This window comes from Mytilus edulis, chromosome 1 (genome assembly GCF_963676685.1).
Source record: "Mytilus edulis chromosome 1, xbMytEdul2.2, whole genome shotgun sequence".
Lineage (NCBI taxonomy): Eukaryota > Metazoa > Mollusca > Bivalvia > Mytilida > Mytilidae > Mytilus > Mytilus edulis.
The window spans coordinates 52,602,515-52,668,942 of NC_092344.1; the positions used below are offsets into that span (position 1 = coordinate 52,602,515).

Genomic DNA, 66,428 nt, shown 5'->3' on the forward strand with positions numbered 1-66,428 from the left:
TTCAATTAAAAGATTAATCTTTTATCTATCTATAGATACCTCTTTTATTAATTTGTATGCAGTATTAAGAAAGTAGCAGCATTTTAAAAGTTGGAGATCGGTAGTAAAAAAATCTTTGTATTGTGCTAGTGTTTACCGTTTTTATTTATATTAGTATATATTATGTTGGCTATTTATATATGACAGTATAAAAAAAACATGCATATTTTCTACTGTTTTGCACTCTTTCATGGTATATTAAACTGTTTCAAAGGCCACTTAAGTATTTGCTACTTATGTTAAAGGTACTAAAATATGATATGAGTTATTTTATTATGAAAAGATTTTGAACCAGATGCTCCGCAGGTGCGCAGATTTATACGACTGCAGTCGAACAATCGGCAACCCTGAACAGTTGGGGCAAGTATGGACACAAAATTCAAGCTTGAGCTTGATACAGCTCTGAATTTGGATTGTGATTAAATAGTTGACATCATAAGTTTCTGGCACAGAATGAATGTGGTCTAATTAATTTACCTATTATGGTCCAATATCCAAAATCTAAATAATAAAAGATCTTGTATTTACCGTTATCAATTATAGTTCAAAATAGTTACAAACTTTGGATTATTTAAGCGAGAGGACATCATCAATAAACTCGAACATGATATTGTTAGCTTCTTTTCATTTTTGCCCGAGTAGCTCCATAGGATTGCCGATTGTTTGATTAAAAACTAAAGTCATAATGAGTATGTTATTATTGAAGATTATTGAAGAAGTTCTTGTTGGAATCATTTAAATTCCGGTTTTTTTAAAAGAATGATTTATCCTATATTTGTTTCTACGATGGTCACTCTTTCTTATAAAACAACGTTGAAATATAAGTCTTTCAATCTGTCTATAATTTGATATGAAGAAAGTAAGAAAACCTTACACACACATTATTATGGACACATTTATATCTCTGTCAGATTTATCGTGGTTGGTTGTCGGATTATTAGACAACTAATTCTCTGGCATACTTATATAATATTTCTATCAATTACGATCATGTTAGATAGCTTAAAAAGTTCACATAGCTTGCATGCACTTATCGAGTTAATAATAGGGTTAATTGATATCGGTTAAGGTGTTTCAACGGGGAAGATTGTTTAAAAAACATGACGAAGAGAAACGATGGACGTCAACGCAAGCAAGAGGAAAATCCCCCACTCAACCCCTCAAAAAAGAAGGAAAAAATGAAGAGAGATAGAAAGTTCAACTCATTCTTTTTAAGAACCATTCGGGGTTAGAACGCTATTCCGCCTCATGTAGTTGTATTAGCACCGTCAATCGAGGCTTTTAAAGCCTAGCCCCGATTACAAAGTATAACTAAATTTAAATATTTTGGGGAGAGGGGTGGTTATGTGCACCAAATCCATGACAGTATAAACAGTTTGGTTATTGTGGTAATTATCTGACATAAGCAAAAGAAATAAAAAACGACGTAACATGTGGTCACCTTACGTAAACCTATACTGATATACTCATTGTCCTTATCAACTACTACTGCATTTTATTATCTTTGTACTAACATATTAGTCTGACTGTTGAAGTCGTAAGGTGCTTTCAAATTCTCCATTGAAATGAAATTGTATATTCTTTTTCTGATTTTTGGTACAGTTATTTCAGTAGAAGATATCCAAGACCAGCTGACACGCGGATTGTGTCTGTGTATTGAGGAGAACTATGTCTATGCCAGAAGTGACCGTAAGTGTTATTTATTTTTACACATTTGAGAAATTTCTGTAAGATATAACTTTAAATGTAAACAAAGCATAGCGACCATGCACTATATGGTATATTATTACCGTCCGTACCTTGCTACAAGTAATAATCTATTTGGGTTGTTGTTGAAGACATTCCTTGTTTGAATATCATTAGGATTGTAAAATCTATTGTGGTTACAATTCTTTATAATTACATTGCATGTACAGTATGTTTCAATATGATACGTTATTTTGATGAGCTTACAGCAGTCCTTCTGAAATTAAAATTTATTATTACATTGGTTGCAATGAATTACATTGATTTTCCAGTAAAATAAAAACCGATAATTTCACATGTGAAATAAATGTGGGTATTTCACTCTCTTAGTTGCCTCCCCTGCCTCATAGGTAGTCAGAAAATTCGACGTCATAATCGGACTTTAACCAATGAAGAACTGAGACCAAACGAACCACATGTTGACTAAATTTTTTATACAATGGTTGCAGAAAGGGATAAATTGACGAAGAATTAGAGAAAGTTCCTTACATGTTTTTACATTAATTTCTTAAAAAAAACAACATTTGCCAATGTAATAAAAAGAAATAACTAATTAAAGAATTCAAATATCGAAAAATATTCAACTCGTGTCCGAACAACACTGATAATTAACTCATGCGCTACGCGCATTCAGGAAATTCCGAATTAATGTGTTGTTCGGTCACTCGTTGAATATTTTTCTCTATTTGAATTCTTCGATTAGTTATTCTATAATTACACAATGAAATGTGGTTTTCATGATCCTTGCTAAAAAATGTAATTATAAGTATTGAATGCGTTTTGTAACTTCATAGGGTTGTAAAAGCGTTGACCGAAATATTTTTTTTCAGAATGAAGCGCTTACAAAATGTACTTCAATCAACGCTTTTACACACCAATGAATTTACAAAAAGAAGCATTCAATTCTTAAGAGAAATATGAAATACTACATAAAACTTCATCAATTCATTCTGAATCCGGATTGAAAAAATAGATTTCTTTATCTTTTTACATTATAGCCAGTTTTCGATCAAATATTTTACAAAACCAAATTAGAATGACGTTTCAGGCTACATACTTTATAGTGAAGTGACAAATTTGAAAAAGTCGCTTATTTAAAAAGAGTTTAATGGACCGAAATACCTTACGGCTGAAAATTCGCATGAAGATAGAGTCAAGGCTATACTTTCATTTTAGCCCTGTCGTAGAGTTTTCCCACGGTGCAGTTATTTTGCAAAATCGCGTTAAAGTGTGATTTTCTGATTTTTTTTCTTTTTCATTATCAAACATGGGAACGCTTATAATAAATTCCCGAATGAAGATATCATAAAAAAAATTGGTATCAGATGAAAGAGTGATGTATCAGCTTTTATTTAACATCAAACTTTAATATCATATGAACATATAAATTGAGTGATTTGGACGATTTTCAAATGCATGTAACATTTTATTCAATCCTACCGTCTGTCAAAGTATTACATTTTTAATATTTATTATATACTTAGTAGTAAATACAGATAAATTGTATGTGTAATACAACCATTGGCAAGCTTGCTGTATCAGCCACCCGTGATGATATCGATATGATAGGATGAAAAAATTTGTCCTGCATTTTTTTTTTAGCTGTAATCTCTGTCCTGCCTTTTTCTTTTTCACTCTGTTTGGTCCTGCCTTTTTTTTTTAGTTTATCCCGACTTTTTTTTTACCTAAATTGTCGTCCTGCCTTGTTTTTTTTAACTCAAAACTCCTGTCCTGCCTATTTTTTTTCAAATTTCATTTTAGGATGAAAAAATTTGTCCTGCATTTTTTTTTAGCTGTAATCTCTGTCCTGCCTTTTTCTTTTTCACTCTGTTTGGTCCTGCCTTTTTTTTTTTTTTAGTTTATCCCGACTTTTTTTTACCTAAATTGTCGTCCTGACTTTTTTTTTTGCAAGTGTCTCATCCTGCCTTTTTTTTTTTTTAACCCAAAACTCCTGTCCTGCCTATTTTTTTTCAAATTTCATCCTAGCCCCCCATAAAAATCAAATGGTAGCTCCCTTATCTGTATGACGTCATGTCACATAAAAAAAAAATCTACTTGAGGTATATGTATACAATAAAGTGTATATGATATGGCTTTTTCAATATCACACACCGTATCAACCCTCAACCAATATAATCCCAAGAGCTCTGGTGTCTCGGGTTGATACGGATGCGATATTGAAAAAGCCATATGATATTCTCTATATATCACCAATAGTAAATTTTCACACAAAAAAGTGGAAAACAATACTTAAGAAGTTTTGATATATGAAAGTTTGATAGAATATACAAATCAACTTTTACAAGCATTTTTTATAAAACTCATCACATAGCAGTATTAGTTCTCTCAATTTTCACCCAAATAAGTCATGTATTAACGTTGCCCTTTCCTATTTTCCCTGTCATATGAAATACAATGAATTTGATATGAATTTTCTTAAGTTTTATAAAAAAGAATATATATTTTTATCAATAGTTATGTCTATTTGCTTGAATAAGTACAGATGCTAAGGTTTAATAACTTTTGAGGTGCTTTATTCTTGTTTTTTTTTAAAAAGACCAATTTTAAACCACATTGAAACAAAGCCGAAAAAAATCCGGAAAGTTATTGTCAGTGCTAAATCCATTTTTAAAATAAGAAAGAGTTAAGTAGCTAAGATCCTGTTAGTAAGTCTTTACATGTTAAAGAAGAAAACATTTTCATACATTTGAATTAGTGAAAAAAAACATGCGTGTAACGATGAATCAACGTTCGTTAAAACTGGTAAAAATGCCTTTTCTTGAGACAAAAGTCATACAAGCTAAGCAATTGTTAGGCATGTCGAGTCATTTGAGCATGCCGATAGTTTTAAGTGACGCAAATTATCAGACAGGCCATACAGTGGTGAGTTTACGCTTCATAAATAACTTCAAGGACAAGCCACTTCAACATTCAGCATGCATTGTTAATTACTTGATGAAATTAATAATAATTTGCTACTGATGCTCCATGATGTTGCTTTTCAAATATTAATGCTAAAGAAAGAACACAAACCCCTGATCAGATAGGTGTTCCTTTATGAAAAATCAGTACACCCCTGATCAGATAGATGGTATTGGTATTTATAATTACAAAATAATAAACGAAAAACAAAAATGTAACAGCAACAAATGGCAACAACTGAATAACAGGCTCCTGACTTGTGACAGACACATACATAATGTGGCGCGGTTAAAGATGTCAACGGGCGCCCAACCATCCCCTTACATCGGACATTGGTGTATATGAAAAGAAGATGTAAAATGATTGCCAATGGAACAACTCTTCACAAGAGACCAAATGACACAGATATTTACAATTATAGGTTACCGCACGACCTTCAACAATGAGCAAATCCCATACCACTTAGTCAGCTATTAAAGGCGTCAAAGGGACAATAAGGTTTATTTCAAATGGTGGTTGATCCAAATTGTTCTTCAAGTCATTGAATGCAGATTTATTAGAGATTATAAGAAATGTCTTTGTGCACCTGAAACTAAACATGGGTTGATAAGATTTGTAGGTACATTGTAACTATGCACTATCGCACTATAATGATTTCGATTTGCAAGAACCTGACAAAATATTTCTAGCGGGAATCTTTTCAAAATCTATAGAATCTATAGGGTCTGTAAGTGACTTTTAAACGAGACAGATATAAGAATTATTCTGCCGCCTCTTTTGCCAATGATCAGATATTGAAAAGTTATTCTAGGGGTTGCATCATATTAAAATCATGACAGTTATGTTTTATTTCTAATAAGGCCTTTTCCTCAGATATCAAACATGATGAATTGTGATTTTAGACTTGAGGCATTTTTTCAACCAAAGCCACAAGACAGTTTTTACCTATTCACGACATATTCAACTTTTTAGTTATTGAACCCCTGATGTCTTGCACACCAACAGCAGCTCGCGCTCTTACAGGATGCGACACATATTCCCTAATCGAAATTGGCAAAAGACAACAACTATAAGGGGTCGGGAAAACATGCATGTATTTTGTCATTCTAGCTGGTTCTTATATTCACACATATGTTGCAGTGAAAATTAGTTCACCGCGGATCAAAATGATCCAAGAAGTAATGGTCAATCAGTACATGGTGGCCTGAATAAACTCATGAGTATTGTCGGCGCCATACAATGACATCCAACTTTTTTTTCTGTAGAATTCCGTTACCTTTTCAAATTAATGTGCCTATGGAAGTGTTAGTGTATTATAATTATACATAGACAGCAACCATTGAAGTGTAATATCCCTGTGAATCTTTGTTTATTATAGTTCACATATATATCGTGCTTTCAAGTCTGCTATTTATTCCATTGTTTATAGATATAAGAAGATGTGATATGAGTTCCAATGAGACAACTCTCCATCCAGGTCATAATTTGTAAAAATTAACCATTATAGGTCAAAGTACGGCCTTCAAAACGGAGCCTTGGCTCACACCGAACAGTAAGGGCTTCAAAAAATTATTAGTGTAAAACCATTGAAACAGTCTAATCAAGATAAAAAAAAAAACTAGAAACTATAAACAGACTAATTTTTATAGTTCTAACATCATTTTAAGTTTAAATAATCAGCCACGAATTTCCATCATTTTTTTCATAACATCATGGACCGGGTGTTAACTTTCCAGTTCTTATTTTTCCTCTGTTCTTTATAGCATTTAACAAAACATTCCCAAAAATATCTTTATAGATGGCCATATATTATTGTATAGTTAAATCTTAATTATGAATATTTTTTGTCGATAATTTCCGTAGATAACGATATTTGTTCCATGTTCTTACATGTTGCAAGCAACATGTTCTTACATGTTGCAAGCAAGGATATGTATCACTAATATCTGGTAACCAGACATAAATATAACTAGCTGTATTTGTGGAGCATTCCTAGCGCATGCTTCCATCGAAAAACAATTCTCATTCAACACGAGAGAATACCGAGAAATTGTCCAAAATGTCTAAAATTTTCGATTTTTTAGAATCACCCCTTTTGACCTTTGACCGCAGTTTTTAAAAATCTGCAACACTTTGACAATCTACGACATGCCTTAATCAAAGGATATTATATTTTTCTACAAAATAAGACCAAAATTAGCCGTGAGGTATTTCAGTCAATTAAATTTTCCAATTTACCTGATTTGTCACCGTACTATTAAAAGTATAATATAAAAGATGATACAGCGCATATGATTATTGAAGAAGTTCCTTTCTACTTTTAATACTGTGAAAATGGTATTGCTTGGCCTTACAAAAAACAACTTTCTACTGAACCAAACATTCAGTAACTGCATGTAGATTTGCCAATCTCGATCAATTCCGGTCTTTAACTTTTGACATCATCAGATATAATATACTATTCTCTTCATCATCATTAATAAAATAAATACTTGCAATTAACGTAAATTGTGGAAAATTATTGTTAGGAAAAGATATTTATTTAATTAATTGATTGATTGATTTTGTTTAACGCCACTTTCAGAACTCTTGACTATATCTGGGCTGCAAGTTTTTATTGATGTGAACAAATCAAAGTGATTTATATCAAAACCTTGGTATTCACTATGATTAATTCACCTACAAACTGTTTGGAAACCACAAGTAGTGGAGGGGTGTGTGTACTGAAATAATAACTGTGTTAAACAATAAGGGGATTTGGTATGCTTGCCAACGAGGAAACTCTCTACCGTACACCAAAGGACGTGGGTGTGAGCAACTACAGGGAATCGTTCGGCCTTCGACAATTTGAAAGTCTCATATTGTTTAGTAAGCTATAAATAACCTGACAAGACAAAATGTGAAAAGGATAAAAAAAAAAAAACACCAAACAAAAAAATCCACAACAAAACAAACAGTTAAACAGTCTTATAACGAAACATGTGAAAGACAGCAACACACAACAGCAACTGAATCAGATTTTTCTCGACATGTTTCTTATACGTTATATCTCTCACAAATTCCGCAAAAAAACCCTATTCTATTGCAATTAGTTTGTGATATAATCATAGAACAACCGGACTAATGGGTACTGCGGATAATTTGTGAAAATACATATCATAAGAAGAGGCTAAAGAAATATCACCGCCCTAGAAGTGAAAATCATAGCAGGGAACGATAAATTGATTCTTTTGTCGTATTTTTTTGTATAGAGTTTCTTGTGTGAACTGAAATATCACAATCTATAGAAAAGGACAATCATTGTTTTCAATAGTAGATTAATTTAAAGTAAGTTCACTAGGGTAAATTTCTGCAATAGAAATAGAAAGTTCTTGATCATTTAAAGCAACAAATGACCAAAGAAACGGCAAGTGTTTCTTAAATTTTTCAATTAGAAGTTATTTCGACGAAACTTTACAGAGTTTGGCCAAAACTTTGATTCATAACGATACACGAGCTAGGAGAATTGGCAAATTTTCTAACTGCCTATCTTGAACCTTATTTAATAAGAGTTACCGTCGTTCTAATCGCTAGAAGAGGTCCGTACCTTTTATAATATACTTTCAATGTTATGAAACACATGTTTTCCTATTTAATTGAATGGTCGTTTGGTAAATCTGAATGTAAATATATTTGATGCAACTCATTTAAAGCATTCTTCTCTAATGAGAAAGGCTAATATGCTAGATATACTAACTGAAGGTGCGATGAGTTTATTGAAGCTTTAATTTTCTTCTTGATAATATTTGGGTCATTTTCAAAAAATGTCGAATTTTGAAATTGAAAAAATTATTAAAAGTTACTTCTCCAAACAACCCTCTACATATATATATAGGCAAATCAAAACAAACATTACTTTAAGAACAACATATTAAAAATTGCAATCTTAATGATGTCATACAAGAAAATCTTGAAACATTTTATGATCGGTGGCACAATATTTTTTCTATCCTGTTACCATTTTCAAAAGAAATTTTGGGTTATTAAGAAAAGGTTTAGATAAAATGTTAAGCTTGTTTTACGTAGCCAATTAGATGGTTTTCAAGATAATAAACTTATGTGAAATAATAGATTATTTGCCAATTTTCTATGTTGTACTGAAAAATGCCTCTAAAAATTGGTTTTCAAAGATTGTAAAAAATACCGCCAGTAATGCAAGTCTTAGATAGCAATTTACATTGTTCTAGCATTTTTTCACCCTTTCAAATAAACCCAACATCAAGTAAATCCCTCATAAGTTAGTGTACTTTTCTCTTTATTTCATTGGTAACAGGAACGTTTCTGATATATCACTATATAAAAGTCTATCCTGTTACCTTTTTCCGATATCAGTATTGCACCTGCAAATGCTTAATTGGGAAGATTAAGACGTTATAACCTTAAGATAAGTTCAAACAATGAAATATTTCATTCGTTTTGCACCTATATGTTAAGATGAAAAATTTAACGACGTTTTTGTCTACAATTGTCTATCCTGTTACTGTAACCATAGCAACCATAGTAACATGATAGACATAACAGGATAGACAAATTTCTTCGTTTTTGATTGCTGTTATGAAATAACTATTCCCTTTGGTGAAGTGATTATGGTTTTCTATTGTGAATTTGGTTTCCAACACGTTATTGCACTTTTTACAAGCATACTATTGGTGTAATTAATCAAAATTGTTGGTAACAGCATAGACATGAAAAAAAGTACACTCTATTTTTTTCACTAAATGTCTAGAAATTTCTTTTCTCTACACTGTCGTTCAAGAAACGAGGCGTTTTAAATGTAAAGATTACTTTGCACTTTTGAAATCAACACTGACTGATTCAATATTCATAGGGAGAATAATTGAACGACTGATTTCAGTAGCGGTAACAGGATAGACACAAACCTCCCGTACGCTGATTGAATTTAGTTTGTAGATAATCTGTTACATACAATGATAAAGAAGCTTCGATTTTTCGTTAGAGTAATAATTAACGCAGATATCAAGGCGATCAGAAAGAAAAAAAAATCATTTGAAATGTGTTTTTCTGACACCGTACGCACACAAATACCCCCAAAATCGGACTTCAATGCAGTTTAATCTTATCAAAATAGATGTAAGTTGTGTTTATTATTAATGTTCTGAATCACAAATCCAACAAGCTTTCATCTAAACCATTACAACTGAAATTTCCATTAGAAATACAAATTTTAGCATGGGTGTGCTGAAAATTCGACATTTTTTGAAAATGACCCATTTATGTACGTTTCAGGAGCAAAGTTTATCGACAAGCTGTAGGTATTCCAATGGGTACCCCTTTAAAACAGACTTGTTTTTGTACTGCTATGACCAGGTCTTAATCGCATTTAATTAATAAATTCAACAACACTTACCGTTATCTTGATGATTTTGTTCGTTAAGCAATCACAAAATATACTGCCGAAATTTACTCAAAGGAACTTACTTTAAATAAATCAAATTTAAACGGTAATAAACATTCCTCTAGATTTGGACATTTCGGTTTTACACGGGAAACTCCACACCAATATTTACGGCAAAAGGGATCCTTATTGTAATTTTTCCCTTTTTGGATGGTGATGTTCTTTTTGGCACCACTTACGGTGTTTATACAACTCGTTTGCTATGCCCGTATTTAGATCTGTTGTGACTTTTTTTCTATTTTAAGGATGTTCGCTCCTCTGTTTAAAAATAACAAGCTTTTTAAATGGCTGTTATTAATTGATGGTATATAAATAAAGAAACTAAAAAAGCAGAAAAAAATGGAGGGACCGTGACAGTGCTTGTTTTCGAGATATAAGCAATTAAAAATTTGGCGGGCAATAATTCTCTCTCGATTTTTCATATATTTAACATTGGCAACTTTTTTGTTTCAAAAACTATGAAAAAAACCAAGGATTTTATAAGACTTTGAAATATGTCTGTTCACACTTTATGTAATAAAATTATAAAAAAGAAAAGAAGGGGTTAGTGGGCAAAATTTCTTAATGGCAATACATGGATAAAACCAGAGGATTCCGAAAATCTGGAAAAAACTAAAAAAATAGAGTAGCAAACATCCTTAAGGAACGTAATCTATGTATAAAGATCTGGTAAATTATTTAAAATTATTATCACAAATTACTAAAAACCATTCACTGAATTCTTCCATGGATATAAACATTTAGTTTTGTAGTTTGGTTGTACATGTAGAAACTTATTTTAAACGGGATAGCACATCCTCATTTTTACGGAGATGTTGTTTAACGTGCCCGGAACTTTAGAAACGATCCTGGTAAACTTATCGATGCTTTTTAAATAAACTAATTCGAAAAGGTTACCAATTCAACACTGTAATTATTTCATTGAATATTGTTTTATTGGTATTAATATTGATTTTGTTATCAGTTAATAAAAAACCAACTATATATTATTATTATATTCATATACACTTTTATGGATCTAAAATCTGTCGTTTCCTGCATCTAGGCATTGCACAAGATCATGTTTTTTTTTCTCTAACTGTTATGACGTCTTTTCCTAAATCCATTGGATGTTGGATGTGAACTGATTGATTATTTAGTCTTAGATGCATGATTTGATTATTAGTTGTTAGTGGCTTTAAAAAAGGTGTCAATAACTGCGAGTACTCTCAGATCTGTATTTAGTGTCTTTTTGTTGTTGGAATATACAAGTACCCGGCCACGTCCACTCTGTGTTTTTGTTAGATGTATTTCTGTTTGGTTGATGAGTTAAGCTTTTTTCAACTGATTTTTATAGTTCGTTCTTATGTTATACTGTTACACCACTGTCCAATGTTAGGGAGAGGGTTGGAATCCCGCTTACATGTTTACCCCCGCCCGTATGTGCCTGTCCCAAGTCAGGAGCCTGTGATCCAGTGGTTGTCGTTTGTTGATGTGTTACATATTTGTTTTTCGTTCATTTTTGTATATAAATTAGGCTGTTAATTTCTCGTTTGAATTGTTTTACATTTGTCATTTCAGGGCTTTTTATAGCTGAGCATGCGGTATGGGCTTTTCTCATTGTTGATGGCCATACGGTGACCTATAGTAGTTAATTTCTGAGTCATTTGGTTTCTTTTGGAGAGTTGTCTCATTGGCAATCATACCATATCTTTTTGTTACTGTCATGGACAAACAAATTGCATTTTGGTTACGGTAGTGGATGTCCAGCATATTATATTTGAACGAGAATATTCGTATCTTTCGATTTGCTTTGGTCCTCTTAATTTTTGTTTAATTTAATAGCTATTTTGTCAAATTTTAAATCTAGACAATGCAATAATTACCATTAAGTACAGATAATAGCGTTTCAATGAAATAGAGTCAAACAGTATTAATTTTGGTAAACAATAGGGTCATCCGACACAAATTACACATGTGTCAGTTTCAAACGTTTTAAATTAACAGTAACAAAGTAACAAATTGCAATTAATTATACTACATTTGGCAAAACAGCCCTGATGTGTTATGCCTTTTTCAACTGATTTTTATGTTTCGTTCTTATGTTGTTCTGTTACACCACTGTCCTAGGTTGTGGGGAGTATTGGGATCCAGCCAACATGTTTAACTCGGCCACATTCAGTATGTATGTGGCTGTTCCACGTCAGAAGCCTGTTGTAATTCAGTGGTTGTCGTTTGATGCTGTGTTACATATTTGTTTGTCGTTTATCTTCTTGTACATTAACAATAGGCCGTTAGTTTTCTCGTTTGAATAGTTTTACATTTGCCATTTCGGGGCCTTTTTAGCGGACTATGCGGTATGGGGTTTGCTCATTGTTGAAGGCCGTACGGAGACCTACAACTGTAAATATCTGTGTCATTTGATCTCTTCTGGAAAATTGTCTCATTGGCAATCATACCACATCTTCTTTTTTATATTGTGGGTACTTTCTACGAAAAAGAATGACGAACTTAATAAGTTCAAAAGAAAGCTAGATAAAAAAAAAAAAGAAAAAGAAAGAAATAAAGATGCTTTTGAATAATGAGTCAACCGATTTAATTTTTATTAAGGTAGACATCTTCTGTAATTCCTGTATGATTTTGTTTATATGTTTTGTGTTAAGCATAAACCACCATTTCTGTTTTTAAAGCTGGTAGTGACAATCCCGCTGTAGGTGTGTTAAAGAAAGGCACGTGTTTAAAATCACATGGTGGAATACTGCATAAGAAAGGTGTGACATGGTATGAAGTTCACATGGCTGACGGACAGGTTTGTATAAATGTTGAAAAGCTACATTCCTGTTTTTGTTTATATGAAGTGCACAGAAAGTACTTGGGACGCATTTTTATAATTACCAACAAAAACCTTACAACCGAGTTGTCAAAAAACAATTCAAAGGAAGACTTTATAAAAAAAAAAATGAACAGTCTGCACAACACAACATGTTAAATACTGTTTCCACTAACTGATGTGTGGTCAATGGTGTTGTTGTTTACATACATATACTGATTTCAAAAAGGGAAAAATTACAAAATTTGAAAACATTGGAAATCTTTTTCAATTTTATGGCTACGAAAATAGTTTTGATTAATCTAATAACATTAACGGTACCAATTTTCCTGCACCAGATGCGCATTTCGACAATACATGTCACTTCAGTGGTACTCGTGGCCAAATATTTGAAACCCAAAGCTTATATAAAAAAAATGAAGAGCTATGATCCAAAAGGTCCAAAAAGTACAGCCAAATCCGTGAAAGGAATCAGAGCTTTGCATGAGGCAGATACATTCCTTAATTTATAACAATTTCTAACATTTTGTAACAGCAAATTTTAATAGCACAAAAAAATCCGTATTTTCATGCCAGTACCGAAGTTCTGGCTACTGGGCTGGTGATACCCTCGGGGACTAACAGTCCACCAGCAGAGACATTGGTCCAGTGGTAGTAATAACATTAAGGTACCAATTTTTCTGCACCAGATGCGCATTTCGACAGTACATGTCTCTTCAGTGATAATAATGCATTTGATTTGAAAAATCAAATAATTTAAACGAAAATAGTGTTTTGTCATGTGGTTTTAGCCCTCCTTTGACAAATTGTGTGTTTTTGTTCCAATTTGCAAGTGAAAGTAATATTTTCCATTGCTGTAAGAAAATGATAGATCTTTTGCAATGATAAGTTATCAAGTACATTGTTCCAAGCAAAACAGCACAATCTTCTCGCTTCAACACAGTATTTTCTTTATTTCAAAAAGGATACAAATTATAAGACTGTCACATACCAGGGTTAAGCAACTGTTCTTATCTGGTTTTCGTACCAGAATCGTTTCTCTGAATACAACCAATGCTTAACAATTGGTAGTTAATTTATAAACTGTTTATTCGGGTACTCTATACCTAAATAACGGGCGTTATAGATATAACAAATGATCGCAGGAATTCCGGATTTATAGTTTAGTTCCTGGTCTCTAAAACAATTACTAAATACATAATAAAGATGTAAACAAATCGAAAGTTGAAGTAATTAAATGGGTAAATAAATCAAAGGTTTGAATGATGTTTTTTTTCTGTTGAACTTTACAATTGGATTATAAAATAAACAAGAAACAGGTGTCAAGAAATTCATCACATTACCCACGCCTCCAAGAAATGCTTGCCCGCATTTACCAAAATCAATTGATAACATCTACATCGAGTTGTCATTTTACAGTCCCAAACTTTATCTGGTTATTGCCTCGAGCCATGTCATAAACAAAACACAAATCTTAATATCATAAAACAACTTTTACTTCAGTAACTAACCACTAAAACAACTCGAAAATATATGATCTTCCCGACATGACTAGATTACAGCTCCACTGTATACTCTTGTCTTAACATTCTAGCAAACATTGAACATCAACATTAACTTAACACATCAACTTTATCATAAGTAACCTTAACTCGTTTTCCAGCTGTATTTCAAATATGCATGCTGACAGATTTTTTAGCAACCAAATTTAACCATGGAAACCAACAACCCAAATACCGGTAATGAATATGAAAACCACAGAAAACATCACAAAGCCAAAACCGGTATGTCATGTATTCAGTAATGTGTCCCAACAACCGGCCACTTATGGACAATTCAGAGAGCTAGTTGAGAGGGACCTTTAACGTGCACAAAGCGCGATACTCCCTGAACACGGGACTTCAGATTTAACCTCCCCATCTGACGTTTATAGTTATTAAATATTCAAAGAAACAGGGCATACTATATAAACAATAAAACACAAAAGTGTTCATACTTCCTGAAAATCTTTCTCCTTCAACAAGGAACCAAACTGTCTGTATTGTCCGATCCCTCACGAACATTCAGTGTTCATGTTTATAAGTGTCACTCTAAACAAAAGTATCTAATTTGTATCCTCACTTATTACTGTATGTTCTCGTCTAGCCTACATTGCTATGATAGCTACATCAACTGTTCAATTCACTTTTTCCGTATTTCTGTAACTTTGACATTTTTGCAGTAGTCTTTGTATCATCCCACTGTTCCTCACTCTACCAGCATTAACCCAGAAGTGGAGGCTGACCTAACAACCTGTTCTGGTATTGGGAAAGTTCCTGTTGTAGTTGTAATACTCTGTGCATCCATTGGTGAGGACGAGAACAACGGCTGTGTAGGGTTTGTCAGTAAAGATTCGTCCGAATCAGTTTCAACACTCTTGGAACCAAGAACGTGCTGTGTAGTGGTGGCTGGCATCGTGTTAGCTGGCACGCTTGGAAATGTTAATTTCTTGGACGTTATCTTCTGTGGTCCCAAAGAACTCTTCAATGTGTCTTAAAGTCCCTATCTTGAGGAATTGGCCACTGATAGGGGTGGAGGTGTCTTCCTGACCAATTTGCATTGGATTAGCGAAGTTGATGCCATCAAAAAAGTTTTTGTTTTACTTGCCTGGGCTCTCGATGGTTCTCCGAGTACATCTGACATGGTTTCCGTGTTTGGTTCTCCCATTCACTGTCTGTATCCTCTAGTGTTAACAACGATGTTGGATGTCTTTTTCTCTGGTGCCTCATTACTTTTTTTTTTACTGGTAGCATATGAACAAAAGTCACATAAGAATTCTTCCTTGGCAGACCCTTTCCTCACACATGCCAGAACGTGCCCCTCCAATACTTTTTCCGTGTTTAAGCGTACCTGACAAACTGGACTTCTCAATCGTGGTGCACTTGATCGTTTAATCGGCGTTTGGCATCTGTAATTAAAGGGAAATCATCGTAAATATATACATGTACATACAAAATTACATATTATGTACATGATTATACTTTGTATAGGCGTTTCTTTTAATTATTTTTAATTTTGAACATAGACATTTAACCAAGTTGGAGGCTTGCTTTCTCGTAAATGATCGTCTTGTTCTATGGTCTCATGTCTCTTCTAAAAATCAAATTCAATTGAGGCACTTTAACCAACATCTTGAACTTGATTGTTCATTTCGGATACCTGATTTGAAGGCTCGAGCCTTTGTAAACGCTAACCCAGTTATGGTTCACCTAATAAACACCGATCCTTGCATTGCCTCATGCGATCAAAATGAATTTCCTGTTGTCGGCTTTTTCTGCCACAATTAACTAGTAGTTCTTGTAGGTTATATCTGAGTACTTTTTTTTTAGTATTGCTTTAACACTTTAAAGGGCCCCAGCCAATGACTTATAAACTTCGGGCATTGTCCAAGATTACGTACAGGAAAGAAAAACAAACACTTTGTCATTTTATTAAATTTATTCCAACTTGTTTGTCATGATATTGCTTCTGCCGAATCGTTTCTCTGTTAACAAGATTCTGCACAAACCGGTGGATGTCTTCTAGTCTCTCCTGTTAATCCAACACCCTTTCATTAGCCGGAATGAACTTCACTACCCTTTGGAGTTCGTACTTTATATCAAGTAGCTGTAGCTACTTCTCTTTCCATTATCACACGGTTCGGATTGAACCCGGTTGTTTCATCTTCAGCTGTTTTGTAACCCATCATCACATAGGGTAAGAACTGATTCCAGTTTGTATGATGTTTATCGACGGAAGCACTTAGCATTTTTATTAGAGTATTATTGAACCTTTCAACCATACCATCGGATTGTGATTGGTATGGCATTGTACGGGTTTTGCTTAATTGCAGAAGGTAACACATTTCAGAGACTAGATTACTCACAAACTGTCTTCTTTAATCTGAGTGCATCATTGTTGGAACACCGAATCTGCAATTTTTTTTTACTTAGATATTTGCAATAAAAATAAAATTAACGGTATCAATTTTCTTGCACCAGATGCGCATTTCGACAATACATGTCTCTTCAGTGATGCTCGTGGCCAAAATATTTGAAATCCAAAGCTTATATAAAAGATGAAGAGCTATAATCCAAAAGGTCCAAAAAGTATAGCCAAATCCGTGAAAGGAATCAGAGCTTTGCATGAGGGAGATACATTCCTTAATTTATAATAATTTCTATCATTTTGTAACAGCAAATTTTAATAACACAAAACAAATCCGTGTTTTCATGCCAGTACCGCAACCGTCGATGTTTCCATGTTCTCCACGTGAAAGCATTCTGTCCATTTTGTGTGATAATCACCTAAGTACAAGTATGTACTTATTATCGTTGGCGGATTTTGGCAACTCGCCCAAAATGTCGATGGATATCCACTCCGTACGGTAGCCTGACTTTTAAATATGCACTGGTGCTCACTTTTGTTTTTGTTGACATTTCCTTCTTACTCAGGTTTCACATCCTGTTAAATAGGCCACCACATCACGATACAAATAAAAAAATATTTTTAATCTTTCTTATGTTTTTTCTCATTCAAAGATGTCCTGATGTCTTATTGTAATGGAATTGCTGTTAAGTGGCACGCCTTTACTTCATGGGTACAACGACGTGTAGATATACAATACCTCCTGTGCTTTGCTCTTTGCACAACCGTAACCGTTATCTACTTTCAATGTTTCGTATTGTTACCATTAACTCTTAACTGCAAAATTAAATTCTCCAATTTCTTTGAAAGTAGTTTCTTGCTGTTTTATACGCAAGGTATTATCAAGGAGATCATTTCAAAATGCTTAACAAAATGAACTACGGCGAGAAACTCTTTCCGAGTGACTCAATATTTGCGCTCGGTCTTTGAAAATGTATGGCTCCCGTAAGCGATAACCTTTTCTTTTCCGTCTATTTCCTGGAATAGTACTGCTCCAATTGCAGACTGACTTGCATCCGTATCGAGTATGAAAGGTCTTAAAAAATCTGGATGTGAGAGTATTGCGCCTCCAGGAGCTTGGATTTAAATGTTTGAAACACAGTCCGAGAAAAGAGAGCAACTTGCTTAATGTTGTCGGTTCTGACCATTGTTTAATCACTTCAACTTTTTGTTAACATGTCGCCACACCAACCTAGCTTATTACACGTCCTAGGACAGACACTGATCTTGCGAACAACAAACACTTTTTGGGTTTTTACTTTAACCCATCGTTAATCAATCGATCAAAAACTTGTTAACAAATACAACAAATTCGTCATACAAATACACCAAATCATAAGTTCCACTGCAGTCCAGCCATAACTCTTTCCATCAACCGCCCAAACGTTGCAGAAGCACAGGCAAGCCCAAATGGCATTTTACGAAATCTAAACGGGCCACTTCGTGTGGTGAACAAAATTTTCGGGCGGTCACTCTCTTCTACCTCCACCTGCCAATAACCTGAGGAAAGGTCTTAGGTTTATAACCACTTGTTACCGTCTAGGTGTTTCTTTGAATCGTCTATGGCTGGTGAAGGATATGCGTCTGGAACCGCAAGATCATTGATTCGACGATAAGCTATACAAAAACGAGTCGACCCGTCCTTCCTTTTAACAAGTACGATCCAAAATTACCATGAACATTCAGACGGCTTGATCACGCCTCGTTCTAACATATTTTCAATATGTCTGTCAATTCTCAAACAAATGGGAATTGACAAGCTTCTGTAGTTCATTAATATAAGAAGATGTGGTGTGAGTGACAATGAGACAACTCTCAATCCAAATAACAATTTATAAAAAGTAAACCATTATAGGTGAATGTATGGACTTCAACACGGAGCCTTGGCTCAAACCGAAAAAAGCTATAAAGGGCCCAGAAATTACTAGTGTAAATCCATGCAAACGGGAAAACCAACGGTCTAATTAATCTATATAAAAACCGAGAAACAAGAAACACGTATAAATTACATAAACAAACGACAACTACTGTACATCAGATTGTACTGTTTGGTATTATTGTGCTCCTTGCAGATGTTTCAGTCATGGTGATGACATCTGCTACTGGACTTATTTAGTCTGAAACAACCTAATGGCATCTTATATGAGTTAGTGCCCCTGAATTTTCGTAATAGAAGGTTAATTGATTATTACTTCAACTTTGTTCATTATAACGCCATATGACCTTTAACAAAAGTTTGGATGACATATGACCGTGAAAAATGTTAACCAAAAGTAAGCTTGAGAAAAGCGGAAGTAGCCATTTTGCTTTTTTTTCATGAAAAAGTACTCGGAATTCATATATTTTGTAATATTAATACATAAACTTATCACTTAAAACCCGAAGTGACTTTTGATAACCGGAAGTGGCCATGATCTCCTGTTTAACGAACAAAAGTATATAGAAACTATATGTTTTTGGAATCAGTGTGAAAGAAGCTATAAAATGAGACCGGAAGTGACATTTAATTCACCGGAAGTAACATATTATCTCCCTCATTTCACTCCAAAGTATACAGAAACCATTTATTTATGGCATCAGTATGAAGAAACTTATGGTTGGGTGCCAATTTCATCTTTGAGTTACCAGAACTAGCTTTTTTCAATAACTTAAAAAAAAATGATGTGGAAAGACCTTTAATTGTTCTCTGAACAATTGGTCTTCAATTTGTTTGGTTTTTATCTTTAAATATTTAGAACAATTTGACATAAATCTATGAGTCTATGCCATCACTTGGCGTCCGTCGTCTTTCGTCGTCCGTCTTCTCTCGTCGTAAAATATTTAAAAAATCTTTTCCTCTGAAACCACTGGGCCAAACACCTTCAAACTTTAACTAAATGTTACTTGGGTATCTGGTTTATAAATTGTATCCAAATTTATGATCCATCAACAAACAAGGCCGCCATAGAACATAGGGGTCAAATGCAGATTTTGGCTTATATCTCAGAAACTAAAGCATTTAGAGCAAAACTGACATGGGGTAAAAATCTTTAAAAAGTGAAAATCTATCAGCCTTTTTCAGACAAACCGAACAACCCATTGTTGGGTTGCTGCCACTAAATTGGTTATTTTAAGGAAATTTTGCATTTTTGGTTATTATATTGAATTTTATTGAAGATAAAGATAAATTGTAAACAGTAAAAATTGTTCAGCAAAGTAAGATCTACAAAAAAACCAAAATTGGCAATTGACCCCTTAAGGAGTTATTATCCTTTAAGGACAATTTTACACAAGTTGTTTTATGTTTTTTTTAACTTAAAAAACTTCTCAAACGAATCTAGTATAAATTTGGTATTTAATTTCCTTGTGCGTCAAGAAACATAGACACGATGGCTTAAATGGAACATATGTGTAAAATGCATTTATTTCTTTTGACGAAATTAAGACAGATATACAATGAAATTCAAATAGCATTTATAAGCCACTCATTAATATATATTAAAAAGCAAAAATAATCATTGATGAAAGATTTAAGCAAAAAAATAACAGGTAAGCGATTCAGGCTCTTGAGAGCCTCTTGTTTAAGAAATGGCTTGTAATAGTTATAACAGGCACCAGGACTACAATTTAATACGCCACACGCGCGACCCGCCCACATAAGAGTCATTAGTGACGCTCAGATCAAAATAGTTGTAAAGCCAAACAAGTACAAGGTTGAATAGCACCGAGGACCCAAAATTCCAAAAAGTTGTGACAAATACGGCCAAGGTAATCTATTCCTTGGATAAGAAAATCCTTAGTTTTTCGAAAAAAATTCAAAGTTTGGTAACAGGAAATTTATGAAAATGACCATATAATTGATATTCATGTAAACACCGAGGTGCTGACTACTGGGCTGGTGACACCCTCGGGGACGAAACGTCCACCAGCAGTGGCATCGACCCAGTGGTGTTAATAGTTATCAAAGGTACAAGGATTATAATTTAATACATCAGACGCGCGTTTCGTCTACATAAGACTCATCAGTGACGCTCAGATCAAAATAGTCTTAAAGAAGGATGAAGAGCATTGAGGACCCAAAATTCCAAAAAGTTGTGCCAAATACGGCTAAGATAGTCTATTCCTGGGATAAGAAAATCCTTAGTTTTTCGAAAAATTCAAAGTTTTGTAACAGGAAATTTATGAAAATGACCATATAATTGATATTCATGTCAACACCGAGGTGCTGACTACTGGGCTGGTGATAAGCTCGGGGACGAAACGTCCACCAGCAGTGGCATCGATTGTAACATATTTTATTTGCTCATTTTTTAAAGATAACATTTTGTGGACTACGATTTCGTAAATTTTCAGTGAATGATTCGTCTGTTTATACTGTGAACGTTTTATGAACATTTAGATATATTTCTATATTTATCTATCGAAAGACGTGCATACTGACAAACATATTTTCGCTGCTTTTTTTGCTGAAAAGTGCAGTTTGGGTATATTGGCGTCACATGAATAAGACTAGATTGTCTTTTCGAAAAGTTTAACGATACCACCATGATTACGTTGACCATTATGCAATATCTGTATTTTCCACATGTACACAGAAAAAAACCATGCAGGGATATATTCTGCATGTCATAGCCAATATCCCATCCTCTTGGGGTAAAAATGAATGCATCTTTTCTACACAACAGATGGTACTAGTGGAACAGTTCTCATAAGTTTGCACCGAATCACCCCCCCCCCCTGAATTCATGTTGCTCAATCTTGAGACTCTGTGTATTGTTATAGGGATTGCTGCTTTTGTTTGCTGATTTTTGTTTTGTATAGGAGTGTCTATCTTCTACGAATTATTGTTTTTATTGCACCTTTGGTATTGTATCGTCTTTTTTTTCTTCTTGAAAGTCCTTATGCATATCCTTATGATATATAGTCAAATTTGAAATAAATGTGTTATCCATCAAAACAATCAAAACAATACTTTTTGTTTTAGAATGTATGGTTAAATGGATTTAATCTTATGGCTGTAAATATGACGAGGTGTATGAATCCGTCTACCACAGTTACGCCTGGAAAGGATTCAAGCGATCGTACACCCTCAGCAATTATACAGACGACAACAGATTTTGGTAAGGTTTTGTGTTGTGAAAGTTCTCGTGTGGTACATGTGCTACAGAAAATATTTTGGTTCAAAAGTAAAACATCTGAAACGAGATTATAAAATGAGGTTTTGACAGTTTAGTAATTATAAATTATAAAATAAATGACATTATTCCATATTGTTATTATATTAGAAGGTTTCTTTATATGAATTGAATTTTAAATAAAAAAAATATTGACCTGGAGGAAAGTGATATTTGCCGAGCAAAATATCACACGCTTTTACATGTAACGTGTTGGTAAACTGTTTGATGCACAATTGATTTGGGTTAATACTTTTTTCTTAATCAATACAATGTTTTCTATCGGAATACGGGATGAAACGATAACTATCTTTTTGTGGGAAAATATGTGGTTTTAGTGACTTTTGAAAACTGATATTCACATTGGCGGTCGGTCTCAGTGAATATCAGTTTTTTCAAAAGTCAATTAAACCGCATATTTAACTGATGAAAAGACAGTAAAAGAGGGAACAAAACGCATGTAGTTAAAAATAAAAGTTGCATGACTAACACACTAATTTTGATATATACTTTATTCGCTACTAATAAAATTCCATTTATCGCCCAGAAATATTTGACCTTATTTTTACAATCAATGAATATTGGGATTATGAAATACGTTACTGTTTGTGCTTGGAAATGCTGTTTCCTGTCATCAAACCTTAGACTAATTTCAACAATGAAGAAAGTTTTAGAAATAACTTTTGTTTTTATGTATTGTATTCCTTTTATTAAAAGCAGAAATACACATATATTTAATGATGTCTAAATCTTTGTCAAGACCCTTTTGGTCAATAATTCCTATAATATTCAAGTATCTATACATCCTTGGATTTGATTTATTTTTTCGAGCAGTTTGGAAAAGTGCTTCGAACGCGTCAATTTAATGAAGTGTTAATTTCATTCGTAATTTAGGGAATTCAAAGAAATGCTATTGCGTCGAATGTTCTGGATTTTTAAAGTAGTGTTTCCAAATATCCCAATACAAAAACCAGATTACTGGATCCGAGTTTAATACGAAAAGTGTTTTCAAGTATTCTGATAAAGCTGTTAACGTCACCTTTGAAATATACAAAGCATTTCTTCTTCGTCTTCTTTTCTATGACCAATAAGGCTTCAATACTGAAGAATATACGTTTTTATGCATGTGAGATTGATGTCATTTTGTGCAAATTAGACAATTGAAGCGTTTGTATATATACAGATTGTGATAAAAAAAAGAAAAACAACTTTTATCATACACTTTTGAACATTTTGTGGTGTGAGCGTGGTTAGAACTGGAAATACATGTAGCACCTGTTGTTTTTTTTGGAGCTGTCAACAAAAGAAGTTTCTATGATGGTCTGAATTGTATTTGAACATTACAATTTTATTTAACAACTGTTACATTACTTTTAAAATGAAATAGCACTTAGTAAAGAGAAGTAATGCAATATTAACTGTTGAATAATATTTAGCTGCAGCAAAACATTTGAAATTATTGATTTAAACTGTAAATGAACAAAAAGATACTTCATTATTAAATAATTACATTAGATGTATGTTTCATTATAATACTTTATTCTGATTAGCTAACAGCACATCACGTGTTATTCCGTAAGCAATTGTGTCACTCAATAAAACTTTTCATTCATGATAACACGTGGTCTAACAATAAAGTGCACAGGTGAATTAAAAAAAACAATATAAAATTCGTTTTTTCTTGATCATAGCTAAAAAATGTAATTATAAGTATTGAATGCTTCTTTTTGTAACTTCATAGGGTTGTAAAAGCGTTGACCGTGCGCACATTTTTAGAATGAAGCGCTTCCGCGCTTCATACAAAATGTACTTCGGTCAACGCTTTTACACCCCAATGAATTTACAAAAAGAAGCATTCAATTCTTAAATGGTTACCCGATTCACATTCATACTAAACATTAGAAAACTTTTACAATTCCTACACAACATATTAAAATTTCCTATATTAGTGAGATAGTTCCTACGACGGGATCTTAAAGGTGGATAATTTTTTACGACTATAATGTATGTACAACTCGTAAATTAAGATACCATCAACGTTAACTGTAAATACAAGTACTATTAAAGGTTATTCATTTAACATTGTAGTAAAATCTTTGAATATTGTCTTTATCATCGATACTAGCACTAATTTTATTTGGAAAATAAATATCATTCTTAACTAAACATATATCCAGTCATTACAAATCCTATTGATAATTATATAATTGTATTATATAGGGTCATGCTTGTTTACATGAAGCATGCTTCTAATGTGTTTACGCTCAATCTATTGGATGCGTACTATGATTTATACATTAGTCAGGGATATCAAAGTCTGTGTATTACTTGAGATTTGATCCAGCTAGTACTATTTAGACAAGTAGTTTATGTCTTGTGAACTTATGTTGTTGTAATTTGTGCATAGGACCGATCTGATGAGAATCAAAATGACTCGTTTAACAGTTTGTTCTTATATTGTAATGTAGCACTATTGGCCTAGGTTACGGGAGGATTGAGAACTCACGAACACATGTAACTCCGCAACCATCTTTGAACAGGAATTAATTTCAATAAAGCAACATCCAAACAAAAGTAAAAAAAAAAAGATTCCCCCAAAAAGATGACATCTTGAGGGCAGCATACTGTTAAACAATATGTTAAGCTCTCGTTCGCCCGAGTCTGTAAATTTTGAAGTGAACAAAACAGAAACCATGATTTATGAGGTATATATGTGGTTTTATTGACTTTATGATGTAAATATGTGGTTTTATTGACTTTATGAGGTAAATATGTAGTTTGATTAACTTTATGAGGTAAATATAATTTTTTATACTGCAACTAGTTGTGTTTATTTCCTAAATATAGGAACACAGCTATATTTTGTGCAATGTCAATTTCATCATGGAACACTTTTTCACAGTTAGGGGTTCATTAAGGGATGAAAATAAGTTTGAAATTTGCGTTATAATTTAAATAGCTATCAATTTATTTATTTAAGTTGCAGTATACAAATAATATTAGGTCAATGTCAGAAAATAATCAACTTTTTTTTTTACTCGGCGCAAAACTAGGGAAGATCTCGGTAGAACCTCGCCTTTTCCCAGTTTCTCACCTCATATAAAAGTTGATATTTTTCAGACATTGACCTAATATTGTATATTTATTGGTTGGCCTTAGTGAATATCAATTTTTCAAAGTCAATAAAACCAAATATTTACCGAAACAAAAGACAGTCATTGTTTTATTCCATATTCCGAGAGAAATGTATGTAATGGAAATTATTCACCAAAACCAGTTGTACATCAATCGTTTTTTACCAAAATTATACACGTAAAAGCACGCGACCGGGTTTCCGCTGTGAATATATTTTTTCTGTAGGTGAGCATGCTTATTTAATAAAAATCCTATTCATATACAATAACCTACTAAAGTTTTATCAATATGGAATAAACAATGATATTTGTCAATCTTTAATTAAACTGGATTGTGCCATTACGTCATAGTAAAGTCAAATTAGGTGTTTGTTTATGATATTTTTTTACTAATTTTAGATCCATTTGCTGGGGCTCTAGATTTTTGTATAACAGGAGACGGGTAAGTAGCAATAAAATGTACCCCCAACAAACACAGTTAGGTATCTTGTCACATCATAATTCACAAATATCTCATTTCATTTTGGACCAACTGACAGTGTTATGACAACATCCTTAAAACTATAATGCCTACGAATTTCCCAGATTTTTACATTGCATTGGTACATACTACCAAGTTTTTCTATCGAGTTATGAATTGATCTATAGAGTTATGATTATACAATTTCCTGTGGGTCATTGATTATAGCACGAATATATATTTTAGGTGGTCGATTGATCTAGCGCGTCGGGCATAGTTCAATGCGATTTGGTGCCATGATATCTCAGTAGCACGAGTTCGAATCATTGCGAGGGAAGAACAAAAAATTGCTAACGCAAATTTACCGATCTAACATTGATGGACTGATATTTAGACGAATTAAAAATCAATAAATTACGAAACAAAGATTATCCTGAAATGAATATATAATCATTTGGAGCAGTATCTGACACTATAGATTATGTAAATAATCAAGTCTTTGATATACATGTACCACCCGAACTAAAAATTTGCACATTCTATTAAAGATCTAGACCTTGTTTTCTGGTATTTTCAAATACAAGATGGAGGAAGACACCCTATCTACAGCTTTATGAATCAAAACCTTGAATTCTTTTCAAAATTGTTTTTAGCAATATTCATAGTGTCATAATACAATATCACCATCATTAAGTCCCGTTCCATGTGTACTGATGTTTTGTAGTGAACTTAGAAGTATTATACAATTTAGATATTTTTCATATGAGTTATATATACCCATGTCGTCGATTAAGACTTCAAAAATATATCTTATTCCATTCACTTGTTTTTTTATATAAAAATTGTATTTAGTGTTTGAATAAATTATTGATTTTATGCCTTATTGTTAATTCACTCGAATAATACTTTTTAGGAGTTTGATTGGCAGTGGTGACACAACTATCCAGAACGGGGTTTCCTGTACATGTACATCTGGTCAAATAATATGTCCCACTTCATTCAGATGAGTTTCCCAATCAAGGCAATTTAATAAAGTAACTGTTTGAAATTATTGTAAATAAATAAAATTAAATCAACGTGTAAATGAATAAAAAATAAAAAAGCGTAATTTAATTCACAGAGATCGTCATCAGTTGTCAGCTAATAGGACATATTGGAATCCGATATTGTTCAGAAGAACAGTGTCGCAATTGAACATATGTCACTCTTTGAACGCTTGAGGTAATTCCACCTTTACCGAGCACCTAGAAAACGTGTGGCCACCAACCAGACGTTTCTCACTCATCAAAATATTGTTGCATATTATATAATGTTTTATATAATGTATTGCCCCAAAGGTACACTAATAAGGCAATGTTGATACTAATAAGACCTATTGTTAAAGTAATAGCAAATTCAATAAAGTACAATTTTAGAAACCGAGACTATGTTTCAGTGGTTACAGCAAACCTAACATACTATCTTATCATTACATTGATCAATTGTTGAATTTACATCAACATGCAGATGTCTTAAACGTGCAGGTATTTCATATCTAATATTTTATTGTAATATTTTTTACAAAGCACAAAAATGTCCGCATTCACCTCAATAGCTAACCATACCTTTAAACAGACTTATTCGGAGAGGATAATGTTACAATACTGTTGTTAGGTCTTTAATGATTGCTTTATTTGGTATTAACATTGATTAACTCATATGGTCTTTGCATTGGAATTAAACACATTTATTCTAAAATCAGTTGTTGGCATTATGTAGGTTATATTCTTCTCATATATTTGATGATGGATTTATACTAAACCCCTAACGGGTGGGATTATACCTGATTTTCTTATGGTGAAGACATAATATTTCAATCAGTTTAATTGAGGTCTGAAGATGGTATGCTAGTAGTCATTTGTTAATTTGTGTATCATTGTAATTTACTTAGTTTATTCTGTTACCTATTCTGACATCGGACTCAGACTTCTTTTGAACTGAGTTTTACTGTGTGTATTGCCACCGTTGCTTTATTTTACATTGGCCAGAGGTATGGGGGGCCCGAAGGGTTGAGATTTCACGAAACTTGTTTTACCCCGCCGCATTTTGGCGCCTGTTCCAAGCTAGGAGCCTCTGGCCTTTGCTTGTCTTGTATGTTATTTAATTTTAGTTCATTTGTATGTTTTCGAGTTTTGTGTGACGTCCATTTTCACTGAACTAGTACACAATTTTGTTTAGGGGCCAGCTGAGGACCACCTACGTGTGCGGGATTTGCTCGCTGCGTTGAATACCCATTGGTGGCGTTCTACTGTTGTCTCCTCTTTGGTTGGGTTGTTGTCTCTTTGACATATTCCCTTTTTCCATTCTCAATTTGTCATTCTTACTGTTTTAGACTCGGAACTAGCGATACTCTCTCACATACACGATTAGCAATTATGTCCAAAGATATTGCCCAATAAGTGATTTATCGCAAGCTTTACACCAGGAATGACAAGACTTCTTCCTCTTCTTTCCTCTTTATGTTAAAACTACTTTATATTAAAGATGAAAGTAGATCTGTACACTTATTTCCGTCATCAGGTTTTGCACGGAACAACCACACTTACCTGATATCCTAATTTTGTTGTGTCATATTTAAAAAAAAATTCTCAGCATTCAGTTCTGTGACATGGATTGATAATAGGTTTAGCGCCGAACACCCACACTGACCTATTAGATCTGTCTGAACATTAATGATAGTTCTTTTATTAAATGGAATTGAAGAATGCATTTTGATGTAAAGCGCGGAACAACAACACTGACCTTGTGAATCTTAGTCATTTAGACAGGCCACTCTATATAGATGGAGTCTTAAGCATAAAATCCTGCTTTGTTCCTCAAGTGTATTTAGAAAAATAATACTAAGTATATTATTGGTAATTCTAAATTAGCCGAGCAATGCTTCTTTCGTGAAAGTTGGAATTCTAATTGCCTTACCCAATAATACAGTTGGTAAGTCTCGTGATGATTCTCTGCGTATTCCGTCTAGAGATGGTCAATGAATGAGAGATTTGATATTTGAGAAATGAGCGATTTGTGGTTTAAATAAATATGTTCTAGTACATAGCTTTGCTTGGTTTATTGATTTTCAGAGTTCGCCCACATAAGCTGGTAGAATGTTCAAGATAGAATGAGATTTGCCAATGTCTAGAAAGAGGGATACAAAAGGAATGTTAGTGTTGATTTATTACTAGCGTCCCTCTTTTCTGAATTTCTGCATTTATTGTAAATTCACCAAAAAGCAAGTATGATTAATTCATGCATGTTTGCAGAACATATTGTTTCTCTAGCGCCATTTTTAGGTTGTCGAACTCTTTTCTGAATTTCTGCATCTATTGTAAGTTCACCAAAAAGCAAGTATAATTTTGAAATTGTTGTTGTTCAAGAGGAGAGAAATCGAATTTGTCTCAGAGGGTTTCAGTTTGAATTGACTTTCAGTTTTCACGGTTTTTTTATTATTTTTTTTTAATTTTTTTTATAATTGTTCACTCTTTGTACATTATGACTTAGATGGATAGTTGTCTCATTGGCACTCATACCATATCTTATTTATATTACATATTGTTTTCCTATATAAAAATTTATAAAAATTGGAATTTGCAATTTATTACTTTGCCGGTTTTATATATTTTGTAAAAAAATATACGTTTTGAATAGCTATTTGTGTTAAGTAAACTGATGCCTGTCTTTTGTCGTTTATCGTTTGTGTCATGGAGTTGTTAGTTTATACACGACTTATTATTATTAGACCATCATATTACGAAGTTGAAAGATTTGAAGAAACATGAACACTTTGTTAGATGGAATAGTCGCATAAAACCAGTATAAATGTCCATCAAAATCTTATACAGAGACAGAACTTTGGACTTCAAGTGGATTGATAATACTCACAAGGGAAGTCACTGATTATACTTTGAAGTTTCTGAGTGATATATAAAAACATAACGTAAACTGTCATATAATATGTAACCTGTTTATAAAATTATGAGCATATTTGATACTTTGAACGATATTATAACTTTGTTGATGAATAGATCTTGTCAACAGTCGATACAACAATTTCTTCATCTGATCGATTAATATCATTCTTTGATTTTCCACACATGATCGATCCTTGGTCAAACAGTTGTTGAACCTCCTCCAACTTAAGACCCTTTGTTTCGGGCAGAGCGATGAAAATAAATATCAATGCTATTGTGACAATTCCTGCAAACAACCAGTATGTACCTAAAAAATAATGATCCCTTTTGTTATATTATCGTCACAAAAGGTGCATAAAGGGCGAAAAATTAAACATATAGCTGAAAAATTTCAGATTTTGAAAATGACAAAAGATGACCGCGAATTCTGAAAGCATTTTGTTAGCTTTAACTTCTAAAAAGAGACGATACACTGAAAACAATTAATTTCTTTTCTGATAATTTACGAACATCTAACACACTAGATTTTAGTTTAAACTTACCATATGCTGTGATATTTTCAATTAACGTCAGAAATGTTAAAGAAACTAGTAAATTAAAAAACCAATTTGTTGAAGTCGCCATGGCACTACATGCACTTCTTGCCCAGAGAGGGTAAATCTCCGAATTTATTGTCCAAGGAACCGGTCCTAAACCTATTAATATAAATACAAGATATATAGTTGGTTGAAACTGTTATACATCCGTTATTATCATGCGAAATACCGTCTTCATAAAACTGCTAGATTGTCACCACGATTTAAGCTGTATAACCATCATTGTCTCTCCTATTAGTCTTTGCACAAATCAAAAAACTGGTCAGACTTTAAACTTGTTTCAAATACAAAATACTCGGCATGTATACAGTTGTATCCTGTCGAATACTACAGACAAAATTTCACATTAAATGACATTGCATATAAGATAATAACCCTCACTGGAAGTTAACCAATCAAATGTCCACCCTTTCTTTCCTATTTACAAGCTTTAGGAACCATGAGTTAAAATTCTCAAAAAGCTAAGGATTTTCTTATTCCAGGCATAGTTTACCTTAGCCGTATTTGGCACAGGTGATAATAGGTAAAAACATAGAATTTTCAGTTTTTAATAAATTCAGATAGTCACCTTTAATTATTTCAATAACTTTTTCAAATCAACTTGAATTATCCTAAAACTTAACAGCTATTTCAATTATACATTGAGCTTAGAGAATGCCAGATTATTTAATAGTTTGATTCATTTTTAAGGATTTAATTAATAGGTAAAAAAAGCAAGAATTTTCAGTTGTGTCTTTTCGGACTAACTTCAGACAGTCACTTTTAACTTTTCCAAATAAACTTGAATTTTCGTAAATATATAGAGTTATTTCAAGTATATATTTATCTTACAGAATGCCAGATTGTTTCGTCTCCTAGAGCATTGCAGGCAAATTTAAGGATTTAATTATTAGGAAGAAAAAAGCTAGAATTTTCAGTTGTGTCTAAATTCAGATAGTAACCGTCATTTTTTTTTATAACTTTTTCAAATCAACTTGAATATTTATCAAACTTAATAGCTATCTCAATTATATATTGATCTTACGGAATGATAGGTTGTTTGGTAGTTTTGTGTATTGCTGTCAAATTGAAGGATTTAATAAATAGGTAAAACAGCTAGAATTTTGAGTTTTGATTAAATTCAGATAGTCACCTTTGATAAATATTTTTGTTGATCCTAGTACAAGAACAGATGTGAAAACACTTTTAGGAATTTTGGATCTCAATGCTCTTCAACTTTGTTCTTTATTTGGCTTTTTTTTTTTTTTTTTTTTAACTTTTTTTTAACTTTTTTGGATTCGAGCGTCACTGATAAGTCTTTTGTAGACAAAACGCGCGTCTGGCGTATATACAAAATTTAGTCCTGTTATCTATGATGAGTTTATTTACAACCACTGGGTCGATGCCACTGCTGGTGGAGATTTATTTCCCCGAGGGTATCACAAGCCCAGTAGGCAGCACTTTTTGTGCTGACATGAATTATCATTGATATTGTTATATTTATAAATTAAAAAGTAAAAACAAAATTTTGATTTTTTTGAAATAATAAGGCTTTTCTACCTCAGGCATAGCTTACCTTAGCTGTATTTGGCAACACTTTTAGGAATTTTGGATCTCAATGCTCTTCAACTTTGTACTTTATTTAGTTTTTGTTTTGTTTCTTTGTTTGTTTTTTTTAAAACTTTTTTGGATTCGAGCGTCACTGATGAGTCTTTTGTAGACGAAACGCGCGTCTAGCGTATATACAAAGTTTAGTCCTGGTATCTATGATGAGTTTATTTAAAATAATACCAAACATTATCAAAGCCGGTATGAATTAAAAAATTGAGAGACGAGAATTAAAGCTGAATAAGTAAACATTAAATAACCAAAAACCATTACACATTATATCAACAGGTCAAATTAACACGAAAGTAAGATTTGAGAGTACTTGCAGTTACTAATAGCTAGTTTAAAGCCAACAAAACTTATTAAGAAATAAAAAAAAACATGCATCATAGACTTAAATCAACTAAAAAACATCCCTGGGATTTAATATCATGGAGAGTAAAAGAAGACATGACTTGTGCAATGCCAAAAGTAAAAAAAATAATAGTTAGAGTAATCTCTATATAGAAAATGAACGTGGATATTTATTTATACATCCCATAAAAATAAAACCCGTTTGAAAAGAATACAAATTTATTTATGTTTTAATTTGCTGATGACAAAATATTTGTGCCAATAATTTATGCAATGTAAACTGTAAAATGTATTCAAAGATCTAATTGGTAAGATAACTTTTACTAGTTAGTTTGTTGAAAGATTCGATGAGTTTACACGGATCACAATGTGAAGTTTAATATAACTGTAAAATTCTGGATTTTAAATACCGTTTATGATAAGTTTTCTACAGGTACCACAAATTTACTAATCAAATCTTTGTATCAATGAAAGCATTAAGTAAACGTTTCAAGTAATTTATGGCAAGGAAGTGTCTGACTTAGACTTCTTAGAGTGCATTTCTTTCTAACACAAATGATGCAAACGACTAAGCGCGCACATAGTTTGATCATTTTTTTCTAACATACGTTTGCAAAGCTAACATAAACAATTACATTCGCTTAAAATGCGTCTACAGTTTGTCGTTCGTCGTTTGCCAGAACAAACGCTACATTTTGTTTCTCACTTCAACTTTGAATAAATTATCTGCACGTGTTTTTTTTCGCTTAAAAACATCGGAACAATCTGCATAAAGACAAACGATGCAGTGAAATATTCACCAAGTGCCTATCATAGCATATAACCCTTAAAAAAATATAAAAGAATACCTTGCTAAATCTAGGCAATAGGTAGGAGACTTTAGAAAGAGACCCATGGTCCAAAGACACAGTTATCGTCCTGTACGAATATAGTCCCTAGTGAAAACAGTGAATAACTTGCAAATTCTTTGCATACACTTTCCCAATTAATTTCTTGATACTTGATGCATGAAGGGGATGAAATGACATGTCTAAAAAAATTGCTGAATCTTGATGTTAAGTAGTGATTTTGGTCAAGTTAAATAAGTAAAAAAATAGTATGTCTGAAACTGTCAAACTGAATTTTAGACCCCCATTACACAGAATTGTCCATCTTTTGAGTTAGAGCTGGAAACTTTTTTTATAATTTTTATATTATTTGTCCCAATGGTAGTACACTACACTTTTAAATTACTTTTGAGATAGAGCAGGTGCACTGTTTTAAATTTGATTTTATTGTTTAAAAAAATGCACTACGAAATAACTGTGTTCTCGGGCCCATGCTTTAACAGTATAAGCAAAAATCCGGAAACACTGTTAGTAATAATCGTAATCATAGGCAACACACTTTCATACATATGAAATAGAATAAACGGTAAAAAGTATTGAGTTTTATTACGTATGTTAGTTGAAGGAACCGCATTTAATAATAGCATTATTGAAAGTTCAAAGCAGGGTCAGTCAACACTGAATTACGATGTATATGTTTCTACTTTTGTAGCGTTTAGCAAACGCTAAGAAACGCCAAACAACGTTTACAAAATTTTAGTTAGAAAGAAAGGCACCCTTAATAACTTACCAGTGATGCATTTATTATGTTCGTTAAAATCTATGACATCACTACACCGTATGATGAAGTCAAATGAACAGGGAAAACCATCAATATAATATATATTAGAGAAGCTATTTGTGATATGAAATAAATACTAATTACTTCGTGTTGGAGTACCATGCATTACATTCAAGTGTTTAGGTTTGAGCGTTCCTGGTGAAAGTAAATATAGTAAATAAACTCCTCATAGATACCAGGACTAAATTTAGTATATACACCAGACGCGCGTTTCGTCTACAAAAGACTCATCAGTGACGCTCGAATCCAAAAAACTTAAAAAGGCCAAATAAAGTACGAAGTTGAAGAGCATTGAGAACCAAAAGTCATAAGAGCTTCAGACTCACGGGAACTAATTTCACCTATAAATTCCAAAGGAAACAATCGGAACACTGTTTTGTAGTAGATACTCCATTAAATGACAGATATCAAAACCAAGTCGAAGGGCTTCCAATAAAGTTTCCAATTTCAAGGATTGATAATTTATCGTAGTACAAATTGTTGTTGAAAATCATCTTAGAACTGAAAATCATCCTTGGGTATCACCAGCACGATATCAGCACTTCTTTGTTGACTTGAGTTATCATTGATATGTTCATAATAATAAATTAACTGTTAAGAAAACTTTGAATTTTTCGAAATACTAAGGCTTTTCTACCTCAGGAATAGACAACCTTAGCTTTATTTGGCAAAACTTTTAAAAACGTTTGGTCATCAAAATAACTTCGTACTTTATTTGGTCTTTATAACATTTTTTTATTCGAACGTCACTGATGAGTCTTTTATAGACGAAAAGCACATATGGCGGAAATATAAAATTTCAATCCCGGTATCTTTGATGAGTTCATTTCAACTCATATAATGAAACGTAAATATTAAAAATCTAAATCTGAATTCTCAAGGTGTGTTCTGGCATAAAATATTTTTTTAATAAAATCACACTGTTTGTGTCTTTTATACACTAAAGATTGTAAATCAGGACATTTAATAGTCAATAAATGTTAATAAAAAGAACATGACGGTAGTACGACAATTGAGAATTGAAGCGTGACCGTGGTCCAATCTTTTACTACATTTATACTCCGCATATTGTAATGTATTGGTTAATTGCACCAACGCTTGTGCTGGTGCTATGACAGAAAGCAAATTACTGCAAGATTGAATTCTATATAATGTCTATGTGATTATATAATTGCTTCCCATAAAGAGGTGAATTGTCAGAGTATATTATGCTGTTTAAATTTGTGTGTTGTCAGCAATCTTTCTGTTAAATAAGCATTCTTCCGTTTCGATCGTAAAATTAGATTTGTTTTATACATTTGTACAATTATATCACGTCAGCTTCTGTGAATCTTAGGTATATATTTTAATTGATACCGGTAATTTTCTAGTATAATTTATCTCGAGTAGATCAACCTCTTTCATGAATGATTGTCCAAATTTATTTCATATGAAACTAGTAACTAGTGAAAAGTACTGCTTATCCAATTTAAGGCATACATATATCATAAACTTAGTCTTGTGTGCACGATTTGATAATTTTTTATGCATCCATTCCTTATGATCGTCAAAAAATATTCCACAGGGTCAGTGTTGTTAAGAAAATATGGCAGCTAATTGATGGTCGTGTTGAAATTGAAGTTTACTAATCGTCACCTTTGTAATCAAACAACAAAGAAGCATGGATATTCAGGTAAGCACAAGTATAACATGTACAATAAGATATAGTTTATTTCGATGACGGACGATGCTTCTGTTTATTGATTCGCTCTTGTCTATTTAGATTCCCCCTTCGCATTTGCGTATTGTGATCATCGAATTTTTACGAGAAATGTCACGCTGACGTAACTTCGTAAGGAAAACATGTCGTCGAACAATTAAAAAAAAGGTAAATTTCTTTTAAATTTGGACAAATTAAAGAATTTTCTTCAGTATATGTACATAAGTTTGATAATAAAACCTTGCTATTTAGTTAAAAAAGTATGCATAACATTTTTTTATTTGAAGTTTCATGTAAATTTAAAACATACCTGGAGCAAATGCCATTAGATACAAAACCAGTCCCATCAATCCCATCCAAGAGTAAGATGATGGACAAAAATTGTCAGCCCAAACCAGGTCATTTGGTAAACTGGACGAGTTACATCGACCGAATGAAGAGTATGTGGGTTCTTTATAAGGAAGACATGATCCGTTGACCGCTGTATTGCCTGATTCTATGTAACAAAATCCACAATCAGATGTCTGAATACAGGATTGACATGAGCTGAAATTGATGAATCGAATAAATCAAAATAATTGATTGTATTTTACTTGCATTAAGTTTTTAAATTATGATTTCTTTTGTATTTTAATGAGCTATGCTGCTAGAAAGATAGACCGTTAACACAAACACACACAATTATTGTTTTATCTGCAAATGTTGTTTACCTCATCTTTATTCAAACAATTGTAATACTACATTTCTTAGATCTTGGCAGAAAAAAACGGAACAACGATAAAGTAAAATCGACCGCCTCAGTTCAAAAATTAGAAAACCAATGCATTTTGTCATCATTTATCCGTTGAACTGTTCGTGTTGATGCGTGTTTGATTATTTCATTTGGACAAATGGATATCACTAAACATGTTTAAACCAGCCCCTATTTGTGCCTGTCCCAATTCATACACCAAAAGCCTCTGTTAGTCCTTTTGTGTTTTTTGTTTTAAAATTAAATGTGGTCCATATGCATGTTTCGGTAGTTATAGTGGTGTTCGTGTCGCTTAACTAGTGCAAACAAACATTAGTGTGTAGGTGTAAGCTGAAGCTAGCCTCAGAGTGTGGTATTTTCTCGCTGCTTTGAAGACCCATTTGACACATTTCCCGTTTCCATTCTCGATTATAATTAATTCAATGTAATCAAAGGTACCAGACTTATAATTTAATACGTCAAACGCGCGTTTCGTCTACATAAGACTCAGCAGTGACGCTCTCATCAAAATAGCCCTTGTGGTTGTTTTTTTTAATCATATTTGTTTCTATCATCGGTTTAAATGTTTGAAAATATTCTCATATAAAAAAGATGTGGTATGATTGCCAAATGAGACAACTCTCCACAAGAGAAAAAATGACACAAACGTTAACAACTATAGACCACCGTACGTCCTTCAACAATGAGCAAAGCTCATACCGCATAGTCAGCTATAAAAGGCCCCGAAATGACAATGTAAGACAATTCAAACGAGAAAACTAACGGCCTTATTTATGTAAAAAAATGAACGAAAAACAAATATGTAACACATAAACAAACGACAACCACTGAATTACAGGCTCCTTACTTGGGACAGGCACATACATAAATAATGTGGCGGGGTTAAACATGTTAGCGAGATCCCAACCTGGGACAGTGGGACAGTACAATATAAGAACGAACTGTAAAAATCAGTTTAAAAAGGCGTAACTCACCAGATGGACAAAAAATACAAGTAGACGTGGCCGGGTACTTGTACATCCAAACAACAAAAAGACACTAGGAACAGATCTGAGAGTACTCGCAGTTAACTGACATCTAATTCAAAGCCACTAACAGCTAATAAAAATCATGTCTCTAAGACTAAATTATCAATCCGTACGCATCCAACATCCAATGGATTTAGTGTAAAAACGTCATAAACAGTCAGAGAAAAACATGACCTTGTGCAATGTATTTAGTTTAAAAACGTTATAAACAGTCAAAGAAAAACATGACCTTGTACAAGGCCAAGTCACAGGTATCGACAGATTGTAAGTTCGTGAATGTGTATATGTATGTAACATACTAGTAATATTTAGTTTGCTTTTAATTTACTGATAACAAAATCAATATCTATACCAATAAAAACAATATTCAATGATCTGATTACAGTGTTGAATTGGTAAACTTTTAGAATAAGATTATTTAAAGGAGCGATAAGTTTACCAGGGTCATATCCAAATTTTCAGGGCACGGTTAACAACAATTCCGTAAAAATGAGGATGTGCTATCCCGTTTGAAATAAGTCTTCCACAGGTACAACTTTACTTCAAAACCAAATCTTTATATCTATGGAAAAATTTAGTAAAGGTTTTAAGTAATATATGGTAACAATATCCCTGGTTTAATACTTTACCAGTATTACATAGATTACGTACATAAATGGGAGATTTTGACAGTTGCAAATGAACAGTATCTTTTTATTGTTTATCTATGACATTTAACATAAAGTTTTAATCAAGAAAAAAGTAAAATTCATACCGTTAATGTTATCTTACTGCCCACTTAGGTGAAGACGTGACATCATTATGAGAAAGCTTTTAGAAAATTGCAACCATAAAATGTTCAGGTATAAGTTATTGAACCACACAACTGGCAGTTGGTTCAAATTATTCTAGTCATTGAATTTAATGTACAAACAGGAATAGCACTGACCCTGTTTTAAAATTGATGAACTATGAGACAAATAAACTTTATTTTGTAGAAACAAGTAATAATTTCAAAATAATCAACCAGTAATAATTTCGATATTTTAATATAATGATTTTGAAATAATCAATCAATAAGTTATAATTTCGAAATAATCAAAAAGTAATAATTTCGAAATAATCAAAAAGTAATAATTTCGAAATAATCAAAAAGTAAAAATTTCGAACTGATCAGAAAGCAATGATTTTGAAAAAATCAATAAGTTATAATTTTGAAATAATTAAAAAGTAATAATTCCGATATTTCAATAGGTAATGATTTTGAAATAATCAATAACTTGAAGTTATAGTTTCGAAATAATTAAAAAGTAATAATTTCGAAATAACCAATAAGTAATTATTTCGACATTTCGGTTTGCATGCCCCTTTAATATATCATGCCTTCTTTTTAAGTAAACTTTACGTTTGGTATGCCATTCACACGTCTGACATTAAATGCTTTCAAATATTGTGTGTTTTTAAACATTATGTATGGTTATAAATGTATCTACCTGAAATAATTACAGCTGCTGTTTTCTGCGATTTGTTCATGCATTGCAATTGAAGGCGAGCTGAAAGCCGACAACTGGAATCCTACAGCTAAAACTATTAGGCTTATTAATATCCCTACAATATAAAATGTAACAAAAACCTATGATACTTAATATATCTATTGTAATCAGTAACACTTATTCTTGTGAAACAAAACAGAGATTTTGTTAAGAATACTCTCGAACTGGATTCTGTCAGTTAATTCAACTTTGAACAAAATCTGCGAAGTGATAATTTAGGTTAGGAAGAAACATAATATGTACGTGTAAACTTCTGTATGGCAATTTGATGGCTTCTATTGTTGTGTAAGTCGTCTTATGTTTTCCCCCTTTTTTTGCAAAGATAGTTTGATATAAGAACAATAATGGAGCAACAAGTTGGGAATTTTCACATCAACATGTGTAATTTGGGCAACAGTAGTTTACAGATGTGTAATATAATAAATCGACTAAGAAGAAGATACAGGATGACAACGAAAAACTGACTATTGCGGTATCAAAGAACTAAGACTGTGAAAACGTGTTGCAATTCGTGATAGCGACCGTAACAGCTATCGTAACGTGGCACGGTACTTGTCTATCCCAAATTCATGTATTTGGTTTTCATGTTATATTTGTTATTCTCGTGGTGTTTTGTCTGATGCTTGGTCCGTTTCTGTGTGTGTTACGTTTCGGTGTTATGTCGTTGTTCTCCTCTTATATTTAATGCGTTTCCCTCGGTTTTAGTTTGTTACCCCGATTTTGTTTTTTGTCCATGGATTTATGAGTTTTGAACAGCGGTATACTACTGTTGCCTTTATCTATGTAGTGTCAATTTCGGTTGTTCCTCCAAAGAACTCTGTTTGGAATTTCTATTGGAATACAGACTGAATAACGAAATATCAATCTATCAACAAAAATAAGAGTTATCAGATTGCAGTGAGCTGGTAAGGCGAAAACAACAGAAAAGTTGCATATACCCTTTCAATGATAAAGTTGACACAATCAATATACCTCTATCAATACGGCATTAGCTACGATTTCGACAACACGAAATTTATAAAAGCGGAATATTTAAATACTTATTCGCTATTAACTGTCAGTTTGGATTAGTTTTGTCATGAACAAGCTAAAAGATTAGAAAATACAGTGGCTTGCAAGTTAATAATTCAACCCATTTTGAACCCTTATCATTGCACCCTTTAAGAAAACCTTCCACTGAATTAATCAGCCTGCATTCAATTACAGATAAAACGATGACTTTTTTTAAAATCTATAACATTTTATTATGCCCGCGTCACACTGTCCCGATTTTTACGCCGGTGGCAACACGATTATGTAAATTTTCAAAATCGGAACTGATCGTATTCAGATCGGGCTATTCGTAGTGCCATCTTTAACCATCGTAGAACCATCGGCCACTTTTTCTAGCCTTCGGGGACAACTTCGGGAAGGGTTCTAAATTTTTTAACATGTTAAAAAAGCCCCGAAGGTGCGTCCGATTTTGAGGGTTCGTATTGAGTTCGTATCACCATCTTCACTATCGTAATGTCACCGGGAATGCATCTTTGAACATCGTATTGCATTCGTTTTTCCATCGTTTCCATCGGACACGACTTCGTGAAGACCTCGTGATCCCGTCGTTATACCGTCGAATAAAAGTACGAAGGTGACAAGATGGAACTACGACGGCCATAAATCCAGCTAAATGTAAGTTAATTTTCGCGCTTAAATACATTTAAAGTGCCATGCGCGATATGCACTGGTCAGTCTAATACGACAGTTAAGAAAGACGTTCACAAAACATGGAGCTCATATCATATGATTCTGTGAGAACAAGAAAGACGACAGCGTTGTTTCTATTAATTCAAATTGAACAAGAAGAGCAGGTATTACAGGCTCAGAATTTACTTTTACAAATAAAATATTATTTTTTGTAAATTTTTCATATCAAATAACATAATGAAAATCATAAACGCGCCTCGTATACCAAAACTGGAGGTACACGTATATAGGGAAACCAACTTTTTCTTCATTATTCTGATTTTTTATGTATCGTCTGAGTTATTGTCACACGAATGTTTACTCCATAAACATTTTGTTTTCTATATGTCATATTTTGCCGCATTTATGGCTTTCCCCACATCCTTCCTTTAATCTATATTATTATGATATTCTCCTGGAAAGAGCTCTTTTTGAATAAAAGGGATCAACGAACCCATTACCTTACCTTTAAGATAGATCAGTAAACATGGGCATAATTATGGGTGATTATTCAGACTAGTGCACACATTTTTCAGTTCAAACAAGGCAATGCCGAGCGTGGCATCCCCTCGTATGTAACATATTGGGGACAAATATGTACACTATATTTGTATATGACACATGCAGAAAATGGTAAATTGAATACACATATTTGATACATAAACTATTTTTTTATTCAGTAACTGGAAATACACACGGTCTTCCGTCTTATGATTAAACCAAAAATTAAATGTACAATATAATATATATTCAACATTGATCAAACAATTTAAAACGCGTGATGCCTTCGGCATATAATTTAAATGCATCGTAAGCTGTACACGACGTCTTTTAGACATCGTATGGCCATCGCGCCATCATCGTAATCCATCGTATAGCCTTCGTGATCCATCTTGTAGGCTTCGGCTGAGATATGAAGCTTAAATACCGTCTTCGGTTAAACTTCGTATGTCCATCTTTTGCTATCGTATAATACTTTCGGCACCCTCGTATAGACTTCGTTATTCATCGTATTTGCTTCTGTCACTTTTTTGGTATTTTAACGAGATCAGGACCAACTTCGTACGAACTTACAATTTTCGCATTCGGGTATCCATCGAATATAAAAATCGGGACAGTGTGACGCGGGCATTAACGATTTCACGTCTGTCAATTTATGTTTATATTTATGGGTATTTCGGGTCGTGTTAAATCTTTCACCATACAAATAAGAGTTTGGAAACTATTGCAACATTATCTAAATCCTTTTTTGAGTGACATTTTGTCTTAATCTGTCAAAATTGAGGCCTGGAAAGTTGAAAAATTAAAATAATACTTTATGCATAAATCATACCTTATATGATATGGAAAGTCATTTATTAATGAAAATTACTATAATGAGGGTATATTTTTAATAAATGATCAAATCTTGGATGAAAATTTTAACAGCCAAAATCTCAGTAAAACAGTTTTCACCAATTTTGTAGGGAATTAGTTTACTGTCTCTTGCAATCCAAGGTAGCTGTAAAATATAATTTCAGAACACGGTATATCAAGTACTATACTGTCTTAAAAAAAATAAACAAATTACAAAAAAGGAGCCTGTAATTGGCACGTTGTCGTTTGTATCTGTATACCTGGTTATCATATTTGTTTTCGTTTATTGTTATTGTATATGCAGGTCGTTAGCTTTTTCTCGCTTGAATTGTCTTACATTTTCGGGGCTTTTTATGGCTTACTTTACGGTATGTATTTTGCTCATTGTTGAAGATCGTACGGTGACTTCTATTACATTTGGTCTCTAGCAGATATTTGTTTCATTGGCAATCATACCACATCATCTTATATTTACATTCCCTTTTATTTTGTATTATTATTAGTAACTAAACGTTTTTATAGCGACAAAAGTGGAGAAGGAACTTTTTGTCCTTTCTAAACACCCGAATTCTCACTTTGTTTCTAAGAGTGTTTGTGATAATCGTCTTTATTAAAGATATTCATTTACAAATGAATGTAAATGCAACTGCAAAATAGTATGATCGTACTTTTGTTGTAAAAAGGGAAGTATGAGAGTATAGTGTTTTCCCTACTTTCCCAGAATGTAGATAAACTCATCATAGATACCAGGGTTGAAACTGTTATATTTGCGCCAGATGCGCGTTTCATCTACAAAAGACTCGCCAGTGACGCTCTAGAATAAATTGTTAAAAAGACCAAATAAAGAACGAAATTGAAGATAATATCTCATGAGAAAATAAAAAAAAAAGTAACCGAGTTTGTGTTAAAACTAATGGTTGTGATAACGGCACGTTTGGTATCGATTATACCAAAAAAAAAACATAAGTATGTGAGTAGAAGGTAAACTAAATGATAGAATTTTGAAATGATAACATGAGTTATAAAATGTTTTCAAAATATCAAGACAATATGGGACTACCATACTTGTTTTCCTCTACTATAACATAAAAAAGTAGAAATAATCTTGCAAATTCTTATAAATTATAAATTTTGGAATTTTATAGATTATAAATTTTGGAATTCTATAAATTATAAATTATAAATTTTGGAATTTTATAAATTACAAATTTTGGAATTTTATAAATTACAAATTTTGGAATTTTATAAATTACAAATTTTGGAAACTTTAAAACGTTAAGTAAAAGAAATCAAGTCTTAATTAAGCATACATATTCCTTCTTTGGTGATTTTGATATAAAGCAGATTAACGTGGTCATTAAAATAAATATTCGTATCAAAAATTGTATTCCTGCATCGAAAATTGAAAATCTAAAACTATTACTTTTTTACAATCCCTTACTAACTTAATACACTTGATGATTAAGGACAGAAGTTGTTTTTGAATATGTCTATAAGCGTTCAAATTTATGATCATCGATTTGCACCTAAATTCTCATATTTGATTAATAACATGCTAAAACGTATATCAAAACAAGAGGCTCTCAAGAGCCTGAATCGCTCACCTGAATTTTTTTGGTTTAATCTCTCATCAATGATTATTTTGGCTTTTCAATCTATTTAAATGTTCTTTGAATCGTCCTATTTTCTTCAAAAGCAAAAAAAAATCATTTTCTCCTATGTTCTATTTTAGCCATAGGAGCTATGTTTCTTGACATACAAGGAAATGAAATATAAAATTTATACTAGATACTCTGAAACTCATTTAGCCTAAGTTTGGCTGAAATTGATACAGCAGTTTCATAAGAGAAGATTTTTTAAAGTAAGTCAACATGATGAACAAATTGTGAAAAAAGTCTTTAAAGGGCAATAACTCCTAAAGAGGTCAATTGACAATTTTGGTCAAATTGACTTATTTGTAGATCTTACTTTGCTGATCATATTTGCTGTTTACAGTTTATCTTTATCTATAATAATATTCAAGATAATGACCAAAAACTGCAAAATTTCCTTAAAATTACCAATTAAGTGGCAGCAACCCAACAATTGGATGTTTGATTCATCTGAAAATTTCAGGGCTGATAGATATTGACCTAATGAACATTTTTACTCCATGTCAGATTTGCTCTTAATGCTTTCGTTTTTGAGATATAAGCCAAAAACTGCATTTGACCCCTATGTTCTATTTTAAGTAACGGCGGCCATGTTTTTTGACGGATCAAAAATCAAAGCACACACTTTGTGCAGGATAATCTAAGGAACAACCATGCTAAGTTTTAACCAAATCCATTCAGTAGTTTCAGAGGAGAAGATTTTTTAAAGTTAGCAAATATGATGAACAAATTGTGAAAAATTGTCATTAAAGGACAATAACCCCTTAAGGGGTCAATTGACAATTTTGGTCATATTAACTTATTTGTAGATCTTACTTTGCTGATCTTTTTTGCTGTTTACAGTTTATCTTTATCTATAATAATATTCAAGATAATGACCAAAAACTGCAAAATTTCCTTAAAATTACCAATTAAGTGGCAGCAACCAAACAATGGTTTGTTTGATTCATCTGAAAATTTCAGGGCTGATAGATCTTGACCTAATGAACATTTTTACCCCATGTCAGATTTGCTCTAAATGCTTTCGTTTTTGAGATATAAGCCAAAAACTGCATTTGACCCCTATGTTCTATTTTAAGTAACGGCGGCCATGTTTTTTGACGGATCAAAAATCGAAGCGCACATTTTGTGCAGGATATACTAAGGAACAATCATGTTAAGTTTCATTCAAATCCATTCAGTAGTTTCAGAGGAGAAGATGTTTGAAAAATTGTTAACGACGACGACGACGACGTCGACGACGACGACGACGACGACGACGACGACGGACGCCAAGTGATGAGAAAAGCTCACATGGCCTTTTAGGCCAGGTGAGCTAATTATACAAGTCGAAAAAGGCAGAAGCACTAATGTATGAAATCGTTATAATGTATTTACATTTCGCGATCTAAATTACCATCCAGGAGACCTCTAAGGACTAACAACTGTCTAAAGACTTGACACAAATATAAATAAAAGTCAACGTTAGACGTACACGTGCAATTACGTAATGCCAATTTGCCTAGTTCTATTTGATTCCATGTTAGAGATTAAAAAAAAAGAAAGAAAGATAATCATTATTTCACCTGCTTATGATTTACTTTATGGGACGAAAAACTCAGCGAGGATTTATCCTGGTGGCTGCCTTGTTGAACTTTAAATGTTGAAATTCTTTTCCTTTAATAACTGTACACGGTTAGCACAAGAGTATTCGGTGTAAGATTAATTTAATTCAAATACGGATTAAATTCAGCTGAGCTACAGATTTGCAAGCCAATGATAATTTTGCTATGTTTTTGAGTTTTTTTTTGACAAACTGTACCAACTGACAGCTAATAGTTATGTCAATACTTCGCTATAATAAATATTTGAAACAAAAAACAAAGTGATATTATTCTATTGCCCATTTACATTGCCAACATACCCACTAAGCTGAGCAAAGCAAGCAATCGTCTTCCTATTCTCTCTACCAGCCAAACTCCAAGTAAGGAAAAGACGAAGTTTACAAACGATGTTGCTGCTGACATCCATATAGCAGTAGAATTATCTCTAACTCCACTCATTTTTATAATACTGGCACTATAATACCTGAAACGACATTGATAAATTCATAAATATTGGGAAATCATGCCAAAAGACCTTGCGAAGGTTAATTTTTGTGTTGATTCGTCACACAAAGATAATACGAAGTACACAAGAAGCTGTCCGTTTGTCTTGGAAAGGCCACACGACAACGTTAAGCCCTCGCAAGGCCATCGTATAATAGTACGATGACATCGAGTTGGAACCACAATGTATGTGCAAACAGCGTTAATTGAGTAGCTCAAGAAAGTCTACAGAACATCGACATGTGTATTTCCAACAGCTACAAACACAATTAATCACAATTCAGTTCCCTCAGAATGGTACACATTAATGATGACACAATAAGGAAAAAGGAGGCAGCATCATGTTTCTTTTGATGTTCTTAGAGAAAATGATGACAACTCCTATCCCAACTCCTCTTACATGAAGAAAATGTCTTTTTTCACTTTGACATATCTTGCTTTTTGCAATTTTAGTATTTGACAATGTCTCTATCATGTTATATATGTTTTGCTCAGAGATGCTACGAACACAATTTCACTGGTCGACGCACACTACAAGTTTCTCTGGATTGATGACGGCTTTAATGGTTTTGCAACGATACGAGTATATATAAATAGGTCAGAACTGAAAGGAAGGTCAGAAAAATTCGAAAAATATATTCAATCTCCCAGAAGAGACGTCTCTACTTGGTGATGACGTTCCTTTCACATACTGCATATTTGGGGTCAAAGCCTTTTGGGATTGACAGACGTCCAATGAACCCGTTTCCTTCAGAAATATGGAGCCCCATGAGAGAATATTCAACTATAGACTCTCCAGAGCCAAGAATGTAGCGGAGATTGCCTTAAGTATTCTGGCACGAAAGTTCAGAGTTTAATGCGGACCATGGGCCAAAGCCCAGACCATTCAGAAAAATCAACACTACTTTACCTCAAAGACTTGTTCGGTTCGATGACAGGACAGGAAGATCTAATAGGTATACCCACAAAGTAGTGACAGTAAAATCAGTACATAGACCCTAACATTGTAAAAATAAGAGGAGCGAATATCCTGAATTCTATATTTTAAAATATCTCATTATAGATTATTACTATTTTTACTGTTATGTTGTACATATAGCTCATTGTAACTTTTGTATTTATAACTTTTGTATTTATAAAACATAAGGTTTTCTATTCGATTTTATTCATAAGGTTCCTCGAGTAATGGTGAATATAAACGCTGTCACTTATTTGTTATTCAAGGCGCACAAAGAACACGTTTGGGTTAATATATTAATTGATTTGATGGTATTGTTGGCTACCTTTCTCTACTGCTTTTTCTATCTACACTGAAAGAAACAATAGCATTCATCATAATCTTTTTAGCTCACTTTAACTAAAAGGCCATTGAAGCGTTTGCCATCACTTCGATTCCTTCGTCGACGTCGTCGTCATCCGTCATTTGTCGTCGTTGTCGTCCGTCGTTTGCCTCCGTAGTCCATCGTCTTCAACCGCAACAGTAAGATCTCCAGTTGATTCAAAATGAACGAGTTATTGAGTGGCCACGTTATGAGGGTCAATGTCCTTGAAAAACGATTTTCAATCTCCCTCATTCAGTCCATTGGGTTCATGAGTAAGTAACTGGAGCATCTACAATTCCTCTCTCTCTCTCTATATTTTCTACTTTCTGTGACTCAATTTTTGGTTACTAGTATCCTTTATCATTTGAAAGGTGTTGTTTTCAAAAGAATGCCCTGTTCTTAAGAGGTTATTGGTGATTGTGCAGTTTCTTACTTTTGTATAAAATTACTGTTTTAAAATTGACCTCAGTTTCGTTAATATATTGCAGATTTCAAGTTCCACAAGCTAGAACGTAAATGGTATTTCCTGGGTTTTTTGGCCTGTTGTCGCATAGTTGTTGTATTGCTGTTTTGTTATTGTGTTGGTGAACGTGTTTTCGATGCTGGAATATTTAGCATTCTTCCAATTGTTTCGTTCGCCTTGTTTGTAATACTAGATTTACAAGGTCTCTTGTTTACTTTAATAGTATTTACTAGTATATTTTTTCGAGTTTAGGGTTTGCATTAAACCATGATATAAGGTGGTGAAAAAAATCTTTCAAGGAAGGGTCGTTTATCAATAAAGACTAGATTGCTTGTGGACAGTAGATGAAATATTTATCAGATCGGTATGACAGGTGACAACAAAAAGAATTATATTTGCGCAGATCGTCTTATCTTTGTATTACATGAGGATCGTTCTACCTTTTTTTCGAGCTTTACCTCTGATACATATCATTAAACAAAAGGTTATATTTTATTCATACACTGTTCTAGTCTGACAAGTTAATATGTATCAGTGTTTATGTGTAAGTCGTTAATAACTTCAGTCCGTTATAAGTATTTTTTTTATAAATAACAGTTTAGTTTTGTAAGAAAAATAACAAATATTTACATTACGGTGTTTATGCCGCTGAGTTGTTGGAATAATTGAATTCCACATCCTAGAAACAGAGCACGTCTTACTGATGGCGTCGTAAAAATCCTTTTCAGTAATCCACCTGTAGGTAAACAATGATAGTATTCTAAGTTATCACTAACAAGTTTTATATGATGTAACAAAAAAAGTTAGTTGCTACTTTTTATTATTCGTATTAGCTTAAAACGACTGTTGTGATCATATGTTTAAACCACGTAGTATGGACAAACTACCGTTCAAAGAAATTATACAGTATCATATGTAGCGATTGTCACAGGTATCTTAATTTAATGCACTATATATAGGCATCCAATGACATGATACATCGTTCCTATTACATACTAAGAAAATAATCTGTATATAAATGAAACTACTATTTTTTTCCGACATGGTGGTAGCTTGCTACTAAATCAGAAAAGGGATCAGAAAAAGTATATAAAGCCTCAGAATTAGTAGTTTTAATATGCAAAACGAAGTTCCAGTAATCAAGGACTACGTAAAAAACAAATCTACATATACATAACCCTCACTGCTTAAAAAAAGAAAATGTACCCTAATGTATTGACTGGATACAAAATGCAAAATACATTATTTCAGAAAAGATAGAAATACAAGATTAGCATTTTCTCTTCAAACTAAGATAAGAGAAAATGTGGTGATATTTATTAATGTTATCTTAATTGCTATCCATTATAATACACCACATGGATTTCTGCTTCTACTATGCGAAAATTAATGAATCTTATGAAGACAAATTTTAGCAGTTAAATTTTTAGAAAGCATAAACATATTCAATATTAACATGATTAATAAATGTAATGATGCTGATATGAATGCACAGAAGTATCTACACAATTGGAAACTTCTTTGATTCTTTATACATAAATTCATGAACATTTTTGTCTCAATTGGCATAAAGGACCATGAAATTATATCCCTGTCACTTTGCCTTCGTTGTGCGTACGTACACTGTTTGTTATCCGTCGTAAGGCATCTGTCGTCCGTAAACTTTTCTTGAAAAATATGTTCCTCTAACATCATTCCATGGATTAAATCCAAAGTTTGTCTGCTTCGATGTATATCATAAAGTTTGTAATTTTCAGCCAAATAAATAAACCAACATGATCACCGTGGCTAAATGTATAGTATAGGACTATTGCAATTTGAGAAAATCCATCATTATTAAGATCAACTCGACAACCTTTAGTACGGTGACCAAGTAAGAAAAAGTCGCTTATTTAAGGAGTTTAGTCGTCATTTGAACTATACGGCTATAAATCACAGTATCGGTAGTTCAAAGATTACACTTCACATTTTGACATGTCGTCAAAAAATCGTACGGTGCAATTTTTGTAAAATGGGCTTCGAAGTTCGTTCCCTTACTTTAAAGAAAAATTTACTTTCAAAAGATTTTAGGCCTACATTCTAAAAGAACGTTCGTGATGTGCTTTTTGTTATTATATACATTGTTGTAACACCTTATTTTAACAATTTCAAATAAAGTTTAGCAAAATTAATCCGTTATTGAAGAGGTTTTTTTTGTTAAAATTGAACACTAAGAATATTTTGCATTTAATAGAGTACGTTTCAATTAATTTTTCATCATTTATTTTTACGCAAAATGTAAAATAATCAACATTTATATGATATTTCAAACCTTTAAAAAACAACAATTTCATTTATCTCAGAAGCATTATTTCGACTTGTGCATTGAAACAAAATATACACTACAAAATGAAGATACAGGTTTTCCTCTTGAAATTCGACTTGTACAAAAATATTGAACCGGACCGATACTATTATTTTAATCTATAAATGCTATTTCGTATCACAACGATTTTTCATTGCTAAAATGTGTTCAATACGATCTTTTTTGTTTGTTCATGGTCCCATTTCGTGTTCGTTATCGTGTTTTTTTTTATGTATTTTTAAAAGATTTCTTATTTTCGTATGATTATTTGATATGGATTTTTTTCTTCTTATATATTTCAAAAATTAACAACCAAGTCCGAATTTGGACATGTAGTTATCTTGAATAATTAATGTTTGAATTAGGAAGTCCTTTGCGATTAGGTCCTAGTAGTTAAAAAAGGCAACACATGTGTTTTAATATAAAAAATGTATCGTGTTCCAGAGAAGAAGTACTGAATCACCTCCTAAATGTACTGTAAAGAGTAAACGTTGCCTCTTAAGTTGTTGAAAGACTTAATGATGGAATTTGCCAGCAATGTGTTGAAGAGTATGAGTAGTTTTTTTAGGTGGTATGGCATTGCTTAAATGTATTGATGATAAAAATGGAAAAAAAATGGCGACCTTGCAGCTGACTATTATAAAAATATTATCCAATGCTTTTCTTTAGCCCACACAGTAGCAGACAAATTTTTTACCGCTACGACATGAAAAACTCAAAAAAGTTGTCTGCTGAAGGGAAAGCCGCACAAAGCCGCACAAAGACTACAGCTTCCACCAAAGTGTATCAGATTATTGAAGGAAGAATGATTCCTGACTGGAAGAAGTTTCTTTCTGTTAAAGAAAACCAACAGGCTCTCCCTAATTTATTTTGTGTTTTTTCTTCTTCAAAACTATGACATATCCCCTATGATTCCTCCTTATAGTGAACTTTAGTTAGCCGGAAGGTTTGTAAATCCGAAATTGTCGAAGTCATTTTAAACAATAATGTTAATGTCTGTCTTAACTTGGTTAGCACTCAACAAGGGCCAATACTCGTATGATAATTAATGCCTTATACTTTGACATGAAGTTAACAGAAATGAGAAAGAGCGACAGAATAAAAATACGGACCTCTGATACGGGTGTGATTGTTCTGTGTGTTCACTACTACAAACAGATGACACATGCATGCGAGTTGTAGGTGCAGATGGGGAACATTAGCAGTGTAAAGCATAGTTGAAGATTTTTACCCGTTCACAAACTTTGTGCTTGCTTTCCCCAAACAATTTATATATATAAACTGCCTCCTACTGTACATACTCTTACCGGATGCGACACAACTTCGTCTCTGTGAGAAAATAGTCTACAAGACTTTGAAGGACACTATTGTAGTTACAGAGCTTTGGGAGTACTGACGAAGATGAAGCCCTTGTTTGTGCAAGAATTTAGTTTCGAAAATGTATGATCTAGAGAATCTCTATAAATCATGATATGAATAAAATGCGTGTCAAGCTTGCCACCAGTGAAGATTTAGGTCTAGTCAGGTTACCTCTCTGTGAATCGGCAATTTTGACCGCATCGCACATTGCTAAAAAACCCCGTTCCATCACCCTTAGAATACGGTTGGCGAAAATTAATTAATTCATTACACCCCGTTTATTTTGAAGGGCACATGTCAGGAGAATTCTTGCCAGATCTTGTGTGTTCATGTAAGGGAAAATCTCCATGTAAAAGTGTTTGTTCATAACAAAACCTTACATGTACGGAGCTTTGCTTCTGTCAAGGGTCAGAATTATGTAGAAATTCCTTGACAGATGAATTAGAAGATACTCCTGAATGAAATCTGTTTTGTGGATCATTTTGATAGAATTTTAAAACTGTTTTTGAGGTAATAAGTGTTTTTTTGTTGTAATGAATTACATGCATGAGCTTTTGCAAAATAAACGTTCGGGATAGAAGGCTTTAATTGAAAACAACATTTATCATTTATTGCTGGGGTTGAATGTCACCCGGCACCCAGCAAGGTAACTACTGTAACGTTAACGGAATTTGTATTGAACTTGTAAAAATGAACAAGTGTTTGAAAAACTCCAATTTTCAGAATTAATCGATTACTAAGTAATAAGTTCCTTTTTTTTTTTTTTTTACATTTTCGAGATAATTCATTGTCAATTGATTAGAAATTTAACACAAAATGCTGCTGATATCTTTCAATTTTGAAAATATAGAAAGAAAAAAAAAGAAAACAGTATGTTGATCTTTGACCTTAATTTGTGCAAAACTGTTACCACATTTCTTTTTGACGACATCGATATTCCAAAAGTACTCATTTTTCCGAATCCAATGATATATAATATAGCCATATAGTATGTTTGACGATTAAATTTTTAAAATATTGGGTCTGGTCACCGTACTACTTTATCAGCCTTGAAAAACTCTGTCGACCAGTGTTAAGCTTATTATCTAATACCTGTGTTTTTTTACTGTTTTTATTTTATAGTTCTTTGCCGTTTTACTTGAAAACCATAGGAACTAGGTTCAAAATGTAATTGCACAAATGACCAGCTTGATAAACCCTACATGAAACTACCTTATCTTTTTTAATCCAATAACTGAAAATTTCAGAATAAAATCCGTCAACATATTTTGGAGTTGTTGCCCACAAATTTCAACACATACCAATATTCACATTTGTCAATGGTATCATAAAAATTGAGAGCTGTTTTAAAAATGTAAATTAAAAAGAGGAACATGAAAAGATATATATCTAGACTAAATTATTTAGATAATCTAATGGGGTTATTTCCCTTAAAATATTGTGTTTTTCTATTTTTTCTGCAATGTTCATGTTGCAAGGTTAGCGTGCAATTTGCAGGAGGGATTTACATGATAAAAACTAACTAGCTTATGTAACTAAAGGTCTCCCAAAGCAAACTTTCAGATTTTCAACAGATGAGAGCCACTTGATGAAAATAAACTCATCACAGATACCAGGATGTAAATGATTTTATTTCTATTATAAATAAGTGACATTTGGCTGGAGGGTTCAGATGTTATTTGTAAGCACAATTTGAAGATTCACTTCAAACAAATAAAAATTCAAATTAAAAGATTATCGTCCACCTTTGATTCTTAAATGAAACTTCTTCAAATTAAATGCTTTATAACACAAAAAGACAGTATAGGCTTTAATTCAGAAAACTCTTTAATACCTACTTTATATAAGTATTTACAGTATAGCGATATGAAAGGTGCATTACCTTGATAATCAGATGCTTCATGTTCTTTAAATCTGGCTTTAACATCCAGAATTTCGTCTTCAACATCATCTGTATCTCTGATACGTCGCAAAATTTTTCTCGCTTGATCGTCTTTACTCTTACTCAGAAGCCAACGCGGACTCTCAGGTAGAAACAGAAAGCCGACAAACTGTATTGCAGAAGGAATACCGGCAATACCAAGCATGTATCTGAAATAAATTAGAATATCGTTGCCGTATTTGGCACAACTTTTTGGAATTCTGGGTCCTCAATGCCGATCCACTTTGTATATATTTGGCTTTCTAACTATTTTGATCTTAGCGTCACTGATGAGTCTAAGGTAGACGAAACGCGCGTCTCGCGTATTAAATCATAAGCCTGGTACTTTTGATCCCTATTATTACTGTTGCTTTATGTTTACGAACTGGTTTAAAAGCCAAATCAAAAGTTGTAAACATGCATCTTAGGCTCATTTTGAGAAAGATGCGCAACTATTCCTTGTAGAAATAATATAAATGTACAAGTATGTATACAACATAATTAATTGAACAAATATCAACGTTTCTCTATAAAAGTTAATCGGAAGGTACCAAGACCTTGTTGATAAATATTACGTATCAACTTCAAAAAAAAAAATACACGATGATCTTGAAGTTAAGATTCTGCATAGTGACTTGTTTATCATCCTAATAAGGTGTTGTAGTATTCTTCTATATAAATAAACTCATCATAGATACCAGGATTACATTTGGTATTCACACAAGACGCGCGTTTCGCCTACAAAAGACTCATTAGTGACGTTCGAATCCCAAAAAGTCAAAAAGGCCAAATAAAGTACGAAGTTTTTTTTTATTATCTGCATCCGATTTCACCTGGATACACGGAAGCCCTATGAAGCTAGTTTGTCTAACGAAATGTAGCGTTTATTTCAATTTTATTGTAAATACTTTTTATATATACATACAAAATTATATATATTGATTTATGGTTTTAAATTTACTACTGGAATCATCAACATACTAGTATTTAATTAACAATCTAAATTGTACTTTATAGTAAAACAGTCACTTTCATGCTGATAAGTGATTAAAAGGATCAACTTGTCTTTATGCATTATCGAATACATCATTTGTCCATGCTTTTGTAAAATTGTGATTCATTCCCTTTTTTTTCTATCATTTTCAGAATGAAGTTTTCTAAACAATAATATCATTGTTTGTATTCGATACGGGATATATAAGTTCAAAAACATATGTTATTTACAATTCTAAAAAGACCTGGCATTTCCTTTTAACGTTTATCGTGATTTTTCTTATATATTTGCTTGAACCTTCTGTTCAACTTTCTTTGAATGTGTGTGTACCTTTGATATAAAAGACCACGAAGATTGTACTGCCAATGTTTGATATGTAAAAAAATCGAAACAAAATAGTAAATTTTCGAGGAATGAATCAAATATGTGCATATTGTAGATTTTGCCAAACTGTATCGATATTAAATATGTCTCAAACCTCCATCCATTTCTTTTATCATAGCTAAAGGCACCATCAATTACACTTGCTATGAATTGTCCACAAGTAATAGATGCATTATTCAGTGCAACCAATCTTCCTCTCATATGAGCTGGTGCACATTCCGCTATATACACGGGAACAGTCATTGAAGTTATACCTGTAAAAAATCAATTACAGTTTGAAAAAGTCAATTCATTTTTCTCCCAATACAGTTGTTCACCTTACTGACTAATCAAACACAACTTCTCTTATATGTGTGCTTCTTAACTTTCCTTATTCGGCCAATCTGTTGATAAGATGTGTTATTGCAGTCCACCTTAGTTATTTGCCATAATCATACGTTACTTCCATCTTAGTTAACATACGTTTTTTAGAGTGTCTTTCTATGCTGTGATGTTACACTATTGTTCGAGGGTGATGGTTGGTTCCTATTAAAACGTTCAAATCTGCTGCATTTGTTTGCACCCGTACCAAGTCAGGAACCTGATGTTCAATAGTTGTCGGATGTTAATGTGTTTAATAACTGTTTTTCGTTTCTCGTTTTTAAATAGATTAGACCGTTGGTTTTCCCGTTGATTGGTTTAACATTCGTCATTTGTAAGGCCCTTTATTTCTTGCTGTTCGGTGTGAGCCAAGGCTCTGTGTTGAAGCCAGTACTTTGACCTATAATGGTTTTTCTTTTACAAACTCTTTTACTAATTGTGACATGGCACTCATAACACAGCTTCTTATATCTATCTATATATATATATATTGATTTAGTTTATCTAAATATTTTGAGTTGTTTTTGTATAATGCAGTGAGATTGTGTCAAATTTTCATTCCTTCTACAACTTTTCTTTACAAAACAAAGATTTTGATCCCATGAATTAAGGCCATAATTCATCATTACTCAGTTCATTTTTCAAAAAGACGCCTAGTTAACGACTTTAATGCACCCACCTAACATACGGCTATATTAAATATCATTCGAAAGCGTATTACCTGTACTCTCTGTTTTGCCCGGTCGTCAATAATTCGTACCTATCAATTTTCGTCAAATCAACGTTAAAGGTTATAATTGAAAGTTCCTAAATTTTGCAAGATTTAAATGAAATGCCATTTTCTGATACTTGTACGATTTTTTTCTTCTAAAAATTATCTAAACATTTTAAACATATTATCATAACTCGAAATCAAATGCAAACTTAAATGTTGATTCCGCTTAATTTACAGAAAATTGCATTTCTTGTAAAAAACCTCCAAAATATCATAAAATGCATATCTGAATATTTTCTGAAGTTTGAATATTTGTTTGTAAGAAATAGAATAGATTTATCGTTTTAGGCCGAGGGATCTTTTTTATCTTTTCAAACTTCAACTAATATGATTTAGGTCCAAATGCAGCCTTCCAATAAAGATTTTGTAGTTGCCCTTTAAAACACCAGCTGTAAATGGGGATCATTTTGCTTTTATTGTCTGGATAATATTGCCAATATGGCAGATAATGATCAACCATATTTAAAAGAAAGGGTAATGGAAGAACTTTAAGGGAAAAAAAAGGTATATTAGGTAAAAAAAAAAAAAAGAAGGTTTTCCAATGTGGAAAGACATGTAACGAAGTTTATTCTCGTTCAATTTTCGAATGAAAACTGTTTGTACATGCGCTTTTCAATATCAAATCCGGCGAATTCCTTTTTATGTAAGACCATTATTATATACTTTATGAGTTGTTTTATCAAGTATGACTGAAAATTAATAATTTAGATTAATTAAGATTGAATACCCTTCCTGATATTGGTTTGAGTAGCACATTTCGGTAGAGTGTTTTAAAAGTTTTGTGTGTTTGTCCTACTTTTTCACCGTGGTCATGCTGTCATCTGTTTTCGACTATGGGTTGAGACTGCCGCCTTGTCATTTCATTCCTTCTTTCAACCAAAGAAGAAAAAAACCACAAGGTTCAAAGATGAGCGAAACAAAAATAACAGATATTAAAACTCAGATATTTGATGCAAAATATATAAAAGTAAAACAACAAAAGTTAACGAAAATTCAAAACGGAAAGTCTCTTATCAAATGACAAAACCAAAACCTGAAACACATCTAACGATTAGAAAACAAAACTTGTAATGGACAATGTTCCTCAAAAATGCACATATGGGGGTTATACGTGATGGGATTTGTTTCATAATAGGCATATTCAAATAGAGTTTAAAAAAAGTAATCTTTTAAAATATCTGAATGTTAGTCAAATTGTTTTATTAACCCATGTTTTTTGCACGTTTACATAATATTATGTACGGGTTTTTTTTAACTTATATATCACTCTTATTGTTGTAAGATCTTCGCACCATTAGAAAAACAAACTTAATAAATATGAAAATAAAGTGAAACTGAGAATCAACTAAAGACGCTGTCAGATCAACAACAGAGGTCTCAGTGCACAAGGCATATCCACAAACATAATTCAAGGTTAGATGACTTAAAACCAATTAAAAAACTGGATAAATAAAGGCAACAGTAGTATACTGCTGCTCAAAAGTCATATATCGATTGAGAGAAAACAAATCCGGGTTACAAATTAAAACCGAGGGAAACACATCAAATATAAGTAGAAAACAATGAAATAACAGACACACTGAAGTGCGACAAAATACAAACAAATGACAATGCAACATACATAGTAACGAACTAGTAACAAATTCCACTGGATAAATTCAACCACACTTGTCATAAATAACAATTGTATTGTTATTTATAATAAAATAACTTCATTTTACCATATTTATTCTTAATTTACATGTACTATCTTTAGGTTAATATGACATTGTCCAACCAATGCTTAACAAATGATCTACTAAAATAGTACTATTTTTCTCTAAATGCCTTAAAATATTGTATGGCACATCTACATAAACTTTTGATAAAATCATGGCCAATTAAATTTGAAATAATAGTGTAACATTTCTGTTTCTATTTTAAAAGCAACATTACTTGTAACATTTAGCCGAAGTCAACATCAATATCAAAACTGCTTAGTTTTGTAAGGGGTTGCCTATTTTTACACAAGGTAATTGCTGATTGGTAGAGTTTTTATTGTGACAGTCATTTCGTTCTTGATACTAATAACTAAAACTAATTCATTATTAATGGGGATTGCCAGTTTTCCTGCCGATCGTCGTGGTTATCTTGGGCGCTACGTGGGGATAAACAAATAAAAACTGATCGCCGCTAAATACTCAAATAACCAAAACTAATGACAGTGTGTGTATATATTAACTTTTCAGGGAGTGTATGTATTGTTTTTGGGAATTGCTAGAATTTCCATTAAAAAAATAATTTAAGTAAATATAATTGCGAAAGACTCAATATGTTTATAAGAATTACGTACTTTGATAAGATTAAATAACTTGACCAGGCATACAGAACATTTCAGTGACTAGCTTATAATAATGTTCACCTCCCAAATCTGTGCAAATGCAGTATAAGCAACAAAGGAAACGTATACATATTGAAAATTGAAATATCAAAGTTTCGCTCCAAAACTTTCCCCTTCAAGCATGATTGACCTGTGTATTCTGTCCTGTAACATTTTTGCACTTTTAAAATTTGTGTTTTTTAACCTATTAATATTGGCTTCATACAAAATGTTTTAACAAAGAACAGCTAAAAAGTTATCTTTTACAGATGGTGTTATTTTTGGCAACTTCAAGGTTGTTATAATTGGCTGTTTTATTAACAAGAAGTGTTATTGCAGAAATTAACTATGTCAAAAACGTCCTAAACACTAAATTAAGTATGTTATTTGGTTTCATGGTGAATAACATTTGAATCACAGACAAAGATTTTGGTCTTCATGCATTTTTGTCATTTTCAACGGAATTTCTTGAAAACGGCACTCTTTACTAAAAATCCGACATTAATATTCTAAAGTGCATTTGATAAGATACTATTAACATCTGTCCTAACACAATTCCATATGTCCATACAAAATGTTATTATTCAGAAGACAGAATATGCAAAAATGCTGACATCTTGTAAAATTATAAGTTGTCTGTCCTTGACCTTTCGTTGTGATTTGACGGAAACTGCACCATACGAATTGTTGACGACCGGGCAAAAACGATAGTACAGATGTTGTGCTTTTGAATGTTATATGATTTACCCGTATGTTAGGTGGGTGCATTAAAAATAAAGTTGTATGGTTAATGTCACTCGTCTATGTACCATCTATCATATCGTATACTTTTACATTTTGTTGTAGACTTTGTCCCTTTTAATGGTACCGTACGAATAGTTTACGACCAGACAACGAAAAAGAGATATTCTAATATGACGTTCTTATTTCGCTTCGGATACAAAGCAATTATGTTCTGAATCACATAAAACATGGATTTCACGTGATTGACGTCGCAATTCAAATTGCAACGTCAGGTTTATTTTGAACAATGCTGGATAAAAGTTTAAATGGTTACATGGAAAGATGTGTCGTGGGCACTCATACAACATCTTTCGTCTATTTCATGTATCTTTTTATTTCTTATCGTGAAACGGTTGATTTGGTTTAACGTTGGTTCATCATATCAAAATGGTTGCCTATCGAACGTGGATAATAGGTCCGCTTCGAAGTACAAAAGCCGACTGTTTTTCCTATTAAAATCGAAATATTTTTTCCGTGCCATTGAGCTTTGCTCATTTAAACATGGGTAGGCAATATATTTGTCAAATCTTTATACCGATTGTACATAACCACATCCATAATACAATTGTAGATCATCAAAAACTCAAATTCCCCAAAAAGGTATGCCAAAACAGACAACGGCTATCTATCAATTGGATGTCAAAATCTTAGTGGAATGATTTAACCATTTGATGAACAGTAAATTTACAGAAAAGTGCAAACTACTAGCATGGTAACATCCTTGGAATCGCAACATTAGACAGCAGTGGCATAGACGCAGTATTTTTGAAACCAAATCAAAGGTAGCAGATTTATAATTTTAAACGCTAAAAACGCGTTTTCGGTCAATACATTGATCTCATATATTGTATTATCCTAGACACGGAAATGTTCACACGAATTCAATGACAATTTCAACAACAACAGTAGATGGAAATCGCATTATGCATTTCCATCACTTTTTGATAACATTTTATACATAAATAGATATATTTCACAAATAGTTTATCAAGTGTATATCTGAAAGTATAATTGTATACTTGAAAGTATAATTGCTACATACAAACATCGTTTTCCAGATATTGAGTTCAAGTTTGCATTTTTTTAAATGTTAGAATGTCATTTACCCCTTTAATGCTTTTTGTTTCACTTGTGAACTCCACTTGATTGTATATGGCTTATTTTTTTCCGCTAGAACATTTCCTAGTATAAATCATGCCAATGAACACATGAGCATTGCTGACATCTCATTCTAAGATTTTTGTCAAATACTGATTCAATACTAAATAGTAAAATATTGTAAGTTATAACCACATTATTTTCAAGATGACTTATGATAAATTAAAATACAATTCTACAAATTACTAATACGTACCAATGCCTATACCTAGAATGCCTCTGCCAACAATCAACATCATTGTGTTTTGTGCAATACCTAAAATTATTGCTCCACCTGTGAAAACAATGCTTCCAATGAGAGTAGTTACTTTTCTACCAAAAACAGAATTAAGATATCCGCTGACAAGTGCAAACACTATAGCTGCAGCTATTGTAACACTCACGATGATTTCTTGTGTAAAAGAATCTAACGCAAATTCTTCTTTAAGCAAAAGCATTGCCCCTGAAACAACTCCTGTATCATATCCAAACAGAAATCCTCCAATCGTAGCAAAAAAAGAAAGTGTATACAAAAAACAAGACGATTGTTTCCTTTGAATATTATTAGCCGACTTTAAATTTATCTTTTTCAGTTTATCCTGAGCAATATTCGCCATGTTCGCCTGAGTTGGTACAATTATAAGTGATACAGGCAATTTTTTACTTTATCGTAAAGGAATGTAGTGTGCACGTTTTACTTAAGTGCTCTTTTGATTATTTTTCTATCATATCCTAAAGATTTAGTACGATTTAGATATATGAGTCTCTTTGTTCTTTATATAAGTACAATGACAATCTAGGTATGATAAATATTTCTTTCGTCAAGATAATTATTATCAATATGGACACATAAATTAAATGTTTGAATGATACACCAACGAATTTGATCTAATTTGAAGGGCATGGACACATCATTTATGTCATTGGAAACAAAAGAATGTTCCTCACCGATTTTCATAAAATCCTAATGACGCTCTAAACGACGGAGACCACAAAATTTTCACGGTATAGTTGAATGCTGGATGGGTGAACTGGTGTTAAATTAAAGTCCAGTTGAGGACGAGAACATGTTAGCGTGTTATGAATATGCATCCGACTTTGTACTTTTAAGGTCTAAACTACACGCTGAGTCGGAATTCTTTTACGTGGTCGTTCACTGACAAGGTAATTGTCCACAAGAAGATAAGTCATCTTAACCAGACATATTATTTTGACTTCCAGTCGTTCAGTCTATGCCTTTATTTCTAAATATCACATTCAAAGTGGAGAAGCAGTAAATACTAGTATCAGTTTTCTAAAATTTAGATGGACCTCTAAGTCCCACGCTCAGGTCGACCTCTAAGAAGGAACCGAGTGTTGCTTGCACAACTGAACGTTGCTTATTATCTATATTATATATACTATCTATACAACAAATAATAAATGATTACACGTATATAATGTTTGACATAATTGATTGCATTGTGCATATGTTACAGCACAAACTGGGCGTCAAAAGGACCTATATGCTCCTAGTTTAAATTGAAATTTCAGTTTAGAACATGCACCACAATGCGATTTGATTTGGGTGGTTAGTCACTGTGGATACACATAAAGTGTGATGAAATCACCAAACAAGAATACAAACAGTTTCAAGAAACAAAACATATAATATTTGAGTATCTCTTTACATTTACAGACTCGTTCTGTAAGACAAGTGCGGAAAGTATAGACCGTAGCAATTCCCTTTATACATTTTCAGATGTCTCTGACAAACCGAACAATTCCATTGCTTCTACCAACGGCAATTTGACTGCCATTCAACCAACACAAACGTAGATTTTGAATTGCAGAAGCTTAATAAGCAACACAAAACAAAGAACTCTCAAATTTAACAGAACCACACAACCCAGATAATCCTGGAATGTGAATATCTTGATTCACACATTGCTAGTTCTGAAGTGTTCTCTAAATACTATGATAACCCTAACAGAAAATATCGGAAGCTATAGGCACTGGGGAGTGTTCAAAGCCGCTAAAATGACATAATTTCAATAGAGGTTACCTCAATAACTGATTTATAGATAGTGTTGGCAACACATACTGTCCAATTAAGCTATCAAATATACATATTAGGTTCCTACTACTGAAGTCCTTCAAGTAAAATAAACATGATGGAGGAACTGGAGAAGTCCTTTCAATACATATCATCAAGGGTGAAGGACAACATACCACGTTTGCCTTTATACCACACATTATACTAGTAAGTGAATTAAACTTGACAAACATCAACTGGGATAACACCACAGTTGACAAAAAGAACCCACACGAGAACAAATTATGTTAAACATGGTTTTAAACACAAGCATTGGACTTGTAGAAAGATAACACATATAGCAAGCAGTGAGTGACCATAAATTATGACTACAGGTATCAACATTACGTCCAAAACATGCAGAAAAAAGAAACCAAGTAATGTCTATATTCATGAAAAAAGCTGACATAAATAGTCTTCAACATAGATTGACCATGCCAAGTTTATCTATCTTTTGAAGGACAACTTAACGAACACAGTAGAAAAGAACTGGAACTTTTTCAAAGACATCATTGTAAACCGTGTAAACAAACATGTCCTCCAGAAAACAAGATGTGGAAAACAAGATGTGCCCTGGATGAACCAAACCATCAAACGGCTGATCAGATGCGTTAACACCTAAACAACTCAGCACATTTGACATGATACACCCGAAAATTGAAAAAAGTGCATAACAGAAATAATAGAGAATTTTTAATCAGACGATATAATGTGTGGTTATGTTTCTTCATTAGGCGAACAATGATGTATCATCAGGTGTTTTTAACGAAGACAGAGCTAATGGGGATTTGAAAAAGCCTACCATCGAAAAGAAATTCTTGCAATATATCAAGTCCATGAAACAAGCACAACCAATATATCAACTCAGAACAACAGCTTAGGTAGAGAAGTAATAGATAGTATATCTCCCATTATAGCACATAGTTTTAAATGGGAACACATAGGAACATATGATTGATAATTTTATAGAACACAAGAAAAGAAGAAGGATATGAATTTACTAAAGAAACAGTAAGATGGTGCATTTACAGACGAAAATATGAACAAAATGCCATCTTTTGGAAACACCAATATTAAAGACATAGACAAACTAAGAGTAACAGAAAATTTGGTAAAAATAATCCTCAAAATCTGTGCATATCAAAAGTTATAGGCTTGGATATGAAACCACCTTGGATTTTAAATGATGCAACAGACCACATATTTCTAACATATGTGATTAATCAGATTTTGGAAACTGGAACAGTACCATCAGTCTGCAAACTATCAATCATCACAGCTATTTGCAAGAAAGGAGATCGTACACAAGTGGTCAACTAAAGACCAGTCTCTCGTACCTCGACATGATAATATCATTTGCTGTTCTGTAGTGTTTCATTTGGCAAACACAACATTTTATTCGATTATCAGCATGGTTTCAGAAAACATCATTCATGTGAAACTCAATTGTTGAAAAGCATGGAATCAGTCGCCAAATCATAGAATATGAGATAACAGGTAGATATGCTTTGCCAGTTGTCTTAGATTTTTCGAAGGTCTTATCCACAGTCCCACACCAGAAGAAATTGTATTCAGTTGGATCAATGCTTGGTTTATATCTAACAATATCAACGAGTATGAATAGAGGGCAAAATGATTAAAATGAAAGCAGTAGTATTCGGTGTACCCCAGGAAACCGTTCCTCGGACCCTATATTTCCTCCTATTTCTGACTGCTACCTTCTGTATGGAAATGTTCAACTCAGTGACATGTCAACAGCTGAAACTTGTAAAATGCAACAGACGCTGGCAAGATGACATTCCATCCAGCAAAACTTTTCATCCTTAGAGTGACTCAAAAAAACCAACCCTTTTGCTTACAACATCAAGAAGGGGCATTACCTTGACAATGTTCAGCACTACCCATACATCATATAAGAAGTGTCAGGGGAAATGAATTGGGCCCACCATATATGTGTTAAATTATGGGGACATTATTTAGCATTGCACATACATTCGTTTAGGATTATCAGAGGAAATCATTCGGGACTACAATATATCTAAAGTAACATCAAAAGCTAATCGAACACTAGGACTTTAATAAATGTCCATAAGATAAGAGAGCGCATACATATATAATAATATCATAAAATCATTCCACAACTGACTGATATGAAAAATTATGTAATAAGCAAAAATTGAATAAATGAGTTTTCACTTTGCAAAAGGTTGGTGAATATATACGGCCACAGTCCACCGTCCCTGAGTTGATGCCAATAATTAAAGATAATGGGATTTGTCATGGGTATAAATCAGGTTCAAAGATCCAGAATGAATATTCCGAAAGATTGCAAGAAATAAACAATATCATATGCCCATTTTTGGTCTGTGTATGTTATAAAACATCTTTTTTTTTTTAATCGAACGAATCTTATGGAATAGAATTTAATAATTCCAAATCAAATGTTAATTGAGAAGTTAATTTTACAATTTTATCACAACTTTAATTCTTACAAAAATAATCCAAAAATTGCTCTTTTGTCAATTATTTTTGGGGTCAATGTTTATAATCCAAAAATTGCTCTTTTGTCAATTATTTTGGGGGTCAATGTTTATAAGCCAAAAATAAGGCGAATATATTGTTTATATGTCATATGATTTCGTACATCCGATGGGTGTCAATCTTTTTTAATCCAAAATAGCAGTAAAATTATTTCTTGGTCTTTGATATCATACAAATCAAGATCAAGTACTTCCAAACGCAGTTTACTGGTTTCCATTTCGCATATATATATGGTCGTCCCTAGGTTTTATATCCCGTTCGGTAGTAAAGTCCTTGCCAATGTTATGCGTCTGTTTGTCTTATAAAATTGAGAATGGAAATGGGGAACATGTCAAAAAGACAACAGCCCGACCAACGAGTAGACAACAGCCGAAGGCCACCAATGGGTCTTCAACAAAGTGAGAAAATGCCGCACCCGGAGGTGGTCCTCAGCTGGCCCTTAAATAACATTGTGTACTAGTTCAGTGAAAATGGACGTCACACATAACTCCAAAACATATAAGTGAACTAATAAAAAAAAAATACAAGACTAACAAATGCCAGGGGCTCCTGACTTGGGACAGGCGCAAAATGCGGCGGGGATATTAAACTTGTTTTGTGAGATCTCAACCATCTCCCTATACCTCTGGCCAATATGGAATAAATAAACACATAGAAATACACAAAGTAAAACTCAGTTTAAAAGAAGTTTTATAAGATTTCAACTTATAGATATGAATATTTTTACAAGAGTATTTTATTTTTGCTTGATTTTTAGTGATTTAAAAACTAGCATATTAAGGGGAGATAACTCCGAAATAGTGCGTTTCGTACGGAATCTACAAATCAAATCATATCAAATCAAATCATTTTATTGGTGTAAAATCCAAATATATAATTATTACCAAGACAAACATGGCAATATTTAAAAACATACAATATTCAAATTTAAACAACATCCCTTTTCTATAAAACTATATTTAAATTTTGGAGGAGGTTATACTTTTGCGGAAAAAAAAAGTACAAGTGTACAGTATTCATAATACAATTGCTATAAAATATAACATAACCACTACTATAAGAAAAATATAAAATAGTCATTATGATATTAACTTTAAAAATGCGTTTACTTGCATTATAATTAGTAATCTTAATCTCAGCTAGGCTATTCCTTAATACATATAAATCATGAAGGCACAAGCAACTGCTGATGCAATAGTGGATTCAAGACCATAAATGCGTTGATTTAAGTCCTGTCTCTTGTATTCTCCTGTACATAGATATAATAGCCATTATATCTGTGCATTATATTTATGTTCTGTATAAACTTGTTCACTACATCACATGAAATTTTGCTATTTTATATGTTAGCCGAAAAACACACCGTCGGGGACCCTATCTTTTCTTTTGATATTCTCAAACTGATTTGTATAGTAAGACCACTGAGGTATTATGTGTCTCTGGTAAGACTATACAAATCCTTGATATTCTCAAAAGATTTACTAAAAGCTAGCTATATCTAATTTTACAATTCTATCATTTAGTTAAGCTTCTTATCAAGTAATGATCCCCGTATAATCCGTACAAAATGTGTCATTTTGTCACAACCTGTATGTATCTTGAGAAAATGACAGGTGACCTAGTATTATTTTTATGGTAGTGGTTATTATTTTTAATATCTATTAAGCTTTATTTTAGACTTCCTATTAAAGAAACACAGTATACTAGTATCAATTTTGATAGATATGGTTTTAAAAAATAAATATTATTTATAAAATGACACGTTTTTAGCAACCAATTATTCTTAAAGTAAAGAATATCACTTGATATGCATGTTTTGTATACATTGAATGTTTAAAGAAGACATATTGCAGCGGCGGATCCAGCCAAAAAAAAAAAGGGGGGGGGGGTGTGTGTTCCTAACACAGGACAAAGGGGGGTTCGAACTACATGTCCCCGGGGGCCCCATTCAAATGCATTGATCGTCCCAATAAAAAATT

At 32.7% G+C, this 66,428-nt stretch overlaps 2 protein-coding genes across 2 annotated transcripts; one reads left to right on the forward strand and one right to left on the reverse strand.

Moving 5' to 3' along the window:
* Nucleotides 1–1,641: 1,641 nt before the first annotated feature.
* On the forward strand, nucleotides 1,642–26,739 carry LOC139513883 (uncharacterized; the record flags this gene model as incomplete). Its single annotated transcript, XM_071302820.1, is given in 5 exon segments — nucleotides 1,642–1,728; nucleotides 12,832–12,950; nucleotides 21,880–22,015; nucleotides 25,603–25,645; nucleotides 26,577–26,739. Coding segments are annotated over 5 exon segments (479 nt in total), but the record flags the coding sequence as incomplete, so codon positions are not given.
* Nucleotides 26,740–29,640: 2,901 nt separating this feature from the next.
* Nucleotides 29,641–60,568, reverse strand: LOC139513823 (proton myo-inositol cotransporter-like). Its single transcript, XM_071302649.1, has 9 exons — nucleotides 60,052–60,568; nucleotides 54,515–54,674; nucleotides 53,004–53,212; nucleotides 48,049–48,154; nucleotides 45,450–45,613; nucleotides 38,757–38,871; nucleotides 35,816–36,051; nucleotides 30,144–30,296; nucleotides 29,641–29,908 (listed from the first exon to the last, which is right to left on the reverse strand). Exons 1-9 carry the CDS (start codon nucleotides 60,449–60,451, stop codon nucleotides 29,694–29,696), a joined length of 1,758 nt encoding a protein of 585 aa, XP_071158750.1. The 5' UTR covers nucleotides 60,452–60,568; the 3' UTR covers nucleotides 29,641–29,693.
* Between the last annotated feature and the right edge of the window lie 5,860 nt (nucleotides 60,569–66,428).

What these genes read in the sequence shown, in the direction of transcription:
- LOC139513823 (XM_071302649.1), bottom strand. Translation starts at nt 60,451, where the DNA reads ATGGCGAATATTGCTCAGGATAAACTGAAAAAGATAAATTTAAAGTCG. An exon ending in CATTCTAGGTATAGGCATTG is followed by an intron (nt 54,675 to 60,051) that starts GTACGTATTAGT and finishes GATTTTTTACAG; the next exon opens with GTATAACTTCAATGACTGTT. An exon ending in TCTAATGGCATTTGCTCCAG is followed by an intron (nt 30,297 to 35,815) that starts GTATGTTTTAAA and finishes TTATATTAATAG; the next exon opens with GTTTAGGACCGGTTCCTTGG.